The sequence below is a fragment of the Antennarius striatus genome, chromosome 3 (genome assembly GCF_040054535.1).
Source record: "Antennarius striatus isolate MH-2024 chromosome 3, ASM4005453v1, whole genome shotgun sequence".
NCBI classification, from domain to species: Eukaryota; Metazoa; Chordata; class Actinopteri; order Lophiiformes; family Antennariidae; genus Antennarius; species Antennarius striatus.
The window spans coordinates 29,604,423-29,674,873 of NC_090778.1; the positions used below are offsets into that span (position 1 = coordinate 29,604,423).

General features: G+C 46.2%; 6 protein-coding genes across 10 annotated transcripts in view; 2 read left to right on the plus strand and 4 right to left on the minus strand.

Annotated features, from left to right (window-relative positions):
* Positions 1–2,588, minus strand: part of mfsd3 (major facilitator superfamily domain containing 3) — a 22,963-nt gene extending 20,375 nt beyond the window's left edge. Inside the window, exons 1-2 of one of the 2 annotated variants that reach the window (XM_068311955.1) lie at positions 1,261–2,588; positions 1–590 (exon numbers count right to left, since the gene is read on the minus strand). The exon at positions 1–590 is cut by the window's left edge and continues 232 nt beyond it. In XM_068311955.1, the coding sequence (XP_068168056.1) occupies positions 1–468 (468 nt within the window). In that variant the 5' untranslated portion in view covers positions 469–590; positions 1,261–2,588. The other variant, XM_068311957.1, reaches the window with a different exon arrangement.
* Positions 2,589–2,769: 181 nt separating this feature from the next.
* Positions 2,770–7,857, minus strand: anxa1a (annexin A1a). 2 transcript variants are annotated; one of them, XM_068311958.1, is made up of 12 exons: positions 7,701–7,857; positions 6,467–6,607; positions 5,605–5,695; positions 5,373–5,467; positions 5,174–5,287; positions 4,938–5,028; positions 4,729–4,808; positions 3,612–3,756; positions 3,436–3,531; positions 3,297–3,355; positions 3,092–3,214; positions 2,770–3,007 (listed from the first exon to the last, which is right to left on the minus strand). In XM_068311958.1, exons 2-12 carry the CDS (start codon positions 6,524–6,526, stop codon positions 2,951–2,953), a joined length of 1,011 nt encoding a protein of 336 aa, XP_068168059.1. In that variant the 5' UTR covers positions 6,527–6,607; positions 7,701–7,857; the 3' UTR covers positions 2,770–2,950. The 2 variants fall into 2 exon arrangements, with proteins under 2 accessions (XP_068168059.1, XP_068168060.1); XM_068311959.1 differs by having other exon boundaries at positions 6,467–6,543; positions 7,701–7,754.
* A 10,308-nt stretch (positions 7,858–18,165) lies between these two features.
* Positions 18,166–27,327, plus strand: LOC137592975 (uncharacterized). Its single transcript, XM_068311502.1, has 11 exons — positions 18,166–18,341; positions 21,037–21,210; positions 22,818–22,919; positions 22,994–23,097; positions 23,764–23,856; positions 23,927–24,049; positions 24,572–24,664; positions 24,738–24,798; positions 24,873–25,015; positions 25,106–25,309; positions 27,100–27,327. Exons 1-11 carry the CDS (start codon positions 18,239–18,241, stop codon positions 27,313–27,315), a joined length of 1,416 nt encoding a protein of 471 aa, XP_068167603.1. The 5' UTR covers positions 18,166–18,238; the 3' UTR covers positions 27,316–27,327.
* Positions 27,327–31,791, plus strand: si:dkey-96l17.6 (uncharacterized). The gene is made up of 11 exons (XM_068311503.1): positions 27,327–27,465; positions 27,593–27,693; positions 27,892–27,991; positions 28,500–28,692; positions 28,925–29,105; positions 29,214–29,451; positions 30,772–30,932; positions 31,006–31,110; positions 31,192–31,289; positions 31,360–31,438; positions 31,517–31,791. The coding sequence occupies exons 1-11, from the start codon at positions 27,456–27,458 to the stop codon at positions 31,565–31,567; spliced, it is 1,317 nt and encodes a 438-aa protein (XP_068167604.1). The 5' UTR covers positions 27,327–27,455; the 3' UTR covers positions 31,568–31,791.
* Positions 31,792–32,970: 1,179 nt separating this feature from the next.
* On the minus strand, positions 32,971–47,025 carry tmc2b (transmembrane channel-like 2b). Its single transcript, XM_068310843.1, has 20 exons — positions 46,980–47,025; positions 46,818–46,859; positions 46,223–46,598; positions 44,311–44,457; positions 43,595–43,685; positions 43,192–43,273; positions 43,013–43,119; positions 42,847–42,945; positions 41,558–41,700; positions 41,330–41,477; positions 40,975–41,169; positions 40,670–40,849; positions 38,560–38,718; positions 37,654–37,782; positions 37,083–37,150; positions 36,030–36,269; positions 33,703–33,828; positions 33,557–33,635; positions 33,234–33,366; positions 32,971–33,149 (listed from the first exon to the last, which is right to left on the minus strand). Exons 1-20 carry the CDS (start codon positions 47,023–47,025, stop codon positions 32,971–32,973), a joined length of 2,769 nt encoding a protein of 922 aa, XP_068166944.1.
* An 8,336-nt stretch (positions 47,026–55,361) lies between these two features.
* Positions 55,362–70,451, minus strand: part of tmc1 (transmembrane channel-like 1) — a 33,779-nt gene continuing 18,689 nt past the window's right edge. For all 3 annotated transcript variants that reach the window (XM_068309908.1, XM_068309907.1, XM_068309909.1), the window contains 11 exons: positions 65,199–65,343; positions 64,701–64,895; positions 62,076–62,255; positions 61,844–61,996; positions 60,722–60,850; positions 60,539–60,606; positions 60,221–60,460; positions 60,029–60,154; positions 58,998–59,076; positions 57,478–57,610; positions 55,362–55,853 (listed from right to left, as the gene is read on the minus strand). In XM_068309908.1, the coding sequence (XP_068166009.1) occupies positions 55,630–55,853; positions 57,478–57,610; positions 58,998–59,076; positions 60,029–60,154; positions 60,221–60,460; positions 60,539–60,606; positions 60,722–60,850; positions 61,844–61,996; positions 62,076–62,255; positions 64,701–64,895; positions 65,199–65,343 (1,672 nt within the window). In that variant the 3' untranslated portion in view covers positions 55,362–55,629. The remainder of the gene's footprint in view (positions 55,854–57,477; positions 57,611–58,997; positions 59,077–60,028; positions 60,155–60,220; positions 60,461–60,538; positions 60,607–60,721; positions 60,851–61,843; positions 61,997–62,075; positions 62,256–64,700; positions 64,896–65,198; positions 65,344–70,451) is intronic.

A 70,451-nucleotide genomic window follows, 5' to 3' on the forward strand; every position in this document is an offset into this window, starting at 1 on the left:
CACGTCAATGACGGCCAGCAGCCCCCCCCCGGCGAACACCGAGCCGGCCTTGTAGCCCACCACCTGGGCCGTGTTCCCCAGGCCCAGCTCCCCGCGGCCCTTCAGGAGCCCCACGGCGGCCCCGTCCACGGCGATGTCCTGCACCGACGCCAGGGTGTTCATGGCCAGCAGCGTTCCTGCCACCCCCCAGATGTGGGCCTCGGGTGCCAGGGCGGCGCTAGAGAGGCAGGTCAGGGCCAGGCCACAGACCGTCGCCACCAGCCAGCGCCGCTTGGTGCCAACCCGGTCCACCAGGGGGGCCCACAGCACCTTGAGGACCCAGGGGAAGTACAGGATCTTAGTGAAGCCGATGCGAGTCAGGGAGTGTCCCGCCCCCCGCAGGAAGACCGGCAGCAGAGACGACTGGAGCCCGTAGGGGATCCCCTGGACGAAGTACAGCAGCCCCAGGAACACCAGCTTGTCATTCATGGTGTCGGCCCAGCGTCCAGTCAGGGTAGAACCTGCTGTCTGGTGGCCCCACCAGGACCTGCGCCGGGGTCAAGACCTGGTCTCTGGTGGCCCCGGGGTTCAGAACCTGGTCCCAGGCTGACCTGAAAGAAAACAGCAGTCTGCAGTTGACACTGGGCCAAACCCAACCCCCCCAGGACTCCCTGCGGACCCAAAGCTAACGAGTAGCTAACAGACACACAAAGCTAAAGCTAACGAGTAGCTAACAGACACACAGAGCTAAAGCTAACGAGTAGCTAACAGACACACAGAGCTAAAGCTAACGAGTAGCTAACAGACACACAAAGCTAAAGCTAACGAGTAGCTAACAGACACACAAAGCTAAAGCTAACGAGTAGCTAACAGACACACAAAGCTAAAGCTAACGAGTAGCTAACAGACACACAAAGCTAAAGCTAACGAGTAGCTAACAGACACAAAGCTAACGAGTAGCTAACAGACACACAGAGCTAAAGCTAACGAGTAGCTAACAGACACACAGAGCTAAAGCTAACGAGTAGCTAACAGACACACAGACGCGTCCAGAACCACCGACACCAGTGACGTCATTTGATATCGATTACAGACAGAAGTGATCAACATTTCGCTGACAGCTCCTTATTGATTAGCTACCGTTAGCTCGCTAGCTGTTGATGAAGCCGCTTCAGAGCACACATGTCACGTGACAAAACATATATGTCACGTGACAGCAGGATGTCGATGGTATCATGAAGCTACTTCCGGATCTGATAGAAGTTGAGTAGTGACACGTACTGACACGCTAGCCGTTAGCCACTCCGCCTGCTCCGAGCCGGATGCCGGACGAGCCAGTCGGGTTGCCAGGTTGGGTCCGTGTGCTCCTTCCGGGACGGAACCGGAAGCAACGCCTTACAGGGGTCAAAGTTCACACGATCAGCGGCTCCATAAAAATAAAAGTTAAACATGACCTGTGTGACTCCAAATGATTGCAGGGTAAAGTATTACGTATAGACACACACGTTATTTTTATTTTATTATTTTATGTTATTGTGATTGTAATAGTTTTTATTCTTATTTTATTGTTTAACATTTTTTATTATTTGTATTACGGTATATTAGTTTTAATCGTGCTTCCGCCCAACAACTGAAGCTCAGTTGTTTCACAAATCTCTGCTGTTCATTTCATTATGAATTCATCTGCTGATGTCCAAACACTCGTAAAGGATGTCTTTACACATTAGCAGTAAAATAAATAATAAAATAAAATCTATTGATAGTTACATTTAGAATAAAACACCAGTTTGAGATTTTCTTGTTTTTTTAAACATTTAAAATGAACAAATTCAGAGCTGGAATATTGTACCCCTCAATCAAAGTGCAATAGTAGTAGTGTCACGTGAAACCTTTGCTTGTGGATATTTGCATTTTCTGTTCATTGATTTTTTTCACTTTGAATGTTTCACCACATTTCTAGTGAGTACGTCATGTTTTTGTGGCTTGTTGGTGTGTTTTGTCTGTTTGTGAGAACAGTTACTCAGAAGTCATCAGTAATATTTGTAGAAGTAAGGAACAATCTATCAGGCTCCATGATGCTTGTCTGGATCATCATCTGGATCCAGAAATAATTATCGAGGATTATTCTCCATTGTGGGACAACCCTAAGACATAGGTTTTATTGCAAGACAGTTGCACATCACAACGGAGTTACGTTGATGTTTCTGGTGTAAAGGTGGGTCTGAAACGACTGGATTTAATCTAATGAAACATCGAGCACACATCAGCGTCTGTTCTGGATCTGAGACTACAGGTAATCCTGATCCAAACTGACCGCAGGTCAGATCTTCTAAAGTTACTGATCTGGGTCCTGTAGAGGACCTCCATCAGTGGTAAATGAATGATCCACAGTTCATGGCTGTAGATTCACATGATGAGGCTCAGACTATCAGAACAAACACCTTTTAAATCTTATTTCTCAGTGACATTATGTTTAAATATCTGATGTCACCTCTTTCCTCTGGTGGGTGCGGGTGGGGGGGCTGCAAAGAAACCCAGACTGCTCTGATGAGCCTCCATACAAAAAGCCTTTATTTAACTTGTCCAAGCCTCTGGGGGGGGGGGGGGGGGGGGTCTAGGGTTAGGGTTATGGTTGGGGTTGGTGGTGGTATAGGGTTAGGTTTGGGGTTGGGGGTTGGGATAGGGTTGGGGTTATGGTTGGGGGGCGGGATAGGGTTGAGGTTATGGTTGGTGTTAGGTGGGGGGGGGGGGGCGCTGCGGTCAGGCCTAGAATAAGTGTTGTTATTAAGAGGGAAAACATCTATGAAGCAGATTCCATGTTAGTATTTGCTCATTAACGTCTTCTAATGCGGAGACAATCTCATTGGTTCTCCAGCACGTGTCCAGAGACCAGAGGTGAACTTCCTGCAGCGGAACCAGCTGGACCGACTGCTGAATGTTTCACTGAAGCGCTGATCCCAGTCGCCGCCTCTTAGTTTTCCCCACAGAGAGCAAGAAGAATCTTCTCATAGTCTCCTTTTGTGTCGTCCTACACGTAAAAAAAGGAAGGAAATAAGCAGCTCCACCTCTAGAACAGGTTAATCGTCATCAATAACTCCAGATGTTTGCTCACCAGAATATCCTGGTAGAGCGTTTTGCCGTAGTTTTTCTTGTACTCCTCCTTGATCCGTTTCAGGTCTATTTCCGAGCGGCTCACCATGATGCGGGTCAGAACGGGTTTACAGGCCCCTTTACCCTGAGGGATGGAACAGAGATCATGGGCTGAAGCAGCACCCTGCTTCCACTTTTCGGTTTGGAGGTTAGTGTTTGAACTGTACCTTCATGGCCAAGTTGAGCCTCTCAGCAAAGTATGCTGGCCTGCTCCCGGCACACTTCACTACGTTAATGAAACCAGTGTTAGAATGTGGATCTAAGGATGAGTGGGTGAGTGTTCAGGTTCCAGAAGCTGGACTTCACCTATAGCTGTGAGACAGCGTTCAATATCTCCCTTCATCTGGAGATCGATGGCTTTGGCCACGTCCACTTTACTGTACTTTGAGTATCTCTCGAACACTAGAGGAGAAGAACCAGAGGGTGAGGTCCAGATGGGACTGACCCGACCAGGACCCGACCAGGACCACCATCCAACTGACCTTGACGGAGATGAGGTGCGCTCCTGGTGGTGAGAATCTCAATGAAGGCAGAGCAGTCCTTCCCCTTCCTCCCCTCGCCGGCTTCGTAGAGACACCTGGCATCGCTGTCGATCAGCTGATCACAGACACCTTCGGTCCTGCCAGCCTGTGATCAGGGCAAACAGAGCAACACTGCACTGAACACGAGCAAAGGACACAGAACTCCAGAACCGCCAAATCAACGAGTATGGACCGTCAGCGCCTATGGAGAGCAGAGCTGTGGGTGTGCCGCCTCCTGACTGGCAGGTGGCGATGTTGCGTACCCAGGGTTCAGCTGAGACATCGTCCTCAGACAGGGAGCAACAGTGAAGACTTGGCACCATACACACCACACACACATCAGAATGACGCTGCTGCGTCCGCCCACAAACACTTGTAGGGTAAGGGAGAGTGGTATCGAGCTACCAGGCGCTCTGGTCGGCTTTCAGTGGGCTGATCACTAAAACGACCACATGGGAAGAGAAGACTCACGTCAGTTTGAGTTAAAGCGCGTCTTTTAACTCCCTTTATCTCGTAAATTTGTATGAGGTCATTTGATGTATTTACTTTTTGGTTTCTCATATTTTGGGTGAGCGGTTCCTTTCTATGTAAGGGGAGGGGGGACATGGTCCAACCACAATTACCATTTTGATTCAACTGGACAGTTAAGCTGCAAATGGTGCAAGTTTCCAAAGGGACCTCCTCTACAAAGTGTCCCTCTGCCACTCAACAGTGTCACTCAACAGTTGTAAAAGGCCGACATGTGAAAAGAGCACGTTGACATCACATTAGCATCATTATTAAATAAGTATTTTTGTTAGTTTCCAGAAAGATCTGAGGGCTTAAGCTCAGGTTAAACAAAGACAAACTTCAACCACTTTGCTCCAGTGTTTTACCAAGAATCCAATCCCGGTCCTGCAGATCCAGCAGTTTCTGACATCAGATCCAGAAGGAGGAACAAAATGTGAATGAGATGACCTGGGTCAGGGTTAGGTCACCAAAAGTCAGGCTTTTGAGTCAAAATCAGATTGTTCAAGTGTTTGGGGTGTAGTTTGAGACTGGGGTAGGGGGTGTTCTGTTGTCACTGTCCTCCACCTACCTTACAGAGTGTGAGGAGGGCAGCCTTGAAATCCCCACTGGTGTCAGATCTGATGTCATCCTCAAGGTCTTTTTTATATTCTGGAGAGAATAAGCCAACGGCATAGAGGAATGAAAATGCTGAACATCATGTCGTCTGCCAGAGGCTGATCCCCCCTGCAGCATCGGTAGGTGGATAGGTGGAGCTGACGAGTGTCTGTCGGTACGCACCTTCCTTGTAGGCTTTCTTTATGTCCAGGATTTCCACGTTGTTTCGGGAAGCCAAAATCTCGATGAGGGTGGCCTCGTCAGTGCCCAGACCCTGAGAAATAAACCCGACAGATTGATCAGAGCGGGAAAACACATTCATGTTAGAAATGCCCCCAGCGTGGAAGTGGGTGGACGTCACGAGGTGCCAGAGGGAAGCGATGAAGGGAGGAACCATGTGCTGACGTGAGACGGCGTACCTTCATGGCCAGTTTGAGCAGCTGGGCGTCGTACTGGGCTGGAGTCTTGAGCAGGGCCAGCACCACGTCCTCCAGGTCTCCCTTCAGCGCGTTCTTCAGTGCTGCCTCCAGAGGCTGGGGGTTCACACAGAGTTTGACACTATGTGACTGATTGCACAGCGACCACAATGCTAGCTTTACCTGTGTGAGACGGACTCACCTTGCCGCTGGCCTGCTGGTACGCCTGTTTGATCTGCTGGCGCTGCTCATTGCTCCTTTTCACCAGAATTTCAATGATGGTGTTCTCGTCCACACCTATACTCCAGAAACACAGCAAAGACTTCAGCATGACGGCCAGCAGGGGGCAGTGCATGTCCAGAAGCCACCACATAACAAGTCAAACAGACAGTTGCAGCCACGTCATGTTCACACACGCCGGGTCGCTGCTTCACCTTTTGCCTTGATGGCCTTGTCCAGGACGGCTGCATCGCCGATGGGGCTGAAGTTGGGTGCTGCGTGCACCGTCCCCTCGTTCTTCAAGACCTGATGCAACATGGGAAATATTCTCAGATTCAGTTACTCTTTAAAACATTGCATCACCCCTCCCCTGGCTTAACGCAGACAGAAGGCATAAAAAAAGACCTCAGTGGCATGACCCTACCTATTAACCCTATCCCCTCACCCTACCCCTGACCCTATCCCCTACCCCTGCCCCTATCCCCTCACCCTACCCCTGACCCTATCCCCTACCCCTGACCCCTGCCCCTATCCCCTCACCCTACCCCTGACCCCTAACCCTATCCCCTCACCCTACCCCTGACCCTATCCCCTCACCCTACCCCTATCCCCTAACCCTACCCCTCACCCTAACCTTATTCCTCACCCTATCCCCTACCCCTGACCCTACCCCTGTGGGACCAACTTCTGCAGGTTTTGCCCCTGCCCCTTTGGACCCTGACATGTTCAGAAGCTCCTGAATGCCAGCTGGCCTGAGGCGGGCTGATGTTGGACATCCTGCAGGATAACCTTCTGGACCTTTGCCTGAGATCCCTTCAGGGAACCGAGAGCAGAGGCAGCGTTTGGTTATGTTTGCAGAGTTTGTAAAGGGAGGGGCACGAATTCCTGCTTCTATGAGTCACGCTCACAAGACGGGCTGTATGGTCGATGTTCCTACTGCATGAGACCTTTGGTGTAACCACCCTGACTCCACCACACTCCTTGTCCTCCTCGTCAGGTTTCCCTCCTCTCTCTCCCCTGACTACATTTTTCCACTCTAACATTCCAGACAGGAAGCGAGGGAGAGGAGAAACGTACCGACTCATCGGGCATGCCCAGATAGATGGTCTGCTGGAGGAAGGTGCGGATGAGAGACATGGAGGAGTCCGGTCTGTCTGGGGGGGGCAGGAAGGGTTGGTTTGTCAGTCAGATCCAAAGAACACACGGAGAAGAAAATTCCTGTGGAAACAGAGATTAGTCCTGTTGAATTTTAGTTTACAGTTATAGACTAGTTATCTGTTCTAGTTAGTTATCTGGTCCAGTTGGTTATCTGTTCTAGTTAGTTATCTGGTCCAGTTGGTTATCTGTTCTAGTTAGTTATCTGGTCCAGTTGGTTATCTATTCTAGTTGGTTATCTGGTCCAGTTGGTTATCTGTTCTAGTTAGTTATCTGTTCTAGTTAGTTATCTGGTCCAGTTGGTTATCTGTTCTAGTTAGTTATCTGTTCTAGTTAGTTATCTGTTCTAGTTAGTTATCTGGTCCAGTTGGTTATTTGTTCTAGTTAGTTATCTGTTCTAGTTAGTTATCTGGTCCAGTTGGTTATTTGTTCTAGTTAGTTATCTGTTCTAGTTAGTTATCTGTTCTAGTTAGTTATCTGGTCCAGTTGGTTATTTGTTCTAGTTAGTTATCTGTTCTAGTTAGTTATCTGGTCCAGTTGGTTATTTGTTCTAGTTAGTTATCTGTTCTAGTTAGTTATCTGGTCCAGTTGGTTATCTATTCTAGTTAGTTATCTGGTCCAGTTGGTTATCTGTTCTAGTTAGTTATCTGGTCCAGTTGGTTATCTATTCTAGTTAGTTATCTGGTCCAGTTGGTTATTTGTTCTAGTTAGTTATCTGTTCTAGTTAGTTATCTGGTCCAGTTAGTTATCTGGTCCAGTTGGTTATCTGGTCCAGTTGGTTATCTGATTTAGTTAGTTATCCCTGTGTGTTAACCCTGATCAGACAGAACCCCCCCCCCCCTCTGCGGTGGGATCCTGTTGGGCGTTTCCACAATGACGACCTCTGAGCACCGAGTCCTGCGCGCCACACCCACGGCCCCCCTCGACCCGAACCGGCCCACCGTGTTCCGAACCGGGCCAAGTGGGCCACACAGACCCGGGTTCTTCAGCTTTAATCAATGATCGAAGCGGGTGGGTACCGATGCACAGGTTAACCCGTTGGCGCCGCGGCCACGCCCTCGGTATCGTCACCACCTGTGGTGGGAACAGGTCGCGCAGAGCCGAACCGAACCGGACGTTACCGGACATCTCCGAACCGACAGAGGAACCGACTCACCGAGGCTGTGAAGGAAGGTCCGTCTCACGGAGGGCAGGGGCGGCGGACCGACCGGGGACGGCCCTTATAGGCTCCACAAACCCCACCTCGTGACGTGGCAGCCCCCCACACCCTCCTCCGCTGCCATTGGACGGAACCGCTGTCCGCCTCTGCAGAGCCACGCCCGTCCCGTCCCGGACGGGGGGGGGGGTTCCGGTAGCGGACGGTGTACATGTGACGTCATACGTCTGTCAGCTCTGTTGGAAAAGGGACGCGATGGAAAACCACCGGCAGGAGTCATGACGTCATCGCGCTCGGCCATGACTCCTCCTGCGTGGTCACGTGGCCGCTCCGCGTCATCGTTCCACGGATGTGAACATCTGGACACGTAAGTCGAGATGGAGGTAATATGATCAGTGATGAAGAAGAGGAAGAAGAGGAAGAAGATTTGATTTTGAGTTTTAAAAATACATTTATTCATAAAAGCCAAATTATAAGAAAATCACGTTGACACAAAACCCAAAAGAGATTCACACAAAAAGGAATTCACATCAAAAACATTCCTGAATGAAGAAAACTAACATTTATCAGAGGCTCTTGTCTCCACGGTGAATGTGCTCCATTCAAAGTACAGGACTTTAAACACAGAAGAAGAAGAACAGATTAAAAACATTCGTTAGAAGAGTGAAGAGCACTGAAGTCTCCCACACTCACTGAAAGCATGAAAGACTGTCTCCTGAAGGGGACAGAGGGGACACTGGCTGGACACCGTGGGTGGGGGCTCTGTCACACAGGCTTTTCTTGTTTACTTTTACACAAAGAAGAAGACGAAGAAGGAGAACAGGAAGGAAAAATACACTTCATTGTCTGGGGGACATGATTTGACAGATGTTAGTAAAAACACACCTGATGCCCCCCCCAGATGACATCATCAAGGTGACGTGACCACAGGATCAGGACAAAAACCCGTCTATAGCTGTTCCCCAATGGCATTGTGTTCCCTATAGAACCTCGACCCTAGAAACATTGGGGTTGAGGGTGAAAGGGATTAAGGGGGTTCCTCCTGTAGAACCTCACATGTTTGTTTAGACTCTACGAATAAAGTTTGGTTGAATGTATCTCATGTACCTGTTGTGGACGGGAACATCCAATCAGAACAGTCAGGAAAGCTGGAGTGGGTGGAGTCTCTACATATGAGACAGGTGAACCGTCTGTACGTGAGACAGGTGAACAGTCTCTACGTGAGACAGGTGAACAGTCTATGTGAGACAGGTGAACAGTCTCTACGTGAGACAGGTTAACAGTCTTTATGTGAGACAGGTTAACAGTCCCGATATGTGAGACAGGTGAACAGTCTCTACGTGAGACAGGTGAACAGTCTCTACATGAGACAGGTGAACAGTCTCTACGTGAGACAGGTTAACAGTCCCGATATGTGAGACAGGTGAACCGTCTGTACGTGAGACAGGTGAACAGTCTATGTGAGACAGGTGAACAGTCTCTACGTGACACAGGTTAACAGTCCCGATATGTGAGACAGGTGAACAGTCTCTACGTGAGACAGGTGAACAGTCTCTATGTGAGACAGGTGAACAGTCTATGTGAGACAGGTGAACAGTCTCTACGTGAGACAGGTGAACAGTCCCCATATGTGAGACAGGTGAACCGTCTGTACGTGAGACAGGTGGACAGTCTACGTGAGACAGGTGAACAGTCTCTATGTGAGACAGGTGAACAGTCTCTACGTGAGACAGGTGAACAGTCTCTACGTGAGACAGGTGAACAGTCTCTACGTGAGACAGGTGAACAGTCTCTATGTGAGACAGGTGAACAGTCTGTACGTGAGACAGGTGAACAGACTCTACGTGAGACAGGTGAACAGTCCCGATATGTGAGACAGGTGAACCGTCTGTACGTGAGACAGGTGAACAGTCTCTACGTGCGACAGGTGAACAGTCTATGTGAGACAGGTGAACAGTCTCTACGTGAGACAGGTGAACAGTCCCGATATGTGAGACAGGTGAACCGTCTGTACGTGAGACAGGTGAACCGTCTGTATGTGAGACAGGTGAACAGTCTCTACGTGAGACAGGTGAACAGTCTCTACATGAGACAGGTGAACAGTCTTTACGTGAGACAGGTGAACAGTCTCTATGTGAGACAGGTGAACAGTCTATGTGAGACAGGTGAACAGTCTATGTGAGACAGGTGAACAGTCTCTATGTGAGACAGGTGAACCGTCTCTACGTGCGACAGGTGAACAGTCTATGTGAGACAGGTGAACAGTCTCTACGTGAGACAGGTGAACAGTCCCGATATGTGAGACAGGTGAACCGTCTGTACGTGAGACAAGTGAACCGTCTGTATGTGAGACAGGTGAAGAGTCTCTACGTGAGACAGGTGAACAGTCTCTACGTGAGACAAGTGAACAGTCTCTATGTGAGACAGGTGAACAGTCTGTACGTGAGACAGGTGAACAGACTCTACGTGAGACAGGTGAACAGTCCCGATATGTGAGACAGGTGAACCGTCTGTACGTGAGACAGGTGAACAGTCTCTACGTGCGACAGGTGAACAGTCTATGTGAGACAGGTGAACAGTCTCTACGTGAGACAGGTGAACAGTCCCGATATGTGAGACAGGTGAACCGTCTGTACGTGAGACAGGTGAACCGTCTGTATGTGAGACAGGTGAACAGTCTCTACGTGAGACAGGTGAACAGTCTCTACATGAGACAGGTGAACAGTCTTTACGTGAGACAGGTGAACAGTCTCTATGTGAGAAAGGTGAACAGTCTCTACGTGAGACAGATGAACAGTCTCTACGTGAGACAGGTGAACAGTCTCTATGTGAGACAGGTGAACAGTCTATGTGAGACAGGTGAACAGTCTCTACGTGAGACAGGTGAACAGTCCCCATATGTGAGACAGGTGAACCGTCTGTACGTGAGACAGGTGGACAGTCTACGTGAGACAGGTGAACAGTCTCTATGTGAGACAGGTGAACCGTCTGTACGTGAGACAGGTGAACAGTCTCTACGTGCGACAGGTGAACAGTCTATGTGAGACAGGTGAACAGTCTCTACGTGAGACAGGTGAACAGTCCCGATATGTGAGACAGGTGAACCGTCTGTACGTGAGACAGGTGAACTGTCTGTATGTGAGACAGGTGAACAGTCTCTACGTGAGACAGGTGAACAGTCTCTACATGAGACAGGTGAACAGTCTCTACGTGAGACAGGTTAACAGTCCCGATATGTGAGACAGGTGAACAGTCTTTACGTGAGACAGGTGAACAGTCTCTATGTGAGAAAGGTGAACAGTCTCTACGTGAGACAGGTGAACAGTCTCTACGTGAGACAGGTGAACAGTCTCTACATGAGACAGGTGAACAGTCTCTACGTGAGACAGGTTAACAGTCCCGATATGTGAGACAGGTGAACCGTCTGTACGTGAGACAGGTGAACAGTCTATGTGAGACAGGTGAACAGTCTCTACGTGAGACAGGTGAACAGTCTCTATGTGAGACAGGTGAACAGTCTATGTGAGACAGGTGAACAGTCTCTACGTGAGACAGGTGAACAGTCCCCATATGTGAGACAGGTGAACCGTCTGTACGTGAGACAGGTGGACAGTCTACGTGAGACAGGTGAACAGTCTCTATGTGAGACAGGTGAACAGTCTCTACGTGAGACAGGTGAACAGTCTCTACGTGAGACAGGTGAACAGTCTCTACGTGAGACAGGTGAACAGTCTCTATGTGAGACAGGTGAACAGTCTGTACGTGAGACAGGTGAACAGACTCTACGTGAGACAGGTGAACAGTCCCGATATGTGAGACAGGTGAACCGTCTGTACGTGAGACAGGTGAACAGTCTCTACGTGCGACAGGTGAACAGTCTATGTGAGACAGGTGAACAGTCTCTACGTGAGACAGGTGAACAGTCCCGATATGTGAGACAGGTGAACCGTCTGTACGTGAGACAGGTGAATCGTCTGTATGTGAGACAGGTGAACAGTCTCTACGTGAGACAGGTGAACAGTCTCTACATGAGACAGGTGAACAGTCTTTACGTGAGACAGGTGAACAGTCTCTACGTAAGACAGGTGAACAGTCTCTACGTGAGACAGGTGAACCGTCTGTACGTGAGACAGGTGAACAGTCTCTACGTGAGACAGGTGAACAGTCTCTACGTGAGACAGGTGAACAGTCTCTATGTGAGACAGGTGAACAGTACCGATATGTGAGACAGGTGAACCGTCTGTACGTGAGACAGGTGAACAGTCTCTACGTGAGACAGGTGAACCGTCTGTACGTGAGACAGGTGAACAGTCTCTATGTGAGACAGGTGAACCGTCTATACGTGAGACAGGTGAACAGTCTCTACGTGAGACAGGTGAACAGTCTCTACGTGAGACAGGTGAACAGTCTCTACGTGAGACAGGTGAACAGTCTCTATGTGAGACAGGTGAACAGTCTGTACGTGAGACAGGTGAACAGACTCTACGTGAGACAGGTGAACAGTCCCGATATGTGAGACAGGTGAACCGTCTGTACGTGAGACAGGTGAACAGTCTCTACGTGCGACAGGTGAACAGTCTATGTGAGACAGGTGAACAGTCTCTACGTGAGACAGGTGAACAGTCCCGATATGTGAGACAGGTGAACCGTCTGTACGTGAGACAGGTGAACCGTCTGTATGTGAGACAGGTGAACAGTCTCTACGTGAGACAGGTGAACAGTCTCTACATGAGACAGGTGAACAGTCTTTACGTGAGACAGGTGAACAGTCTCTATGTGAGAAAGGTGAACAGTCTCTACGTGAGACAGGTGAACAGTCTCTACGTGAGACAGGTGAACAGTCTCTACGTGAGACAGGTGAACCGTCTGTACGTGAGACAGGTGAACAGTCTCTACGTGAGACAGGTGAACAGTCTCTACGTGAGACAGGTGAACAGTCTCTATGTGAGACAGGTGAACAGTACCGATATGTGAGACAGGTGAACCGTCTGTACGTGAGACAGGTGAACAGTCTCTACGTGAGACAGGTGAACCGTCTGTACGTGAGACAGGTGAACAGTCTCTATGTGAGACAGGTGAACCGTCTATACGTGAGACAGGTGAACAGTCTCTACGTGAGACAGGTGAACAGTCTCTACGTGAGACAGGTGAACAGTCTCTACGTGAGACAGGTGAACAGTCTCTATGTGAGACAGGTGAACAGTCTGTACGTGAGACAGGTGAACAGACTCTACGTGAGACAGGTGAACAGTCCCGATATGTGAGACAGGTGAACCGTCTGTACGTGAGACAGGTGAACAGTCTCTACGTGCGACAGGTGAACAGTCTATGTGAGACAGGTGAACAGTCTCTACGTGAGACAGGTGAACAGTCCCCATATGTGAGACAGGTGAACCGTCTGTACGTGAGACAGGTGAACCGTCTGTATGTGAGACAGGTGAACAGTCTCTACGTGAGACAGGTGAACAGTCTCTACATGAGACAGGTGAACAGTCTTTACGTGAGACAGGTGAACAGTCTCTATGTGAGAAAGGTGAACAGTCTCTACGTGAGACAGGTGAACAGTCTCTACGTGAGACAGGTGAACAGTCTATGTGAGACAGGTGAACAGTCTCTATGTGAGACAGGTGAACAGTCTATGTGAGACAGGTGAACAGTCTCTACGTGAGACAGGTGAACAGTCCCCATATGTGAGACAGGTGAACCGTCTGTACGTGAAACAGGTGGACAGTCTACGTGAGACAGGTGAACAGTCTCTATGTGAGACAGGTGAACCGTCTGTACGTGAGACAGGTGAACAGTCTCTACGTGCGACAGGTGAACAGTCTATGTGAGACAGGTGAACAGTCTCTACGTGAGACAGGTGAACAGTCCCGATATGTGAGACAGGTGAACCGTCTGTACGTGAGACAGGTGAACTGTCTGTATGTGAGACAGGTGAACAGTCTCTACGTGAGACAGGTGAACAGTCTCTACATGAGACAGGTGAACAGTCTCTACGTGAGACAGGTTAACAGTCCCGATATGTGAGACAGGTGAACAGTCTTTACGTGAGACAGGTGAACAGTCTCTATGTGAGAAAGGTGAACAGTCTCTACGTGAGACAGGTGAACAGTCTCTACGTGAGACAGGTGAACAGTCTCTACATGAGACAGGTGAACAGTCTCTACGTGAGACAGGTTAACAGTCCCGATATGTGAGACAGGTGAACCGTCTGTACGTGAGACAGGTGAACAGTCTATGTGAGACAGGTGAACAGTCTCTACGTGACACAGGTTAACAGTCCCGATATGTGAGACAGGTGAACAGTCTCTACGTGAGACAGGTGAACAGTCTCTATGTGAGACAGGTGAACAGTCTATGTGAGACAGGTGAACAGTCTCTACGTGAGACAGGTGAACAGTCCCCATATGTGAGACAGGTGAACCGTCTGTACGTGAGACAGGTGGACAGTCTACGTGAGACAGGTGAACAGTCTCTATGTGAGACAGGTGAACAGTCTCTACGTGAGACAGGTGAACAGTCTCTACGTGAGACAGGTGAACAGTCTCTACGTGAGACAGGTGAACAGTCCCGATATGTGAGACAGGTGAACCGTCTGTACGTGAGACAGGTGAACAGTCTCTACGTGCGACAGGTGAACAGTCTATGTGAGACAGGTGAACAGTCTCTACGTGAGACAGGTGAACAGTCCCGATATGTGAGACAGGTGAACCGTCTGTACGTGAGACAGGTGAACCGTCTGTATGTGAGACAGGTGAACAGTCTCTACGTGAGACAGGTGAACAGTCTCTACATGAGACAGGTAAACAGTCTTTACGTGAGACAGGTGAACAGTCTCTATGTGAGAAAGGTGAACAGTCTCTACGTGAGACAGGTGAACAGTCTCTACGTGAGACAGGTGAACAGTCTCTACGTGAGACAGGTGAACAGTCTTTACGTGAGACAGGTGAACAGTCTCTACGTGAGACAGGTGAACAGTCTCTACGTGAGACAGGTGAACCGTCTGTACGTGAGACAGGTGAACAGTCTCTACGTGAGACAGGTGAACAGTCTCTACGTGAGACAGGTGAACAGTCTCTATGTGAGACAGGTGAACAGTACCGATATGTGAGACAGGTGAACCGTCTGTACGTGAGACAGGTGAACAGTCTCTACGTGAGACAGGTGAACCGTCTGTACGTGAGACAGGTGAACAGTCTCCATGTGAGACAGGTGAACCGTCTATACGTGAGACAGGTGAACAGTCTCTACGTGAGACAGGTGAACAGTCTCTACGTGAGACAGGTGAACAGTCTCTACGTGAGACAGGTGAACAGTCTCTATGTGAGACAGGTGAACAGTCTGTACGTGAGACAGGTGAACAGACTCTACGTGAGACAGGTGAACAGTCCCGATATGTGAGACAGGTGAACCGTCTGTACGTGAGACAGGTGAACAGTCTCTACGTGCGACAGGTGAACAGTCTATGTGAGACAGGTGAACAGTCTCTACGTGAGACAGGTGAACAGTCCCGATATGTGAGACAGGTGAACCGTCTGTACGTGAGACAGGTGAACCGTCTGTATGTGAGACAGGTGAACAGTCTCTACATGAGACAGGTGAACAGTCTTTACGTGAGACAGGTGAACAGTCTCTATGTGAGAAAGGTGAACAGTCTCTACGTGAGACAGGTGAACAGTCTCTACGTGAGACAGGTGAACAGTCTCTATGTGAGACAGGTGAACAGTCTCTACGTGAGACAGGTGAACAGTCCCCATATGTGAGACAGGTGAACCGTCTGTACGTGAGACAGGTGAACAGTCTCTATGTGAGACAGGTGAACCGTCTGTACGTGAGACAGGTGAACAGTCTCTATGTGCGACAGGTGAACAGTCTATGTGAGACAGGTGAACAGTCTCTACGTGAGACAGGTGAACAGTCCCGATATGTGAGACAGGTGAACCGTCTGTACGTGAGACAGGTGAACTGTCTGTATGTGAGACAGGTGAACAGTCTGTACGTGAGACAGGTGAACAGTCTCTACATGAGACAGGTGAACAGTCTTTACGTGAGACAGGTGAACAGTCTCTATGTGAGAAAGGTGAACAGTCTCTACGTGAGACAGGTGAACAGTCTCTACGTGAGACAGGTGAACAGTCTCTACGTGAGACAGGTGAACAGTCTTTACGTGAGACAGGTGAACAGTCTCTACGTGAGACAGGTGAACAGTCTCTACGTGAGACAGGTGAACCGTCTGTACGTGAGACAGGTGAACAGTCTCTACGTGAGACAGGTGAACAGTCTCTACGTGAGACAGGTGAACAGTCTCTATGTGAGACAGGTGAACAGTACCGATATGTGAGACAGGTGAACCGTCTGTATGTGAGACAGGTGAACAGTCTCTACGTGAGACAGGTGAACCGTCTGTACGTGAGACAGGTGAACAGTCTCTACGTGAGACAGGTGAACAGTCTATGTGAGACAGGTGAACAGTCTTTACGTGAGACAGGTGAACAGTCCCCATATGTGAGACAGGTGAACCGTCTGTACGTGAGACAGGTGAACTGTCTGTATGTGAGACAGGTGAACAGTCTGTACGTGAGACAGGTGAACAGTCTCTACATGAGACAGGTGAACAGTCTTTACGTGAGACAGGTGAACAGTCTCTATGTGAGAAAGGTGAACAGTCTCTACGTGAGACAGGTGAACAGTCTCTACGTGAGACAGGTGAACAGTCTCTACGTGAGACAGGTGAACAGTCTTTACGTGAGACAGGTGAACAGTCTCTACGTGAGACAGGTGAACAGTCTCTACGTGAGACAGGTGAACCGTCTGTACGTGAGACAGGTGAACAGTCTCTACATGAGACAGGTGAACAGTCTTTACGTGAGACAGGTGAACAGTCTCTATGTGAGAAAGGTGAACAGTCTCTACGTGAGACAGGTGAACAGTCTCTACGTGAGACAGGTGAACAGTCTTTACGTGAGACAGGTGAACAGTCTCTACGTGAGACAGGTGAACAGTCTCTACGTGAGACAGGTGAACCGTCTGTACGTGAGACAGGTGAACAGTCTCTACGTGAGACAGGTGAACAGTCTCTACGTGAGACAGGTGAACAGTCTCTATGTGAGACAGGTGAACAGTACCGATATGTGAGACAGGTGAACCGTCTGTACGTGAGACAGGTGAACAGTCTCTACGTGAGACAGGTGAACCGTCTGTACGTGAGACAGGTGAACAGTCTCTACGTGAGACAGGTGAACAGTCTATGTGAGACAGGTGAACAGTCTTTACGTGAGACAGGTGAACAGTCCCCATATGTGAGACAGGTGAACCGTCTGTACGTGAGACAGGTGGACAGTCTACGTGAGACAGGTGAACAGTCTATGTGAGACAGGTGAACCGTCTGTACGTGAGACAGGTGAACAGTCTCTACGTGAGACAGGTGAACAGTCTATGTGAGACAGGTGGACAGTCTACGTGAGACAGGTGAACAGTCTCTAATTGAGACAGGTGAACAGTCTTTACGTGAGACAGGTGAACAGTCTCTACGTGAGACAGGTGAACAGTCTATGTGACACAGGTTCTGTTACAGAAACCTGAGGTCTTCAGAGGCTGAAACTCCATCTCTGAAGGTTAATATTTAAAGAGTCTGGTTCTCTCCTGACCCATTCCAGCACTGGAGCTGGACCGGATCAGACCGGAGGAACCGAGCTGCCCCCAGAACAGGTACTGCTTCCATTCATTCACCCTGATTATTTCCTGTTCAGGTGTGTGTTTTGGTCTGTAGGGTTTTGCTTTGCATCAGTTTAGTGATGAGTTTTTGAAAAGATTGCTTCTGTTGTAAAGGAACAGAAATAGTCTTCCTACCAGGAACAAGTAGATGGAAGGGCTAGAACCCAGAACCAACTGTCTGAGCTTTTGACATCTGCAGTTAGTTTGAGGGTTGAATGAACGCCCACAGTAGAAATTTAAATATTGTATCAGATATTGACTTATCTGGGATCTTCTGCTTCCTCTAACCCTGACCCTAACCTAACCCTAAACCCTAACCCTAAACACTAACCCTAACCCTAACCCTAACCCTAAACCCTAACCCTAAACCCTAACCCTAACCCTAACCCTAACCCTAACCCTAAACACTAACCCTGACCCTAACCTAACCCTAATTCCTAACCTTAACCCTAACTCCTAACCTTAACCCTAACCATAACCCTAACCCTAACCCTAACCCTAACCCTAACCCTAACCTAACCTTTAACTAACCCTAACCCTAAAACCTAACCTTAAACACTAACCCTAACCCTAACCCCAAACACTAACCCTAACCTAACCCTAACCCCTAACTGTAAACCTAACCCTAACTCCTAACCTTAACCCTAACTCCTAACCCTAACTTAACCCTACCCTAACCTAACCCTAAACACTAACCCTTACCCTAACTTAACCCTACCCGAACCTAACCCTAACTCTAAACCTAGTCCTAACTCCTTACCCTAACCCTAACTCTGACCCTAACCCTAATCCTAACCCTAACCGAACGCCAGTGAAGAACCATGTTGGAGAATTCCTCTGGGGCGGAGCCGCGATCCTATTCTGTCACCTTCCTGGGAAAGAAAATCAGGAGACGTGGCTCTGTGGCGCCGGCTGGGACGCAACGTGAGTGAAAACACTCCACAGGGTGGAGGTAAAGGTGCCAGGGTGGAGGTAAAGGTGTCAGGATGGAGGTAAAGGTGTCAGGGTGGAGGTAAAAGTGTCAGGATGGAGGTAAAGGTGTCAGGGTGGAGGTAAAGGTGTCAGGGTGGAGGTAAAGGTGTCAGGGTGGAGGTAAAGGTGTCAGGGTGGAGGTAAAGGTGTCAGGATGGAGGTAAAGGTGTCAGGATGGAGGTAAAGGTGTCAGGGTGGAGGTAAAGGTGTCAGGGTGGAGGTAAAGGTGTCAGGGTGGAGGTAAAGGTGTCACGATGGAAGTAAAGGTGTCAGGGTGGAGGTAAAGGTGTCAGGGTGGAGGTAAAGGTGTCACGATGAAAGTAAAGGTGTCAGGGTGGAGGTAAAGGTGTCAGGGTGGAGGTAAAGGTGTCAGGATGGAGGTAAAGGTGTCAGGGTGGAGGTAAAGATGTCACGATGAAAGTAAAGGTGTCAGGGTGGAGGTGAAGGTGTCAGGGTGGAGGTAAAGGTGTCAGGATGGAGGTAAAGGTGTCAAGATGGAGGTAAAGGTGTCAGGATGGAGGTAAAGGTGTCACGATGGAAGTAAAGGTGTCAGGGTGGAGGTAAAGGTGTCAGGGTGGAGGTAAAGGTGTCACGATGAAAGTAAAGGTGTCAGGGTGGAGGTAAAGATGTCACGATGAAAGTAAAGGTGTCAGGGTGGAGGTAAAGGTGTCAGGGTGGAGGTAAAGGTGTCAGGATGGAGGTAAAGGTGTCAGGGTGGAGGTAAAGATGTCACGATGAAAGTAAAGGTGTCAGGGTGGAGGTAAAGGTGTCAGGGTGGAGGTAAAGGTGTCACGATGAAAGTAAAGGTGTCAGGGTGGAGGTAAAGGTGTCAGGGTGGAGGTAAAGGTGTCAGGATGGAGGTAAAGGTGTCAGGATGGAGGTAAAGGTGTCAGGATGGAAGTAAAGGTGTCAGGTCCACAGGGTGGAGGTAAAGGGGTCAGGATGGAGATAAAGGTGTCAGGTCCACATGGTGGAGTGAAGGTGTCAGGGTGGAGGTAAAGGTTTCAGGGTGGAGGTAAAGGTGTCAGGTCACCATGGTGGAGTGAAGGTGTCAGGTCCACATGGTGGAGGTAAAGGTGTCAGGGTGGAGGTAAAGGTGTCAGGATGGAGGTAAAGGTGTCAGGGTGGAGGTAAAAGTGTCAGGATGGAGGTAAAGGTGTCAGGGTGGAGGTAAAGGTGTCAGGGTGGAGGTAAAGGTGTCAGGGTGGAGGTAAAGGTGTCAGGGTGGAGGTAAAGGTGTCAGGATGGAGGTAAAGGTGTCAGGATGGAGGTAAAGGTGTCAGGGTGGAGGTAAAGGTGTCAGGGTGGAGGTAAAGGTGTCAGGGTGGAGGTAAAGGTGTCACGATGGAAGTAAAGGTGTCAGGGTGGAGGTAAAGGTGTCACGGTGGAGGTAAAGGTGTCACGATGAAAGTAAAGGTGTCAGGGTGGAGGTAAAGGTGTCAGGGTGGAGGTAAAGGTGTCAGGATGGAGGTAAAGGTGTCAGGGTGGAGGTAAAGATGTCACGATGAAAGTAAAGGTGTCAGGGTGGAGGTAAAGGTGTCAGGGTGGAGGTAAAGGTGTCACGATGAAAGTAAAGGTGTCAGGGTGGAGGTAAAGGTGTCAGGGTGGAGGTAAAGGTGTCAGGATGGAGGTAAAGGTGTCAGGGTGGAGGTAAAGATGTCACGATGAAAGTAAAGGTGTCAGGGTGGAGGTAAAGGTGTCAGGGTGGAGGTAAAGGTGTCACGATGAAAGTAAAGGTGTCAGGGTGGAGGTAAAGGTGTCAGGGTGGAGGTAAAGGTGTCAGGATGGAGGTAAAGGTGTCAGGATGGAGGTAAAGGTGTCAGGATGGAAGTAAAGGTGTCAGGTCCACAGGGTGGAGGTAAAGGGGTCAGGATGGAGATAAAGGTGTCAGGTCCACATGGTGGAGTGAAGGTGTCAGGGTTGAGGTAAAGGTTTCAGGGTGGAGGTAAAGGTGTCAGGTCCACATGGTGGAGTGAAGGTGTCAGGGTGGAGGTAAAGGTGTCAGGGTGGAGGTAAAGGTGTCAGGTCCACATGGTGGAGGTAAAGGTGTCAGGTCCACATGGTGGAGGTAAAGGTGTCAGGGTGGAGGTAAAGGTGTCAGGGTGGAGGTAAAGGTGTGAGGGTGGAGATAAAGGTGTCAGGATGGAGATAAAGGTGTCAGGGTGGAGGTAAAGGTGTCAGGTCCACATGGTGGAGGTAAAGGTGTCAGGGTGGAGATAAAGGTGTCAGGGTGGAGATAAAGGTGTCAGGGTGGAGGTAAGGGTGTCAGGATGGAGGTAAAGGTGTCAGGGTGGAGGTAAAGGTGTCAGGGCAGAGGTAAAGGTGTCAGGGTGGAGATAAAGGTGTCAGGGCGGAGGTAAAGGTGTCAGGGTGGAGGTAAAGGTGTCAGGGTCTGTGGGCCGGACGTCAATGGTTGTGGCTGAAACCATGTTTCAGCTGATTGGCTGCCTCCTTGGCGAAGCAGCAGAGCAGTCAGCCAATCAGACCATGCCATTCATTAGACACAAGACACAGTGGCATCACAAAGACTGCACTGGCCCCCATCTGCACCTCTGTCTCCACCGGTGCCCATGCACCTGTGTCTCGTTGAGCTACAGATGAACCTGCTGATGGGAGTCAGACTCATGTCATGCTAACGTTTCTGTAGGTGCCTGGGAGACTACTGACATGTCGGCCTGCCAGGACCTGGGGGTCCCAACTGGGGGGGGGGCGGTGGCAGCACAGGTAATGGAGGATCTACCGGGAACTGTACCAGAACCGAAGAACCATCGGCGGTGTCCCAGAAGCCCCAGCGTACAGTTTGATGAGGACAGCCGGGCAGGTCAGGGCCGACACACACTCCTAGACAAACATGAAGACGTAGAAACGGGTAGGAAACGGGCTGAAGTAAAACCAGACAGAACCAAACAGAACCAGACACAACCAGACAGAACAAAACAGAACCAGATAGAACCAGACACAACCAGACACAACCAAACAGAACCAAATAGAACCAAACAGAACCAACACAGAACCAGACAGAACTGACTTCCTCTCTGTTTCTCTAGCAGAAGGTGTTTCTGGGAGGAACGTCACAGCTTGACGGCTCACCCACATTCCTGCAGCAGGCACCATGGAGGGTGTGGGGGTGTGTCTGGGGGGTATTGGTGGGGTGTGTGTGGGGGGGTATTGATGGGGGGGCTGGACCTGGATAGAAACAGAACTGAATCCCTTCATGGCTGATTGGTTTAAATAAAGACAAACATCCACTGAGCTTTAAGTGTTTTATTCTAAAGGTTCCATTTTCTGCTCTTTTATGTCATTCAGCTGCCAGACGTCCAACGACACAACAGCTTTGATTGGATATTGATAAAATCACGTATGGCCCCGTGTTAATGTGGGGGGATTTGAGCAACACCCCCCTCCCATACACCCTGTGGTTGATTTACGTTTTGCTCACATGCGCGCTGCCGTCCAATCAATCAAGTTAATCTTGGCTCCTTGTAGAAACACAATGAGACTGGCCAGTGAATGCGGAGAAAAACAGTTCTATCCATCCATCCATCCATCCATCCATCCATCCATCCATCCATCCATCCATCTTCCACCGCTTATCCGTAGTCGGGTCGCGGAGGCAGCAGCTTCAACAGGGAGCCCCAAACTTCCCTTTCCCCCCACATCCACCAGCTCTGACTGGGGGGTCCCAAGGCGTTCCCAGACCAGTATTGAGATATAATCCCTCCACCTGGTCCTGGGTCTGCCCCGAGGTCTCCTCCCAGCTGGAGGTGCCTGGAACATCTCCGTAGGGAGGCCCCCGGAGGCATCCGCACCAGATGCCCAAACCACCTCAGCTGACTCCTTTCCACGTGAAGGAGCAGCGGCTCTACTCTGAGCCCCTCGTGAACAGCAGTGTTTCTACCTTATCTCTAAGGGAGACACCAGCTATCCGCCTGAGAAAGACCATTTTAGCCGCTTGTATCCGCGATCTCGTTCTTTGGGTCATGACCCATCGCTCATGACCATAGGTGAGGGTAGGAACGAAGATTGAACGGTAGATGGAGAGCTTTGCCTCTCGGCTTAGCTCCCTCTTTGTGACAACAGTGCGGTAAAGTGACTACAATACCGCTCCTGCTGCCCCAATTCTCCGTCCAATCTCACGCTCCATTGTTCCCTCACTCGTGAACAGGACCCCAAGATACTTAAACTCCTTCACTTGTGGAAGGACCTCATCCCCCACAGTTTTGTGGAGAAAAACACAGTTTTGTGGAGAAAAACACAGTTTTGTGGAGAAAAACACAGTTTTGTGGAGAAGAACACACAGTGTCAGCACACGGGACAGAATCAGTTGAGACAACAGGAGATTACACACAGGAGGTCATTAAAGCTGTGGTTTCTGACAATCGTCACAGACAATGAGAGCTCTTGACCGTTGGGTCTCTTGTCTTCCAGCTGTCTCGCGTCAGAAACGCCACTGGGGGAGGATTTGGGCGGGGTTCCGGCGCTGGATTGGTGCGGATTGGAGGAAGCGTCGTGGACCAGAGGTCATCCAAGGTTCATAGCAGAGGGTGCGGGTGGAGTAGAGGGTGGGTGGGGTCGACATTAATCTATTCAGGACTCCCCCATAGGATCGGCCCAGTCCCAGCGGTCAGAGGGCAGTGATGCAGATCAGGGGTCACTAGAGGTCAAGGTCTACATCCCTTACAATTCGGCCGAGCTCTGCATCGCTCAGGTGAGCACCAGCATCACCACGCCCACGCCATGACATCACAGGAAATGACAGGAAGTTCAAGAGCCATAAACTAACCTTTACCTGACGAAACACTAACATCTATATGTCGAGCACAAGGGCGTGCAAACACACGATGGACACGAGGTCAGTGATTCTTTTTCTCCTGGTGTTTATCCAGTATTATTCGTTATGTAATGCCTGAGCAGTGGATATATGCAATTTCCTCCGGGATTAATAAAGTATCTATCTATCTATCTATCTATCTATCTATCTATCTATCTATCTATCTATCTATCCTCAGGCTCCGCCCACCACTGTTACACTGCTGAGGCATGGATGTTACCAGGATGTTAGCAGGATGTTAGCATGGATGTTAGCATGATGTTAGCAGGATGTTACCAGGATGTTAGCAGGATGTTACCAGGATGTTAGCAGGATGTAACCAGGATGTTAGCGGGATGTTAGCAGGATGTTAGCAGGATGTTAGCAGGATATTAGCATGGATGTTAGCATGGATGTTAGCAGGATGTTAGCAGGATGTTAGCATGGATGTTAGCAGGATGTTAGCAGGATGTTAGCAAGATGTTACCAGGATGTTAGCAGGATGTTAGCAGGATGTTAGCATGGATGTTAGCACAGTGTTTTGTGTTATTATTTCCAAACCAGATTACTGAGGACATGGAGGCAATGAGGAACAGACATCTGCAGAGGATGCAGCAGCTGGAGGAGACCTTTCACAACGCTGCACGGCAGGTGCAGGTGAGGAGGGGCTCAGGTGACCAGGAGCACCAACACACAGTCACATGATGATCACTGTGTGGTTCCCCAGGAGTGGGCTGAACACAGGATCAGATCTCATTATCAGAACAAGTTCAACACTCTGAGGAGAATCCTGGAGCTCTACCAGAAGACGGTAGAGAAGAGGACTGCTGACTGGGAGACGAGACTCATGGTCAGTGATGCTCAGTCCGTCTTTTCCCGAGTCTCTTGTGTTTCACACCAAATCATAGCCTTTTTCTGTCTTGTTATAAAGCCAGAAAGACATGAGGTCTCCAAGGCCTATCCCTGACCCTAACCCTAACACCTGACCCTGACCCTAACACCTAACCCTGACCCTAACCCTGACCCTAACCCTAACACCTAACCCTGACCCTAACCCTGACCCTAACCCTAACACCTAACCCTGACTCTAACCCTGACCCTAACCCCTAACCCTGACTCTAACCCTGACCCTAACCCTAACACCTAACCCTGACCCTAACCCCTGACCCTGACCCTAATATGGAACTGGGTCTAGATGTTCTGGTGTCATATAGTTTGTGGTGTAATAAACAGACAGGAAGGGCATCAGTGCTGCCCCCATGTCTCTTATTCTGCTGAAACTCTCGGTGGAACTTGTGTTCTTTGGTCGGTGCTCGTGCTCAGGATCAAGGTGTTCCGTCATGAATCCTTTGCTCCGCCCTCCGTTCTGCAGGTGTTGGTGGCACAGAAGAAACAGCTGCAGGAGGAGCAGCAGGCGGAGAGGAGGAGGCGTGACGAGGAGGCCATGCAGTGGCAAAGAGAGAAGGCTGGTTTCCAATAGGAAAACATTTTCACGTTACACAATGACTGGACAAACGTTGCTTCTGTGCCTGTTTTAGAGCAAAATGCTGGAGGTGTTCTCTGACCAACTGGATGTGCTGCACAGTCGCCAGGCCTCCAGTGAGTCTGCACGCTTTCATGGATCTAGATGTGTGTAAAATCAATACTTCCTGTAATGGCCTGTCACGCTGCAGCATTACGGGAACTGCAAATGGCCAGACAGGATGTGGAGAAGCTCCGTGACACGCTGATCCTTTCATCACAGCAGCAGGAAGGTCTGCTGCCAGCACAACGTGCGGCGGTGCGTCTGACTTTGGTACCAGCGTACTGCTCATGGGTAATCTGAGATTAGAACCATTTCAGTCAGGCAGCATGAAGATCTCTGTGAGGGATTGAAGAACGGACAGTGATGTTTGTGTGCACACAGAAACAGTTTGGGTGGACTGACGCTTTCAGGTGGCTCTCACTGCAGGTCTGTAATGAGACAGATCTGCCACTGGAGGGGGATAAAGCATCTCTGGACGGGCAGAGGGAGAGACAGATCTGTGGGCAGCTGGGGACAGGAAGAAGCCCCATCCCTGCGGCCCTCCAGCCTCCAGGCAGCATCCTGCTTCCTTCTGTCATACTCAAGGTCCAACCTCAACCTCAGCTCATGACATCACAGCTTTCCAAACACGGAGTCCTCTGGCAAGAACCTCTCCAAGCATTTATCTCCACACTGACGGATAGTTATTGTACTATCCTTATAAGCATCTTCTTAGCACACAAATATTCATGGAGCTTCAAACTTGGCTTGTAAAAACTGAAGAACTGAAGAACACCAAGCCTTTTCAAAAATCTTGAACCAACAATTAAACAGAGCAGGTCCAGATCGAGGTCTTTACGGCTGGTTGCTCACACTTCTTCAGCAAAGTTTTTGTTTAAGACAAAAACTGACATGTGGGTAGCTCTCTACCTAGCTTGCTAGTGGTGTTTTCACATGTGTGATGACCCAGGTCAGATGTCATCTGACTGGCTGCCCTGTATGTCAGTCAATGATGGGATGGATGATGGGCTGACGCCAAGATTTTTAATGTCACGCCATCGATAAGAACAAGTGTTCCATAGCGGTCAGTGTATCCACCAACCCTGCTTTACGGTGTTGACAGGAAGCCCTCAGCCACAGCGGCATGGAAGAGGCAGAAACCTCGTGCAGAACCGGAGTCTTTGGACAAACATCTGCTGTCCTCCAGAGTCCAAGTTACCACAGATAGGGGAACTAAACACACACCCCAACCCTAACCCCACACACACTAACCCCACACACACTAACCCCACACACACACTAACCCCACACACACATTAACCCCACACACACTAACCCCACACACACACTAACCCCACACACACTAACCCCACACACACACTAACCCCACACACACACTAACCCCACACACACTCTAACCCCACACACACTCTAACCCCACACACACACTAACCCCCCACACACACTAACCCCACACACACACTAACCCCACACACACTAACCCCACACACACACTAACCCCACACACACTAACCCCACACACACACTAACCCCACACACACTAACCCCACACACACACTAACCCCACACACACACTAACCCCACACACACTAACCCCACACAGAACGTAGCACACTTCCGGATGCAGCCAATAGAATGCGTGTACAGTATCATGTGACTATCTACTAAAAATTTGCGATGAGGTGAAGTCGTGAGTTCTTATGCGCGAATATGCGAAGGATTACTGTAATTTAAAAAAATGACATTTCACTTAATGCATGAAACAGTCCCCACCCAGCTTCACGGGTCAACGGTTCCTAAACAGTCGGAAACACGACGTCTTTAGTGGAGCTTAAAGACAGTTGAGGACACGGAGGTGCAGGCAGTACAACAGGCAGTACAACACAGGCAGTACGACACAGGCAGTACAACAGGCAGTACAACACAGGCAGTACAACAGGCAGTACAACACAGGCAGTACAACACAGGCAGTACAACAGGCAGTACAACACAGGCAGTACAACAGGCAGTACAACACAGGCAGTACAACACAGGCAGTACAACAGGCAGTACAACAGCCAGTACAACAGGCAGTACAACAGGCAGTACAACACAGGCAGTACAACACAGGCAGTACAACAGGCAGTACAACAGCCAGTACAACAGGCAGTACAACAGGCAGTGCAGCACCAAGTACGAGACGAAACACAAGGGATGGTAAACATCTCTATACACTCTTTAACCCCGTAGGGGAAGTGACGTGTGCACAGTCCCTGAGTTGAGGTAGTCCCTGATTTACCAATGTGTAAACTGTTCTTTCATTCTCATCTGTCTCACACTTCAAACCTTTACATCTGTGTTGTACTGATACCATGAGACGATTGTTTGTTTCTCAGGCCCATGCGATCTGTAGCGCCGTGCCCCAAAACAGAACCATCTTGGACCAGATGATCGAGGAGAATCGTGTTGCTCTGGTGGAAGCCAGACAAAAGTTGGACTATCTACAGATGGACATGGAAGAGGATAAGACTACTGACCAGAAATGGTCTACAAATTTAACTATAAGTGACTTTTCTATCCCCAATTCCTTCTTTGACTCCTTTTATGGCTGAAACGTTGTAATTCCAATGAAGTTCTTCCACTTTTCAGGCGAGATGAATATGAGTCACGTTTGTCCTCACTGCAGGAGAGAGTGAGGGACCATGAGGTCTATCAGTTGGCTTTAGACTGCATCAAAACTGGAGAGAGCCCCATGACAAATGGTAAGTAACTGAAGCTGAACACCAGCTGCAGTGAATGAATGTGTTTGGTAAGCCTCTTCCTCTTCCTGTTCCCTGTAATACTGTATGTACATCCCTTATTTGTCTGCTCATCCTCTTCCTCGCTCAGACTCCAATGCGGAGTCAGGGTCTGACAGCGTTTTGGGAACAATCCCTGCCAGAGGGGGGGTGAAGAGTGTAGGTCAGCAGCTTCTCCTGCTGCAGGATCAGGTAGGTTGGACTCTCAGTCCAGGTCTTAGACATGTCCTCCTAACTGTCTGTGAGTAGTTTGAGTACAGTCATCTATCGGACGTTGGATTATTACAATTTCAGAATCAACCCCTCAAATAAATGGTTGAGGTATACTACTGAGGAATTTTAGCTACCAATCTGTGTCACAGCTGCCTGTCCTCATGTTCTTCTCTAAAGCTAAAGCAAGTCAAAGAGGAGAAAAAGAAAATTATTGAGAACTACACTTCAGAAAGGACAATGAGAAAAAAGTACTACAACATGGTGGAAGACATGAAAGGTATTAATGCTGTATTGAAATAGAACTGATGTCTATGTCCAAGATGTTTACTGAATGTGCTGCTGAAGCTAACACGCTCACACCTGTCTCTTCAGGATTGCGCCCCAATTTCAGCAAACTCAGACCAAAACCCTTGATGTAAAACACATTTCATTCAGAGATGAGATGTGATCAAACTAAATGTCATCAGAACTGTTTTAATTGGTTTTCATGAATGACCTCCGATTAGGTTAAAATTAATCCCCAGTTTAAAGAGCAAGACAATGAACTAGCATTCATGTGGGATTTCACTACTGGCCTGCTCTGCCTGCTCTGCCTTCCCGGTCAAGCTAATTGCTGCTATTGCTACATCCAAATACAACTACGGCAAATTGGTGTGGTGGTTGGTGGTTATGCTGATGATATACTCTTAGCGCTAACTTCAAACAGCTTTATGCTATGTTTTAAATGTTTATATGTTGAAGTAGCCCAGCTTTTGAAGATAAATGTTCAATTATTTTTCTCTCAGGAAAAATCAGAGTGTTTTGTCGGATTCGACCAGTGAGTCGAAAGGAGTTTGCGCAAGGTGAAGCCGTTGTTGTGGAGAAAGTTGATGATTACTCAGTCACTGTGGAAACCCCTCGAGGACAGAGGGAGTTTCAGTTTGACAAAGTGTTCAGTGCAGAAGCCTCTCAGGACGACCTGTTTCATGACACCAGCAGGTAAGGGGAGTTCACTTTTTAAAGCAGAAATATGTTAACTTCACAAATGTATTATGACGCACAAGTTGTATAAGTGTACCTAATTTCATTAATGTGCAAAGGACTCTATGGTACCAAATCTGTGTCAATCCATCCGGAACTACAAATCCAGTGATTTCATTCCCAGTAGGAATGGATCTGGAGAAGCTCAGATGCTTCTGCTCAGCAGGTATCACGTATGTTTCCTCTACAGGTTGATCCAGTCGTCTATCGATGGCTACAACGTCTGTATTTTTTCGTATGGCCAGACAGGCTCAGGGAAAACGTTCACCATGGTGGGGGACAAAGAACAGAAAGCCCCCGGCATCATGCCAAGATCTTTCAAAGCCATGTTTGACATCATACAGGAGAACACCACCAAATTTGACTTCAAGGTAGCATCACCAGTGAAATCAGATGTTATCTGTGGAATCAGATCTTTTATCTTGACTCAGTCAGCTTTGGTCTTCTCTGTCGCTGCACACTTTCACGGTTTTCCTCAGGTTTCCGCTTACATGCTGGAGCTTTATAATGACAGACTGCAGGACCTTTTTGTTGGCCTGGCAGGTGAGAGCCATTCCCAGCCCCAGTCCCATGGTCAGGCCAGGCGAGTGGAGATCAAGAGGAACAGAAATGGGCTCGTGTTTGCACAAGGAGCAGAGACAAAGGAGGCATCCAGTGCCCAGGAGCTGTACGCTCTGTTCCAGAAGGCCTGTACCAACCGACATATCTCCTGTACCAGTGCGTTCTCTAGACTCATGCCATCCAGTTCAAACAGAGACGTGCTCTTAATGGTGTTAGAGTCTGGGGAGGAATAGCATTACTGCACTGTGTGGCGAGTGTTGGATGAGAGTACAGTCGTATGAAGAATAACATTGTTTCATAGATGCACACCGGTGAGCGGAGTCCTTCAAGGAAGTTATGGTTTTACCTTTGTCCACTGGTTGGCTGATTGGCAAAAGTGCACTAATCCCTCGTTACTCACTGTTAATGCGTTACACCTGTGAAAAACAAAATTCCGTGATAGAGCGATAAACTATGTATTTTTAAACGTTTCTGACCCCCCCCCCCCACTGATATTAAACCACCTTTCATCTGTATTACCTTTAAAACACTCCGTATACTGTTTAAACAACTTTTGTGTTTCATGGAAGTGTCCTGCGTTCCGTGAGTCTCTGAACGCAGTGCACTTCCAGATGCTGTTAGCCAATAGCATGCACGCACAGTATCATGTGACGACCTACTAAAAATCAGCAATCGAGTGACGTTGTGCATCTTGAAGTGCAAACAAGTGAGGGATTACTGTTTTGGGTTGATTTCCATGAATCTTTGTACAAGGATGGCTAGGGACAAATATTCCATTTTGAATGTAAAGAAAGACAAATCCAGAAAACATTTTTTAAACTTTGACTTTACAAAAACTACCAAATTGATGTCCACTAAACTCTGGTAAATCTTAGAGGCGACTGCAATTTATTAGGGCACACCTCCATGACCAAATTCTTTCACCCGCCCTGTCCAGTTCCATATGGTGGCTAAATAATGATGGCTCCCCCTAAATACTTGTTTCAATCTACCATATGTGTCCTGTATGTGTGTCACACTTTGCACACTCATATGACATCAGGGAAAATGCCACAGCACTGCTGAGACCTGACACATAAAAACAACTCCTGGATTTGCCCCCAATATGGTTTGCATCAGCGTTCAAAAGAGTGTTTCTTGGCAGATGCCCCAACCTTCCATTGAGTTCTAAGGAAATCCATCCAATAGTCTTGTTTAAGCGAACAAAAAAAATGGATTGGAGTGACACCCAAACCTCGATAAAATTATTTAGCTTAACATCTGAAACATATTCTGCAAATTTTTTTCTGGACAATTTCACTCAATGATAAAATAATAGAATGTAACAGCAACATGATTGTGAATGTACTTCCTTATATGTTCAATGCAGTTCAGAATGGATTGTTTTAGATTCAATATTTTCCGATCAGCTTTGTGAGGTGTATTAGAGAAAAAAACTCCCATTCAGGATATTTTTATTTCATGTGTTCCCTGAAGAAATGAATGTGGAAAGTTCCCGCTCCCATCTCATTGTTGGCATCATGGTGGAAACCAGGAGTCTGACCAATGGCAGTGTGAGCACCGGAAAGCTGAGTCTTGTGGACCTGGCAGGCAGCGAGAGAGCAGCCAAGACTGGTGCCAAAGATGACCAACTTAAGGTTTGATCTTCTGTTTTATGTTAACTAATCATGGATTTCAAATGCTTCCCTTAGAGTGTCCACTCCTCCACAGGAGGCCAATTCCATCAACAAGTCCCTGAGTGCTCTGGGTGATGTGATCTCAGCCTTGTCCGCTGAACTTCCACATGTACCATACAGGAACAGCAAGCTGACACAGGTGATGACAACCTTCTTATGTTTGGTCACGAACCGCCAGGTAGTTGAGTCAAATGTGAATGATGGACTTGTTCTCTTTAAGGTAATGCAGGACTCCCTGGGGGGAAATGCGAAAACTATCATGATCGTCAACGTTTCTCCTTGTCATGGCAACCTTGATGAGACGCTCACTTCTCTAAAGTAATGAGATTACAAGAGAGTTGTCTTTTCACGTATTTGATTAGTAAAAACTAAAAGTCAAACCTTACAGTTATGCAACCAGAGTGAAAGCCATAACCAACAATGTTCAGAGAAACGTGGACAGCAAAGAAATCGCCAAACTGAAAGAGGTGTGTGCACATTAGTGTCACAACATGGAGCTGGGATATATAAGATCTAAACACTTACATTGATTTTCCTTCTGACAGGTGATCGTAAAGCTGAGGTCCGGACAGACAGTGGAGGAAGACGATGTCTGACCACGGCCAGCTCAGTCTGCAGGGAACTGAGGGAAGTTGGTTCATGTCCAGCCTGGACCACATATGGAGTGAGGACTGGTAGCTGGAGAGGTGCAAGTTCACCTCCTGGGCACTACAAGGTGCCCTGGAGCAAGTCATTGAACCCCTACCTGGTCTGGGTTCACTGCCATCCGGCTGTGTGTGTGTGTGTGTGTGTGTGTGTGTGTGTGTGTGTGTGTGTGTGTGTGTGTACATTCCTGGCCTATTTGTGTGTTTTTCTTTGTCATTGTTGCTGTGAACATTGTAAACTTATGATGTAAACAGTGGGGCATCATGAGGTGGTGGTGGGGGAATTAAAGGTTTAACCATCCAGGAGATGCTCCTGATTCCTTGAGGTCTCTGCCAGAAGCTGGGGTGTGGCTCTGCAGCAGCTAAAGGGTATCTAGAACTCGAGATGCCGGTGATTAAAGGTTGGACCATCCGAGTCCTGCAGTCAGGAAACACTTACTGAACTCAACTGCTTTGAAACAGTGCATGCAAGTACTGTATGTGCAAGGGCCAGTACAAGTAAAAATTATTACACTGAAATCTCTAAATGTTTATGGCAATGTATTCACCAGCAAATCCAAACCCTATTTACTATTCAGGAGAATTTTCTCAGCTTTTTAAAGAGAGACTGTCCTCCAGCTTCAAACTGAAAAGGATCAAATCTGAACAAGCTACGAACTGAAACGAAGAATTAAAGCTGTCAGAAATGTAATATAGTGAACACAGGTAGTCCTCAACTTACAAACATTCGATTATCTGACTGCTGTCCTGCAGTGTCCATAAGTCGTGATCTGCTGTCATAGCAGGGAATGAACTCAAAAACACTTGAGGGTTAGGGTGGGGGGCGAAGCTCCTCAGATCATGGGCAGTCACCATCAGAGTCTCACAGATGAACTGGCCATGTTCCTCCTGAAGCTGCCCATGGCTTCAGGGCGTCGTACCGTCACTCCATCGTTCCAGTTCCTCTAAACGTTGTCTCTGGTCTCTGTTAGCTGAAGACGGCCTGGTTTGGGCCAGAGGTTCCACTTCAATCAGGAACATCATACAAGTCATACATATTATTTACAGGGATTGTCCAGTCTTGATTACCAGGCTGACCCGTGTTAATATGCACGATAACACGCTGTCTGTGGACAACATGCTCCTTCACTCTGCTTTGCATTGATTTTCTACATCTGTGTCCGTTTACACACGGCATGTCAAACTGACTGAAGCATGAAGATAATTTTTTGAAGTGATAAATTAATTTACATGTTTAAAATACCGGATATGCTTGTGGAATGATGTTCATGAGTTTGATGTGAAATCATGATATTTATCGCCCTTCTTATGTCTATGGCTGAATGGTATGGGCGTGTGAACAGCCTGCTTGACTCTTATTGCCTCGGAGGCCCGCCCCGCCCTCTTCCCCTCCCGGGCCCTCCAGGAGGCCCTCTTCGTGGCCCTGGGGCACGGGTCACTGGAGCCCTGGGGTTTGGTGCAGCCAGGGACACGTCCTTCTGCAGATGAACCCCTTTTGTTTTGGTAGCCTTGCTCCCTTTGTCGATGATGACGTCTGAGGAGCCAGATGAAGAACAACATGGGTGGTGAGGACAGTCGGGGTAAATACACCACAGATTCCACTAGTGACTGTTTGTACCAGGTGGGGGCGGCTCGTCCTCCTCGGTGGGAGGTGGTATTAAAGACTTGTTTGGCAGCAGGTCTTCCAAGTCTTTCATCACTTGATTTGTGCTGTCCTTGTTGTTTCTCCGATTCTTCTCCTCGTCTCGAGCCTAAAGAAGAAAGTAGAAAGAAAATTCCTTTATTAATCCCTCATTGGGGGAATTCTTGTCACTTGATATAAGTCACACACAGAGGCTGGAGCACACAATTAAAGGGCAGAGATGGTGAAGGTGAAAGACGGACAGTGGTTTGTCTGACCGACCCCAGCAGACGAGACAACAGGAAGGTTCTTGCACTGACCATTTGCATCTTCTTTTTCAGGTCCATGTTTGCTTGTTGGTATGCCTTTGACACTGCATTCAGGTAGTAGATGGCCAACCTGTTGTGTGACATGAGTTCTACAATCAGACATGATCAATCGATCTGTGTGCGTTAAGGACACCTACACCATGAGGAGAACGGCCGGCAGGATGAGTCCAGGGTTCGTGGCGTAGCCGAAAATGTTCCCTATGAAGGCCGGCAGATCCTGTTCGATTGTCTCCATGACGATGTCGTACATTTTCTCCTGGCCACTGGGGATCAATGCAAGATTCATGTCACCTTGCGAACCTCGTACATTTTATGTTTAAACATTAATGTGCTGGAGAGCTCTGTCTAGGGATTGTAGATGCAAATTAGCTTTAAAATAAATAATAATGTAAACGGTCCATTATGAAGAAAGGGAATTAAAATGCATCCCCTGCTGGATCAAAGCCTTGACGATGTGGTGGAAAGTTTTTAATACAATGAAATAATACAATAATATAATAAAATAATATCTCATAGAACCAAAGATCTGGATTGTTGTGTGTGTCATATTATTCAGCTCTTGTGAAGGTGGCCCCAGGATGTCTCGGGGTCATGAAGACGCTGCATGAAGATAATTCCTGTTAGACCATATTTGGAAATGCTTGCATGACTGTGGGTCTCCTTGAAGAAGTTAGACACTGACAGAAGCAGCTAGCCAGATCATCTCAGACACTGTACCTGAAGTTAGAATGTATGTTTCTGCACAGGGTCATCCAGAGAATGTCTGCAGCAAATCCTCACAGGGGTCACGTGACTGATTATGTTATGTCATCAAATAGTTTTGTGAAACTGTCGACTTGATATTTCTGGTAACGTCTGGAGGTCATGACGTACCAACTGAGAGCCGTAAAGAACTGGTTGAAAGCAGGTGGGCCCAGGTTAATACCTCCCCCTAGTCACACCTTTAGGGTATAAAAACAGATGTGATCCATTTTCTAGTTGGTACTTGAAGTTTTTTTTTCCTGTACCCAGAATATTCTGTAACAACACACTGGAGGACTTCTTCATCGTCCCCAGAGCTCTCATCATGCTTAGATAAGTATTTGTTGAACCCGTCTGTCAATATCATCGATGATGTTATTGGACTCATACTCAACCTATTGATGATATTATTGTACTGCTACTTGTAACCCAGGTGAAGAAACAATCTATTTGGCGTTTCTAGTCGTCTCCTAGCGACCGTCGGGGCGTCACATGACCCCACGCAGCCTATCGGTGCCCATAAAACGGCGTCCCAGGAAGTGAGTCGGGTGATGCGAGAGGGGCCGTGAGGAGACGGACGCCGAATTCATAGTTTTCATTTCACGGTGACAACACTTGAAAGGTTTTTGACGTATTGCCTGAATGTCAACTTGTGAGAGCCAACTGCAGCGCGACTACATTCGTGAAACGGCGGAACCGGTGAGCTGCGCTAAGTTAGCTTTTAGGCTGTATGCATACAATGGGGTTAGCGAGCGTAACTATGCCCGTTTCTCCGAATGTGTGTATTTAAGTATCTTTGGTTATACACTTTAAAAAAGAACAAAGTAAATATTGTACAGTATTGTGATGCAAACTGCATTATTTATTGATTTTGATTAATTGATTGATATATATATACTGTGTATATATATATTTGATGTACACCGAGCTGAAACTGGTCCTGTTCCTTTTTTATTCAGGCCAGGTTTGGATGGCGAGCTAAGAAAAGAAAGAACTTGGAAAACAAAATCCTTGTGAACTGAATTTTGCGGTCTGTCCCACACTCACATTCACACATTCCCTTCCCTCACTTTGCACACTACCCCTCTGGAGATGCTGCTCCAGTCAACACTGGTACAACCCCGTGTTGTGGACAACCTGAACTTTTGTTGTGCGTAATGCGCACATGGACTGAGACCCAATTAAGCGGGCTCATTGGACTTCAGATTTGAATGTATTACTTGAATGTATGCATTTGACGGCATTGATTTTGTTTTGTTTTCCTTGAGGCTAATTTAAGTTAGAAATGTCATTTGTTTTTCCTTTGTGAGAATAGCCATTCTTTGTGTTCTACAATTTTTATTTTTAAATATATGGTACCAAATTCAAACCTCTGTCTCAGTCTCTTCCTCTCTCCACTCCTAGAGCCGAACCACATCTTCTGAGAAAGCCCAATTTGATATTGTTAATTTGTATGCTACATACATATGCTACATACCCAACCTATGCATGATTTGAATTGACAAATAAATATCTTGTATTTTAAACACTGTCTCCTGTCCTTAAGAGAAACGAAACCCCACCACAACGTGTCCTCTCAAAGTACTAAAAAGTAGCATTTGAATGAATCGAACATGGATATTAAGTGACTCCAGACATTTTAACAGATTTCAGTAAGAAGATCATAATTATCAATAATCACGTTAACGTCCCAGTTGGTCACATGGTGCCGTCGCTGCCTGACCTGAATGGACCACAGTCGAACGACGGGGACAGGGTCATGATGGTGTAGACCACCGGCAGCAGGCTCAGGAACAGCACCAGCAGCAGCAGCCCCATGTAGAAGTTGTTGGACCGCGATGCCTTGAAGACCCGCTCATGCGGAACGTTGCAGCACATCACTGCCCAGCACTGGTAGTACATGGAGCTGAGCAGACGCAGAACATTCACCCCCACCAGCCCAGGGGCATAAAACGCTCCCATCCTGAGGAAAATAGCGGCTTTCAGTTCACGTCAGTGACATTTCTGGACGAGTCTAGCTTCTGTTTGTGAATAAAGAGAATATTTATAGAATGTTTGCTTTTCAGGGTCCATCTCCCATCATGATGTCTTGTTTTGATCGATAGATTTGTATCTAGGTTTCTGGCTCTACAGCACACAGTCATTTGAAACACATCAACGTGTCGCTTCCAAAGGTCGAATCCCAGATTGGTTCTGTTCAGAAATCATAAACCTTCAACACATTCTGCAAAACAACCTCTGGTGAAAATAGCAGCTCCCCCAATCTGGATCCTGACATCATCTACAAGTCTGTCTCCGAATCCCTTCTTCACAAACCTGATGTTGGGTTTCATGTCCGTTTTCATTCAGTTTACAATTACCAATCACTCTTCTTGTAATCTATGTTCCAACATATTCACCACTTTCATGATACCCAAAGCCCCAACCTCCTCTTTTTAAATGACTGGAATCATCTTCAGAAGAACCTTCAGCTCAGTTCATTCATCTCCCTCCTTTTTAAAGCTTCAAAAACTCCTTACAAGAACACGGCAGCTGCTTTTAGCCACTTATAACCCGTGTCACTGGGTTAGGGGTTAAAGGTGAGGAGTTAAAGGTTAGGGGTTATGATTAGGGTTAGATGTCATAATTGAACTACCTGGTTATGGGTTAAATAAAAGAATAAGTAAATAATATGCATACAAGAACTTTGTAGACAGCCAGCAGACAAACACCCTTTAGTTAAAGAATGTAAACCTGGAAAAGACAGAACATAAAATGCAGATGTGAAGCCGTTCACCATATCATTCCTTGATTGAAGATGAGTCCCAGCACATTCCCACTGATGTCAAACTCTCCATATGACGGCTGGAACCAGATCAGCAAGAGAAGTCAGCGCCGCCGCATTCATACAACCGGGCGATCGCTTTGCACTCGCTGCTCTTTGTGTTTCGGTAATTAAGTTCACTTGGCAGGGTCCCGTTTCGCTGAACGTCAGGGATCAGCTGTCCTGCAGGTATCAGGTTGACCCGTATCCAAAGCGGACTCTGCTGTACTCACACAGTGTTTAAGTACAGCTGAAGGATGGTAGCTGTACCGTGATAACACTTAATGTGATCAATCTGCTTGAACTGTACAGTTGTGAGACTACAGTCATCTACATAACAGTCAAAATCACCCTGGACTTAAAAGTGCCTTCTAGCACAATATAAATTTAAATATAAAGTATATAACTTGAAATTATTATTTTAAGCAGAGGAACCAGAACCACTACACTGATGTAGGGACACACGGGACAAAGGGACACACGGGACAAAGGGACACACGGGACAAAGGGACACACGGGACAAAGGGACACACGGGACACTCACGAAGCCGGCCTCCAGGTCCCAGCACCAGCAGTAGTTCAGGAAGCGGACGATGACAGCTCGTGCAAAGTCACCAATCAGGATGGTCAAATAGGTCACCTGGATGTCCGACACGATCAGCTTCACAAACTCCTGAAGAAAACAAGAAGCAAATGAAAACCCAAACCAAGCCTTTCCTCTCCTTGATTTAGAAGAAGAAGTATACTTTATACTTTATTTAGAGGATCAAGTAAAGCTGATGCTGACAAAAGTGAAAGAGAACAAATATTATTAACTGTTTCTTTTGTCAGACACTTGTAATTCATTTATTATATTGCTTACTACAACATTATAAAGACCAATAGCTACACCAACAGAGATTACGTGGGAGCTTAACTTGTTACTGAGAAATGTGTACTTGTTCTGTGTATTTTGTAAAACTTTAAACTGGAGTGATTCTAATCTGACACAAAGAAACAACTGAGGAGCTGAACTTCATTGTCTAAGTCACCCTAAATTAGCAGCCTGTTTGTTCATCAGCAGCACCTTCACACCTGTCCTGTTATCACACCTTCACTCCTACAGGGACACCATCGGCTGCAGGAACAGAAGCTCCAGAAGCCCCTCTGACCTGTTTCAGAAACTATCAGTGACCAGTCTGGTCATTTTCCTGCTGGTTTCAGGAAACTTCCTGACAAGAAGAGTGATGAGGATGGAGCTACGAGCGAAGCGAGCGAGAGGAGAATGTGGGTGGATGTAGTGAGGAAGACGTGAGGGCAGTTGGTGTTACAGAGGAGGGTGAAGATTGGTGGCATGGAGAAGGACGACACGCCGTGGCCACGCCTAACGGGACACGCCCACAGGACGAGGGAAGATCACAGCCATAACTGACAGCGTCATTTGTGAACATCTGAAACCGTCTGTACTGACTATTCCCACTGCCGTCTCCCAACAGGGTCCTCTGATGATGTCGGCGGGGTGCACAGCCGGGGGAGGAACATCTGTGGTGTTGAAGAACGAGCTGTAGTTGGCGTAATACTCATTCAAAGTCCATTCAGTGGCGTTCTTGATGAGCTTCTCACTCTCCAACTGCAGAACAGACAGCAGATCAAAGCGTGAACCAGTGCCAACTGGACGGACTACTGGCCCTGTCCTACAAGCTGTTACGGCCATAGTTAAACCCCCCCTTAAAAAGCCAAGTCTGGTTTAAATCTGATTTATCTGCTAGGTTCCACCTTATATAAACAATGGCTTTGGCCTCCAAAATAGAGTCGTTATGAAGCTCAACAGCTCCGTCATTTCAAATATGGTTCCCCTGAGGCAACATCATTGGACAGCAATTTTCATTTTTATGCAGATGACACCACCCTGTAGTCATGATTGAACTCTGAGGAAACGAACCAGGATTGCAGGCATGTCTTAAAGACATCAAAACGTACATGGACAAAATGTCTTTCCTTTTAAATTCTGATTAATCTGAGCTTAACCTTAATGACCAAAAGCACCTCCGGATAAAGTTGTATTAGCAGATAACTGCGTCAGCCCTTAGGAACTGTGAGGAACCCTGAGGAACCTGAATGATCTTTTAGTACACATATAAAGCAGATTTCAAACACCTCCCACTTCCATGTCAGCAATTTGTCTAAAATCAGAAACACTTTAAAGCAGATGCTCAGAAGTTGGTCTGTGCTTTTGTTCCAGACCAGATTACTGAAACACTGTTTCCAGGATGTCCTCATTCTAAGGGAACCAGGAGGACACGTCATACGTCTGTTGTGTTAGCTGCTTGTGCTAATTCCCTGCCACATCTAGAACTAACTTTGAAATCTTCCTCCTGTCCTACAGAGCTCTCGCTGGCCAAGCCCCCACATACATCAGTGACCTCACAGCGCCTTCCGGCGGTGGCTCAGCGGCAGAGCGGCTCGTCCAATGTTTCAAAGATCGGCGGTTCGATTCCCGCTCCCGCCCAAAAAGAACCTCCGGAGGTGTGCTGACGGTGGGAGGTGTCAGCTCACCTCTGGAACACTGCCGAGGTGCCCTTGAGCAAGGCGCCATCCCCCTTATGAGTTGCTCGTTTGGGGCGCACCGATAAAGGAGCTGACCGCCGCTCTACCTCCTCTGCATGCCTACAGGCCCCCCCTGTGTGTGTGTGTTCAGGGCCTGTACACACACACACACACACACACACACACACACACACACACACATATACATGACTTGATTTGAACTAACTAGAGTGTGCTACTAATTTCCCTGCGGGGATTATAATCAGTATATAAAATTTTTTGAAAAAGTAAAAGAAATTCCTGTCCCAGCAGGACTTTCCCACATTAGAGTCGACTGGTTTGCAGATCTTGGAGCTCTCAGCTCCCAGTTAGAGTTCCAGAAACCTTCTCCCTTTTCGTTCAGGTTAACTTGAGCCTCTGATGGGGCTTAAGCCTGTGTGAGTGATCAGTTCACCACGGCTGTAGGTTTGTGGAGGTGGGAGGAAGCTGGAGAACCCGGAGAGAACCCGCGGGGGAACCCACCATCTCCACACAGAGCGGAATCAAACCAGAAAACTTCTACCCACTGCGCCACCGCCCCGCCCTCATGATCCGTTTCTATCCATTTATTTTCAACATTAGTCCATGTCCGCTAAATCTGTGTTTTTGCCCCGCCCCTCGTCCCACTGGGGGGGTGGGGCTACCAGTTTGTCTGATGTCAATGCTGTCCATCCTGGGACTCATTCTCTTTCTGAGGTTTCCTCTTTTTCCCTCTTGTGTTTTTGGAGTTTGGACAATACAAAGAAAAAATGATCGATATTGATTGACTGATTGATTGACAAGTTCTGAGAAAAGATCCCTTTGGTACTATTACTTAAATCACACAGTCAACGCTGGTTTCAAAAATGAGCAAATGGAGGGCAGCCCCAACCTGAGGTATGTTTGTTTTGATTTAAATCATTAAGAATCAATAAAAATTAATTTTATAATGTATCCGGATACATTATAGTTAGATACAAAATAACGGTAGGCTAGCTACCACAGATTGCTCCTACCTTGGCATTGACCTCATCAAACAGGGCAAAAAGGAAGGTGTAAAGATTCCCCAAGAAAAGAGCAAATATTCGCCCCAGCTGCCACTTGAGGGCAATACGGGGGTGATAATCCTCCAGTTCTGCAATGGTCTCGAACAGAGGAGGACACACCAGCCCCAGCAGTGACATCACAAACTCAACCTTCAAAACCAGACAGCAGAAGAGGGGTTAATGAGATAGTCTCTGCTCCTCACTTCCTTCTGGAACCATAATTTGAACATATTTGCTTCAGGGCAGAAGGTAGAGAACAAAAATGTCTAACTTGCCTCATTTTTTTCAAACCATGACAGATTTTCATTATCCGTCTTTGCAAACTCCTGAGAACGTTTCACCACGAAGTAGATGAGGTATCCACTGCCTCCAAGACAGGATGTGATCAGAAAGTTTGCCAGAACCCTGAGGAAGCGCCGGAGATGGATGTTTTCATCTTTCTGGTTCTCCTGTTCATCCACGATGGATTCCTTCAGTGGTGCAAAATACTCTGCTGAGTCAACGCAGCGAAAACCCGACACACCAATAGCTGCTGACCTTCACGCTGTGTTTGACTGAATCTAGACGGAAACCCTCTGACCAAAGACAGCTCATCCCTCCAACATGGAGGCAACACAAACACCTGCTCACCTTGAAGCTGGTGGTGATGGAGGCGTACTTATTGTCTGCCGTCTCAGGATTTCCTATCAGATAGTCCCAGCTGGTGAACATCTTCCAGCTGAAGGTGAACTCTCCCTCCTCCGCCCCGTCTCCTCCTTCATTTGCATTACGAGCCATCCTGAGAAGAGCACGAGAAAAACTCAACTCCTGATGGATGGACGTTCGTTTCCCTGCTAACAGTAATGCAGCTTGTCTCACGTTCTGATGACGACCATCAGGCTGTATCCAAAGATCCCGACGCCCACCAGCAGGTACGACAGGGGCAGTCGGAACTGCAGGACCCCGATGGTGCGTTCGTTGTTGTAGAACCCATAAAATAAAAAGGAATACTTGCAGTATCCCTGCAAATACAAATACACATCAAAAATGACACAGCTAAGTGCTGACATTAGAATGCTAACAGGCTAAACTGAAACAGCTGACAATAAATAGGTATAATGGCCATTCATCAGCACAGTGTAGCATGCTAGTATTCTAGCAGACACTAACCAATACATTTTGACATTCATGCCCAAAAATGTAACTCAACCTTTATGCGGAATGTCAGGTGGAATCAGGTTGAACCCCCAAAAACCTCAGTCACAGCAACGCCAAAGACACCAAACTCATTTCAAATGATTCTTTTCACCCATTGCAAGTTTAAAGGTAGCTACAAACACACCTGAATGAGAGCAGACCCCGCGCGGGGCGCGCGTAAAGGCGCGGACAGCGCGCGTAAAGGCGCGGACAGCGTGCGTAAAGGCGCGGACAGCGTGCGTAACGGTGCACTGCCCGGCCCGCCTGGACGCGCGGCCCGCCCGCCTCATGGCCAGGCCTCCAGCCCGGGGGCAGGGCCGACCCGACCCGCCGCCCGCCTGCCGGTGACGACCCGCCACGGTCTCTCCACGCTGTCCGGACGCGGCGGCGCTCCGTGGCCGGCCCCTCGTCCCCGGGCGAGACGCGCCTCTCGATTACGACCTCAGATCAGACGAGACGACCCGCTGAATTTAAGCAGAATGAGTCAGCGCTAACCTGCTACCTGTTCTACCTGGATTGGTTCTCAAGGCTTCGCTGCGTGATGGGAAATGAGCCAGTTTTTTTTCACTTGCTTTAATATTTTAGAACCGATACCATTTTCTTTGAGTGTTTATTTTATAAAGCCATGGTCTTTTGGCTCTGGCCTCTGGTTGGATAGCTCAGGCTATGTCTATTCAAAGGTACTGACTTCTTTAAAAAGTTACTGGAATGCCAAAATATTACTAAATTTTGGATCTGCCTTGTACTATTACATTTCCTCTTGTCTGTCTCTCCCTCATCATCTGGTGTTCACTGGACTCCTGTTGAACCTCAAAGACAAACTTCCACGATATCTTCCATCCTATCACATACCTGCAGTTTGCTAAATCAACCAACTAGAATTTTTATAGTTATTTGTCTCTATTTTTCATAGTTATTAATTGTGATGTATAATTTAACTTGTAATTCAATGAACTGATAGAGATCCTCACTCCAAAGTCAAAGAGCACAGAGTAGTCCATGGCCGTGGCCTGCTCCTCTCTCGGCACCGTCTTCCTCGGAATGGAGCCGTAGGGAAGACCCATGAGAATCTGAAGACAGAGGAGAAGCTCAACGCCAGCAGTCCGACAGCAGGCAGCATCTGGAGACTGGCTGTACCTCAGGCAGCATCACCAGGCCAAACATGAACCCAAACAGCACCAGATTCAGACCGTACATCCACCTCAGGAAAATAAAGTACGACGCCACAGATGAACCAAAATGACCTAGAATTAGAGACATTAGGATTAGAAATAGAAGATTGGGATCAGCAATTACCAAGTTATGTCGTTACCGACTTTCTACTTCCTTAATCTTCCTCTCCCAGGGTATGCAGGCAGTTTTGAAGTTCTCAAAGTCACGCTTAAACTTGATAAGTTTCTGAAATTTAAAAAATTTTATATGAAACGGACCTCAGCGCAAAGCACACCAGTATCTGTAGGTTAGATACCAGAGTGAAGATTACAGATTAACTAGGGTGTTCACATCATTCCAAGTTCTTCCAGAGATTTGGGTTATCATGTCCAAGATGTGTGGAGTCTTTTCTTAAACTTATTTTACATCGGACATTTTCTGATTTAATCATCTTTCAGAAATGTTTTTGTGGGCGAAGAAAATGCAACCAATCTCACATGAACAATGGGCCAACATGTAACTACATTTTCAATTTTTGGATGAAATGATGCTAAATTGGCAGATTACCTTGGACATCATGACTTTGAATGCATACAGCCTCCGGCCTTTTCCTTTCCCAAGAGCTCCTTCAAATTTTTCTACAAACTCCTGAGACTCTCTGGGAGATTCAGCAGAGAAAACATCAAAATGGTTACACAAGAGGAAAGAATGTATTATTCATTGGAAGCAGGATATAGAAAGGACACGTATGGGATGGTTTACTGATTGATGACATCTCGGCTCTTCCAGAGAGGAAGATCAGTTGGCCCCAAAAGCATTAGCATTAACCAGCACCAGGCTCATGAAAAAGTCAAGGGCTATCAGGTTCCTGTCCCCCCCCCACACACACACACACAAACACCCTAATCCTTAACCCTAACTTTAACCCCCTAATCCTAAACCTAATCCCTAATGCCTATTCCTAAACCCTAACACAGCCACATTTGATAAGGAAGGCGGTGATGTTTTCAATCTATTCAAATGGGTTTATGTGAAATTAAATGTATTGATTTAAGTCTTATGAATAGAGTGATCCCTGGCCAATCAGAGCACAGTTGGCAATCCTTGACCCTCACTGTCCCAAAGCAGTGAGGATCAAGGATGTGATCAACATCACATGTTCGAGACATCAGTGATGGTAGGAAAGTGTGAGAAAGACAGAGAAGAAAAACCAAACATCAAAAGAAGCAGTGTGGATCCAATGACAGCAGGTGGGCGGAGTCTGGCCTCCGTTTGCGTTTTACTTCAGCAGGACGAGTCTCTTCTTCATGCGCCAGGGCTGGTTCCTTAGGGTGGCGATCAGTTTCTTCTTCTCCTCCACCTGTTCCTTCAGGGCTTCCATCTCTCCCTCCGAGAGCGATTCTTCGTCGGGATCAGAGGAAGAAGAAGAGCTGATGGAGGGAGAGACGTGTCACATCAACAAGGAGGATCCAAACCTCAGGTACACAAAAAAAGAACTCAGCAACGGTTGACGACGGTAACAACAGGCTTCTCCTGGAAAACAACTGGCATCCACTCGTTTCTGAAGACTTCAGAGGGCGAAAGACTTCAAAGTTGTTCTCTGGTCACATCATTGAATTTGGCAGAAGATCTATGATACGATAACGTTATTAAGTCAGACTGATACCTGGAATCTGGATTCAAGTTGTATGTGTTTCTGCATTTGTCCTGGGACTACAGATGACAAGTATCTCTAAACTATCTCTGGTCTATCTAACACATTTGTTGCGCAAGGTCCCTGTTAAATAAATAATAAATAAAAGTTCACTTTAAGTTAAAGGAACTCTTTGCTACTCTCAGCCCAAACCAATCACAGGATGAGAACTGAACGATGCTTCATTTCTATCTGTCAAGCACATCACATGTCATCCTGTCGGTGGACATTGGTTCAGCTTATTGTCGCCATGGAGCTCGTCTGTGACCTGGACTGGGCTGTGAACCCAGTTATGGTGGATTCCACAGCGTCAATGCAGCGGCTGTGTTTTCTCAGCTCATGGACAGGAAGGAACTAAAGGGATTCAAGCATTCTGGGTTCGATGCCACATGAAGCATAACATGGATTTAAGTCCTAGCACTACTGTAAAGGAACGCCTTCTTCCTAGATACTTGATCACATGACCAGATAGTCATGTGACAGTCATGCAGACTCTGACATATCACCACTACCAATTACAGATGTTGTATATTACCAGTTCCGTGGAAAAGAAAACGTGTTCTGTACAATGAAGTTTGGGTGGTTGATGGAGTCAAACACGCTGCTTGAGGTGAAGATGTTTCTTCAATGTTTGCATTTTAGTGCTTCTGTAAGTTCCAGGTTGTGATTTGTTGTTGTCATGGAGTTGGGCGTGGTTAGGGGTTAGGTTCAGGTGGGTTAGGGGTAGGTGGGTTAGGGTTGGGGGTTAGGAGTTAGGTGGGTTAGGGGTTAGGGTTAACTGGTTTATGGGTTAGGGGTTAGGGTCATTTGGGTTAGGGTTAGCTGGTTTAGGGCTTAGGGGTAAGTTGGTTTAGGGGTTAGGGTTACTTGCGTCAGGGTTAGGGGTTAGGGTTACTTGGTTTAGAGTTAGGGTTAGGTGTTAGGGGGTAGGGTTAGTTAGGGGATAGGGTTAGTTAGGGGTTATGGTTAGGGTTAGGTTAGGGTTAGTAATGGGTTATGATTACGGTTAGTTAGGGGTTACAGTTAGGGTTAGGGATTAGAGTTAGGTGAGGGGTTAGGGTTAGTTAGGGGTTATGGTTAGGGATTAGGTTAGGGGTTAGGGTTAGTTAGGGGTTATGGTTAGGGATTAGGTGAGGGGTTAGGGTTAGTTGGGGATTATGGTTACGGTTAGTTAGGGGTTATGGTTAGGGCTAGGGGTTAGGATGAGTTGGGGGTGGGTTAGGGTTAGGGTTAGGGTTATGGTTAGGGCTAGGGGTTAGGATGAGCTGGGGGTGGTTGGCATGCAGGCGGTGTTGTAACAAGATAAGTTGTTTCTAGGATCATCTAATAGGATGATCGGGAATAAAATCAAGCCGTTCTATGGATGTTTCACATGTTTAATGGTCACGTGTGAGACAAACTAAATGTAGTCTGATGCCCCATCGGGCCCATCTTCAGTCTGTTGGGGGTCTACGTGAGGATGAAAGGTCAGTGCCCACACAGGAGGTCAGAGAATACTACACCTGCTCGACTTTCCACTCTTCTTTTTCTTGTCTTTTTCACCACCTTTATCTTTTATTCCCTCTTTCCCTTTAACACGTCCATTCTTCTCTCTGTTCCGCACGTCTTTATTCCCTTTCCCTGGTTTCTTTCTTGTCTGCTTATCTTCTTCGCTCTCCTCATCACTCTCCTCCTTCCGTGCCTTCCTCCTGGAGGTTTTGCTTTTCACTCTCCTTCTGTCTTCCTCATTGTCTTCGTCACTGTCCTGAGGTTTGGACCTTTTCTTGGGTCCTCTTTTCCTCGGTGTCTCGTCCTCTTCATCCTCCTCCTCATCACTGACCCTTCTGGCTTTTCGTTGTGGTTTGGCTCGTCTGTTTTTAGCTCTCCTCCGGGCTTCATCTGAGGCAAATGAGTAATTTAGATCAGCTGCAGAAGCTTTAATCATTCATCAAATAATGATGTTACTCACACTAAAGTATGTTGGGATAACACAGAAAACAGAATATTGGAATATTAGAGGATCCACATGGATTCCCCACAAGTGGGAACTTATTCTAATTTGTACTTCATATTAGAGCAAAATGGCTCGACTGACAAAAACCAAGTTTAATGACTCACCCTCACTTCCACTTTCCAGAGCAGCATCAACCTCCATCCCAACTGCAAAATCAACAAAACATGCTATTGTATAATGGACAAGTCTCTTTCAGATATTTACCGCTAAAGAATCATCCAAACCCAGTTTACACAATTAAAGGTAGAAGAAACAGGAGAGCTTACCATCTTCAACCGTGATCGCAGCGTCGTTCTTCCTCTTTGGAGGCATTTTGGTCTCAGAAGTATATCAGTCCTCTTCTCACACCTGACTCCTCTCAATGAACGACTCCCTGCAAAGTGGGCAGGTCCTGTGAAAGAGTCAGGATACACCCTCCCTGTGTCTACACACACACACACACACACACACACACACACACACACACACACACACACACACACACACACACGCACACACACCTGCTCCTGTGTTGAAGCTCCTTGGCAACAGAGACATGCAGTGGGGGGTAGAGGGGCGGGCAGCTCCTTCATGGTGCGCCCTAATGAGCAGCTTGTAAGGGGACGGCAGCTTGCTCAAGGGCGCCTCGATAGACACCCAGAGCTCACACTCTGGGTGTCTGGGCAGGAGCTAGAACCGAACCACCAGTCTTGGGAACATTGGACGACCCGCTCTACCACTGAGTCACTGCCTCCCCAATGTAAGATTAAATATTAAATCCATTTTATTTATCCCTCAGGGGGAAATTATCTTTACACTCCACTTTGTACATGCATATATATATAAATAAATAATTGTCCCTCTCACCCTTTCAGGGTGGTATCTGTGTCATCCTCAAGCTCGGGTCCTCTACCAGAGGCCTGGGAGTCTGAGGGTTCTGTCAGTATCTTAGCTGTTCCTAGGACTGCGCTCTTCTGGACTGAGGCTTCAGATGTTGTTCCAGGAATCTGCTGGAGCCACTCTTTGGGGGTCACTGCCCCAAGTGCTCCTACTACCACGGGGACCACGTTAACCTTGACCTTCTACATCTGTTCCAGCTGTTCTTTCAACCCATGATACTTCTCAATCTTTTCATGTTCCTTCTTCTTGATGTTGGCGTCAGCTGGAATCTCCACATCTATCACCACTGCTCTCTTCTGCTCTTTGTCCATCACCACTATGTCCGGTTTGTTAGCCAGTAGCTGTTTGTCGGTCTGGAAGCTGAAGTCCCACAGGATCTTAGCCTTGTCATTCTCAACCACCTTCAGTGGTATGTCCCATTGGGATTTGGGTACTTCTAGTCCATTAATGTGGTCCCCGTGGTAGTAGGAGCACTTGGGGCAGTGACCCCCAAACTGGAAGAGTGGCTCCAGCAGATTCCTGGAACAACATCTGAAGCCTCAGTCCAGAAGAGTGCAGTCCTAGGAACAGCTAAGATACTGACAGAACCCTCAGACTCCCAGGCCTCTGGTAGAGGACCCGAGCTTGAGGATGACACAGATACCACCCCACAAGGGTGAGAGGGACATATATATATATAACCCTAACTGCCGCCCCAATGTATGCTATGATTATCACGTAGTCATGTGACCACATGAGGAAACCAGAAAGTGTTGTTGGATTTTTGCCACCATGCAGTGGTGGCCCAGTAAGGAGATAGTGTAATAAACATTAAGGCCCATTAAAGTTACATGAATGCTGAAATAATTTGGAGTGAAAATGAAATCAGTCAACGGACTTCCTGTCCACCCTCACGTGTTCCGTTCTGCCTCAACACGACTGCCCCCAACATTAACCCAAACCTTAACCCTAACCCCTAACCTGTAACCCTTGGCCTCAGTAATGTTTAAAACGCTGCCCTGCAGTCAGCCCTACCACCAGGTGGAAATATTGGTTTTAGATTCAATATCACTGGAAAAACATTGAACAATTCAAATGATAAATAACGAACATGCAGCTTTGGGACTTTTTAACATACTAACGTTAAAGGTTTGCACCATTACATTGGTGTGTGACCATTAAGCCCTTTCACAAGCACCTAGTTAAAGGCTTTAGAGGCTCACATTTTTGTAGAGGGTACCCCATAGCAGGTCGTTTGTCAGTGCTTGGAAAAAGTAATTGTTCATTGTAATCATTCTGTTCACGTTGCTTGAACAAATGCTATGGAGAAAGTAGTGTAATATTAGTGAAGCTGAACCAATACTGTGTGTTTATGGTCAAACGTTGAATAGTGCATGAGGAAACAGGAGAGCAGGAACACTACTGGGGCTGAGACCAGCTCTGGTTTGAAGGCTGAAAGATAATCTAAAGCCTACAGGTTGGGGGTTCCACCACTTCCTTGTGATTATCCTTCATTCCTGCAGCCACTCCATACACGCCTTACCCATGGTCCATCCTTCTCAGTGCACTGTTCATAGACCTGGAAAGGCTAACATAGTTATTCTGATGATCAAGAATCAAAAATCCAACTTCTAATAAATTTACACCTGTACCACCGTCAGCGCGAGCACGTCGTCCCCCTCCCTTCATTAGGATGAGTGAATAAACGATATGTGTTCATGTGCTTCCTGTCAGGGCTCAGTTTCCTGTCCCAGCATGGAGGGAACCTGGTACCGAGCCAGAACATGCCCCCAGCAGGTCATCAGGTGGTTTGTATTACCTGATAAATAAACTCCTTATATGTCTTCTCAGTTTACATTAAATGATGTGATTGACAGGATGAAAAAAATGTTCCCACTGTATTCTGTAGTTCTCACATGGCTACAGAATGAATTCTGAATGTTTACTTTCCATGAGTTGATCAGGAGCATCAATGGAAGTGGAACACATGAACACACCACAGGAAACACACATGAACACACCACAGGAAACACACATGAACACACCACAGGAAACACATGAACACACTAAAGGAAACACATGAACACACTAAAGGAAACACACATGAACACACCACAGGAAACACACATGAACACACCACAGGAAACACACATGAACACACCACAGGAAACACACATGAACACACCACAGGAAACACACATGAACACACCACAGGAAACACACATGAACACACCACAGGAAACACATGAACACACTAAAGGAAACACATGAACACACCACAGGAAACACACATGAACACACTAAAGGAAACACATGAACACACAACAGGAAACACGTGAACACACTAAAGGAAACACATGAACACACCACAGGAAACACATGAACACACCACAGGAAACACATGAACACAGTACAGGAAACACATGAACACACTAAAGGAAACACATGAACACACCACAGGAAACACATGAACACAGTACAGGAAACACATGAACACACTAAAGGAAACACATGAACACACCACAGGAAACACATGAACACAGTACAGGAAACACATGAACACACTAAAGGAAACACATGAACACACCACAGGAAACACATGAACACACCACAGGAAACACATGAACACACCACAGGAAACACATGAACACACTAAAGGAAACACATGAACACACCACAGGAAACACATGAACACACTAAAGGAAACACATGAACACACTAAAGGAAACACATGAACACACCACAGGAAACACATGAACACACCACAGGAAACACATGAACACACCACAGGAAACACATGAACACACTAAAGGAAACACATGAACACACCACAGGAAACACATGAACACACTAAAGGAAACACATGAACACACCACAGGAAACACATGAACACACTAAAGGAAACACATGAACACACCACAGGAAACACATGAACACACTACAGGAAACACATGAACACAGTACAGGAAACACATGAACACACCACAGGAAACACATGAACACACCACAGGAAACACATGAACAAACCACAGGAAACACACATGAACACACTAAAGGAAACACATGAACACACCACAGGAAACACATGAACACACCACAGGAAACACATGAACACACTACAGGAAACACATGAACACACTAAAGGAAACACATGAACACACCACAGGAAACACATGAACACACCACAGGAAACACATGAACACACTACAGGAAACACATGAACACACCACAGGAAACACATGAACACACTAAAGGAAACACATGAACACACTAAAGGAAACACATGAACACACCACAGGAAACACATGAACACACTACAGGAAACACATGAACACACCACAGGAAACACACATGAACACACTAAAGGAAACACATGAACACACCACAGGAAACCCATGAACACACCACAGGAAACACATGAACACACTAAAGGAAACACATGAACACACTAAAGGAAACCCATGAACACACCACAGGAAACACATGAACACACCACAGGAAACCCATGAACACACCACAGGAAACACATGAACACACTAAAGGAAACTAATGAACACACCACAGGAAACACATGAACACACTACAGGAAACACATGAACACAGTACAGGAAACACATGAACACACCACAGGAAACACATGAACACACTAAAGGAAACACATGAACAAACCACAGGAAACACATGAACACACCACAGGAAACACATGAACACACTACAGGAAACACATGAACACACCACAGGAAACACATGAACACACCACAGGAAACACATGAACACACTAAAGGAAACACATGAACACACTAAAGGAAACCCATGAACACACCACAGGAAACACATGAACACACCACAGGAAACATATGAACACACTAAAGGAAACACATGAACACACTACAGGAAACACATGAACACAGTACAGGAAACACATGAACACACCACAGGAAACACATGAACACACCACAGGAAACACATGAACACACCACAGGAAACACATGAACACACCACAGGAAACACACATGAACACACTAAAGGAAACACATGAACACACCACAGGAAACACATGAACACACCACAGGAAACACATGAACACACTAAAGGAAACACATGAACACACTAAAGGAAACCCATGAACACACCACAGGAAACACATGAACACACCACAGGAAACATATGAACACACTAAAGGAAACACATGAACACACCACAGGAAACACATGAACACACCACAGGAAACACATGAACACACTAAAGGAAACACATGAACACACTAAAGGAAACCCATGAACACACCACAGGAAACATATGAACACACTAAAGGAAACCCATGAACACACCACAGGAAACACATGAACACACTACAGGAAACACATGAACACACTACAGGAAACACATGAACACACCACAGGAAACACACATGAACACACTAAAGGAAACCCATGAACACACCACAGGAAACATATGAACACACTAAAGGAAACCCATGAACACACCACAGGAAACACATGAACACACTAAAGGAAACACATGAACACACTACAGGAAACAAAAAGAGCACTTATCAGACGTGACGTTTCTGAATATTACCTGCCAAACATTGTAATGTTAGCTGTTTGAACAAAATACCCAAAGACCCTTCTGTCAATAACAAAAATCATTTCCAGGCCCGTGGCTTCGTTCTCTCACACAGTCTCTACAGGAAATGTGCTCACTGGGTTTTGTGTGGTCCACAGAGACGTGGTGGAACCAGGAGAACCTTGAGGCAACCAAAAACAGTTTGACAGTATGAAAGATTATGCAGATTTAAGAAGGTATTCTGATTCTGACACGGAGACCTTCAGATCCAGATGTACAGCCAGCTGTCTAGTGCAGTGGTCCAGAATCTCTAGGCTACAGACTGGTACTGACCCGTGGGTCAGTTGGGACCGAGCCGCACAGAAAGAATACACAGTTTACGTAATTACTGTTTTATTCATTATCTGATTATGAACAATGTTCTGGTGTGGAAAATTCTTGGATTCTCTCTTCCAGATCGGTTTGAGTAACTCTTGATGCAAGATGCTTGCCTCGGTCACATGACCATTTCCTTAAAGAGACCACTCCGGCTGCTATCACAGAATAACGTATATTACCACTGAATTGAAGACTTACCAGACTGACCAGAAACAATTAAAGGACATTAAATAATCCCATAATAATAAAATCCTGTAGTACCGTAATGTAACTTTAACATCTCTACCTCTGCTGAATTAATTTTCTCCTGGGGGGTATAGAGGCTAAACCTAGCTTTAAACCACTGAGGTGTTCCACCACACTGACCTGAATGACGCGCTGATGTCACTTCCAACATTGGTTCCTACATCATTTAGTTCTACAGGTGGACAACATTGGTTCCTACATCATTTAGTTCTACAGGAGGACAACATTGGTTCCTCCATCATTTAGTTCCTACAGGAGGACAACATTGGTTCCTACATCATTTAGTTCTACAGGTGGACAACATTGGTTCCTACATCATTTAGTTCTACAGGAGGACAACATTGGTTCCTCCATCATTTAGTTCCTACAGGAGGACAACATTGGTTCCTACATCATTTAGTTCTACAGGTGGACAACATTGGTTCCTACATCATTTAGTTCTACAGGAGGACAACATTGGTTCCTCCATCATTTAGTTCCTACAGGAGGACAACATTGGTTCCTACATCATTTAGTTCCTACAGGAGGACAACATTGGTTCCTACATCATTTAGTTCCTACAGGAGGACAACATTGGTTCCTCCATCATTTAGTTCTACAGGAGGACAACATTGGTTCCTACATCATTTAGTTCTACAGGAGGACAACATTGGTTCCTACATCATTTAGTTCCTACAGGAGGACAACATTGGTTCCTCCATCATTTAGTTCTACAGGAGGACAACATTGGTTCCTACGTCATTTAGTTCCTACAGGACAACATTGGTTCCTACATCATTTAGTTCCTACAGGAGGACAACATTGGTTCCTACATCATTTAGTTCTACAGGAGGACAACATTGGTTCCTACATCATTTAGTTCCTACAGGAGGACAACATTGGTTCCTCCATAATTTAGTTCTACAGGAGGACAACATTGGTTCCTACGTCATTTAGTTCCTACAGGACAACATTGGTTCCTACATCATTTAGTTCCTACAGGAGGACAACATTGGTTCCTACACCATTTAGTTCTACAGGAGGACAACATTGGTTCCTACATCATTTAGTTCCTACTGGAGGACAACATTGGTTCCTACATCATTTAGTTCCTACAGGAGGACAACATTGGTTCCTACATCATTTAGTTCCTACTGGAGGACAACATTGGTTCTAACATCATTTAGTTCCTACAGGAGGACAACATTGGTTCTTACATCATTTAGTTCTACTGGAGGACAACATTGGTTCCTACACCATTTAGTTCTACAGGAGGACAACATTGGTTCCTACATCATTTAGTTCCTACAGGAGGACAACATTGGTTCCTACATCATTTAGTTCCTACAGGAGGACAACATTGGTTCCTACATCATTTAGTTCCTACAGGAGGACAACATTGGTTCCTACATCATTTAGTTCCTACTGGAGGACAACATTGGTTCCTACATCATTTAGTTCTACAGGAGGACAACATTGGTTCCTACATCATTTAGTTCCTACTGGAGGACAACATTGGTTCCTACATCATTTAGTTCTACAGGAGGACAACATTGGTTCCTACATCATTTAGTTCCTACAGGAGGACAACATTGGTTCCTACATCATTTAGTTCTACAGGAGGACAACATTGGTTCCTACATCATTTAGTTCTACAGGAGGACAACATTGGTTCCTACATCATTTAGTTCTACAGGAGGACAACATTGGTTCCTACATCATTTAGTTCTACAGGAGGACAACATTGGTTCCTACACCATTTAGTTCTACAGGAGGACAACATTGGTTCCTACATCATTTAGTTCTACAGGAGGACAACATTGGTTCCTACACCATTTAGTTCCTACTGGAGGACAACATTGGTTCCTACATCATTTAGTTCTACAGGAGGACAACATTGGTTCCTACATCATTTAGTTCTACAGGAGGACAACCTGACAACATATAAACAATGCATAATACAATAGGTTATTCAGTTGTTTTTGACTATGTTTAAGAAAATTCACAGAAAAATAATAATCAAGTTAGTCATTTTCCTTGACCTGACGTCTGTCTGCCACAAATACTGGAATCTTAAAATTTTAAAACAACAGTCAAGTCACACTAAATCCCACCAGCTCTGCGGTGAAGTTGGATTGTGACTGACAGCAGGGCTAAAACCCAGGGTACTTCCTTTCAGTACAGCAACTGTATGGTACTGTAGCATGTAGCATGTAGCTTACCTTTATAGTGAAGGAAGAGGAGGAGGAGGGAGGAGTTATTGTGGGTCAGAGTCAGAGTTGTCATCAGAGATGGTCACCACTATCTTCACTAGCCTTTGCTTCATCATCCATGACAAACAGTAAAGTATCCAATGGGGTAAGGAGCCTGAGGCTCTGAGATGCTTACAGACACAAGAACAAACAAGAGGGGGAGACGAGTGTTGGAGATGCGTGAACGCAGCAGTGCTGCCCCGTGGGTTTGTATCTCCGAATACTCGTAAGTCAAATGTTCTGAGTTGAGGACTACCTGTATCTAATTCACACATTTAGTAATTTGTGAGTTTAAACAAAAATACAAATTAGCATTGCAAAATAAATTTGTAATGCCAAGTAAGCAGCACTCTCCTTTAGCAAATTTTTATTTAACTTTGGAACGATCACTAACATTTACTACAATTAACACAATGTTCAAAACACTTTTACTAAAATGTGCAGTAACGTCTACTGAGTCAGAAGTACTCAGTTCACAGCATCTGGAGGTCAGTTTTGAGGTCAGGTCTCAGTCATGGTCCTGGTTTTGTTTGAAGCCCATTTTGAAGGTAATGTGATGAACAAAAGAAACTCTCAAAGACAACTGACTCATTTCAAGTCTTTCTTTCAGTCTGATGTTTGATGTGGTCTTAAATCATCTGGCCTTATTACTATTCTGTTTTTCAGTGACTGGCAGGGTCTTTTTTTCCCCTCTTTGCCCAGGGAACCCAGGGAGGTGCGCCGGAGTCCCACGCTGGGCATGGTGGTAGGTCCTGGGGAGAGGGGATCTGGTGGCCAGAAGGTCTCCAGCAGGTTGATGAGGGTCAGGGCTGTTCTTACAACGATACAGCCTCTGGGTGCTTCCACGGCTTCGTTCGTCTGAAGAAAAACAAGAGAATCTAAAGCTGTCAATCCACCGGACTATAAGAGAGGTTCATTAGCATGAGACACATCACCTGGGTCAATCTGCTGAGTCGTTCTTTTAGGGAGTTTCGAAAGGACCTGATTGTAAATAAGCGAAAAGTGTACATACATTATACACTGTATACACACACACACACACACACACACACACACACACACACACACACACACACACACACACACACACACACACACACACACACACACACACACACACACACACACACACACACACACACACAGCGATATTGGGACAAACTATTTATCTTATTATTTATGGTAATATAAATGTTTCTGAACCCCCCCACACTGATATTAAACCACCTTCTATCTGTATTACCTTTAAAACACTCTGATGGACTGTTTAAAACACTTTTGTGTCTCACGAACACATTTTGTGTTCCGAGACTCACAGAACGTAGCGCACTTCAGGATGCTGTCGGCCAATCGAATGCGTGTACAGTATCACATGACTAGCTACTAAAAATCCAAGATGAAATGAAGTCGCGCGTGTTAATGCGCGTGTTAATGCGCCAATGTGAGAGGAATTACTGTGTGTATGTGTGTGTGTGTGTGTATATATATATATATATACAGTAATACCTCTGTACTCGACCATAATCCGTTCTGAGGTGCACCGATTTGTTCGACCACCGAAACCAATTTTCCCATAAGAAATAATGGAAAGTATTTTAATCCGTTCTTACCATTTAGAAAAATACCTAAAATATTATAAGAACGTGTATCTAAACAACAATGAACACGTAAATGTGCACCAGCAGTACATGATAAAGATAAAGCATTATAAAGCATTTTGTATAATTTACTTTACGTTTTGGAGAGCGGTTGATGGCACTAGCGTCATCATGGAAGGGGAATCCCTTCCATGATGACGCTAGGTAACGCGCCTCCAGGGGTTTTCTCCCTTCTCTCTCTCTTCCGTGGAGGTGAATCTGGCTGGGCAGTAGCCTTCCTCTTTTCTTTAAGAAGGAACCTGTCCATTGTCAGTTGCTTCTGCTTCAACATAGTGGAAATGGTTGACTTTGCCATTTCGTACTGCGACGCGAGGTCGGACACTCGTACACCACTTTCATATTTTGCTATAATTTCCGTACGTCTTTGCGTACGTAATTTGCATACGTGTTACTCCGCTGGCGGTCTGAGTCGAACTGACGCTTACCCGCTGGCCGAGGAGCGCGGCCGAGGAGCGCGTTCGGGTCGACTCGGCTAGTCGAGTACCGAAAATCTGTTCGGGGTCCGATACATTTTCTACTCGAATTTTTTGGTCGAGCACCGATTTGGTCGAGTATAGAGGTGGTCGAGTACAGAGGTATCACTGTATATATGGCACAAATAAATAATTATATGCAACTAGCAAGTGGTTCTTATATTATTAGGAACATTTAAAGTGCACACGTTCTTACGTGTCTGCAAAGACAATAACTAGAATATGACTTTTTAGAACTTGTAATCAAGAACAGAAATTTTTTGTTTTTCTTTAACATATTTATTGGAGTTTAAAGTAACAATGAAAAGTAAAACTTGTTTTTCCTTTTTATGTAGAGTTCTAAAATCTAACCATCTTGGCCTTGCGGTGAAGTGTTGTTCTTTTGCAGCTCTGCAGTTTGTGATGCAGCTTTTCTGGCCTCCTCTAGATCCATTTGTGCCTTCAGTGCTGCTCGTTTATTCTTCTTCTTATTATCCTCATTTTGCTTGTATAGACGGAGAGACAGACGGACATAAAAAAATATGCAGAAAGAGAGACACATTATTTTCCTGGAAGAAGTTGGGGAGTCAGCCACTTTTTCAGACACAACCTTAAAAGACAGTAACAGGAGTAGAAACAAACCAGACAGGTTAAAGAGAACAACTGAGTTATAGATAGACAATGACACTGGAGGCAACGACCCCTGGGGGGTTCTGGAGGTCTGGTGGACTCTGGTCTGGTCCCTCAGGAGGCTGGAATGAAGCAGGTCTCACTGCTTCAGGGGGTCTCAGGATAATCTGATGGATTTAATCCAGCTGGAACAGCTGTGGTCTTCATTCTGGGGTCACGGGGTAACCTGTCACATGACCAAGACCTGTCCAGAGGCACAGGCGCACGCCTTCGTCTGTCTGCACAGACGTGACTTTTCAAAGTAAAACATCTTTAGACTGATAATCAGTAGAAAAAAACCCCTCAAATGTTCTGCGCCGCCTGGTATCTAATGGTCCTTACCCGGTACCGGGTAACGACCCGGTGGTTGGGGACCGCTGCACTAGATTTTTGTTTTTTTTATATATGTACTTATATTATCCCCAAAGGGAAATTTAGAAAGCACTTTCTAGTTATTGGTTCAAACGCATGCATACATATTAGTGAGTACCAGCCCCTGTAGCGCGCACACACACACACACACACACACACACACACACACACACACACACACACACACACACACACACACACACACACACACACACACACACACACACACACACACACACACACACAAGGGGGCCTGTAGGCATACAAGGGGAGGTAGAGCGGCGGGCAGCTCCTTCATGGTGCGGCACTCATGAGCAACTTGTGAAAGGGGGCAGCTCCTTGCTCAAGGGCGCCTCGGCAGTGGTCTGGAGTTGAGCTGACACCTCCCACTGTCAGCTCACCACTGGGTGTTTTTGGGCGGGAGTGGAAATTGAACTGCCGATCTTGAATCATTGGACGATCGCTCCACCGCTGAGACACTGCAGACTGATTATCAGTTGTTGAACAGAGAGGTTATTCTGCTGCCCTCTGCTGGACGGATGATACCAATACAACCGTCTAGAGGAAGTGCTTGCAGTATTTGCGGATATCAACACAGGTGGGATGTTTCAAATGTGTGAGAAACAGACGGGGAGGATAAATTACAAGCAGGACAGGTCCTGAGAAATCTGCCCATAAGATGACAGGAAGAGGTTTCAGAGTGTTTTTGATTAGAATATTCATGTTACACCTTGAATTCCTTCATGACGTTATGACCGGTAGTCAAAGGAACTTTCTGTGTGAAATGCATTGACTCCCGTGAACTAGCAGATGAATGCTAGACTTGTAGAGAAGAAAAATCATTTGGTTACCATTTGTAGTTTTTTCTTCAGTTCCACATTAGCCTCCTTGTAGCTTTTGGATGTTGACTGCAGGTAATAAATTGCCAGTCTGAAAGAAAAAAATGACACATTGTTACCATTTCAGAAAGTTGATGAAAGCATGGTAAAAACAGAAAATTAATTTCAAATCCATTCGCTTTCAGTCCATTTCATTCAGCCAGTAATGGTTAGGATTAGAGTTAGGGGTTAGGGTTAGAGTCAGGGTATAAGTAATGGTTAAGGTTAGAGTTAGTAATGGCTGGGATTAAGGTTACGGTCAGGTTTAGTTAGGGTTAGGGTTAGGGTGAGAGTAACAGTTCAGGTTAGTGTTAGTAAAGGTTAGGAATAGCATTAGGGTTAAGGTTTAGGGTTTGTTAGACCTCAGTCTTATAACCAGGTAGTCACTAGTATTTCAACAGGTAAGTGATAAGCTGATATTTCCTAATGCACTTGTTCCTGTAGGAAGTGCAAGGACTTGTGAATGTGGGATATCTAAACCAGCTAATGTTACAGTTCACCAATGTGTGTACAACATCAGTGTGCCACAGCGTTTCACGCGTCAAACATGTCCCTGTGTCCTTCAGTCGTTTAGGGGAATGCTTCGACACTATTGCGTTGTGTAGCTGCACAATGCTTTTTGTAACTGTAATGTACTTTATCTGTCCCTGTAGGGAAATCGTTAGTCCATTCTAGCACACACTGGTAGTTAGCTGCATGCATATAGTGTGTGTGGGGTAGAGCGGCAGGCAGGTCCTTCTTGGTGCACCCTAATGAGCAACTTATAAAGGGGATGGCGCCTTGCTCAAGGGCGCCTCAGCAGTGCTCAGGAGGTGAGCTGACACCTCCCACTGCTTTCCCCCCCCCCGAGTCTTGAACCGCCAACCCGTGGACTGAGAACATGATCTCAGCTCAGCTGGTAGAGACTTGAGCAAACAAGTTTTCATTGAACTATTCCTTCAAACAATTCAAATGGAAAACAAAAAGACGTTCTTGCAGCGTTCTGCCTTTATTTGTTCACTCACACCATCAGCAACATGAAGGGCAGCACCAGTCCAGGGTTAGAGGCATAGCTGAACACTTTACTGAACCAGGGGGGGAAGTCCGACACCAGCGTCTCTTGAATCACATCAAACATCCGCTTTTTCCCACTGAGGAGGAGAAAATGATTGTGACAGACGGCATTCCAGGTATAAATGCAGGATCCCACCCATTACCTGAAGGGTCCACAGTCAAAAGAAGGGGGGATGGTGACAATGGTATAGATGGCAGGCAGAGTAGACAGGAAGAGGATAACCAACAACATGGCCATGTAGAAGTTGTTGGAGCCAGAGGCCTTGAAGACTCTTTCCTGAGGCACATTGCAGCACATCACAGCCCAGCACTGCAGGTACATGGACACGTGGAGCCTCAGGACGTTTAGGGCAGGTAGGCAGGGGGCGTAGAAAGCACCCATCCTGGAGGGAGATGTCAGGAGTTAGGGTTATCAACACTACCCACTCAGCAGGTACAGGATTAGACTGTCGTTTCCTTACCATATCATTCCTTGATTGAAGATTAGACCCAAGACATTCCCGCTGACATCAAACTCAGAATAGGACGGCTTTCAGAGGAGGCACAGAAACCAAAATAACTGTCGACTCAGCTAATATTCAAATTCACCTTTAGAGAAAAACGTCGTGTGCTGCGTTCAAGAATCCCAAAGACATGTGACTCACAAATCCAGCCTCAAGGTCCCAACACCAGCAGTAGTTGAGGAAACGAACAAGCACTGCTCTCAGGAAGTCACCAATCAGGAGTGTGATGTAGGTTGTCATGGTATCAGATATGATCAGCCGAACAAACTCCTGTTGAACATAAAGACTTCTACTGTCTGTCATTGAAAACATGGCTCCGTAACTAAAATGCACGTGTTTGCTGTATATTCTCATAAGAGCAACAGTGACATCACAATATACAATTCTTTTTCTAATTTTTTTTTCTAAATCTCTTTGACTTTGACCTTCCTCCAGTCATTTACGGTTACAGTCTGTCAAACTTCAGCCGGCTCTGAAGGGCTGTGCTGGACTTCATCACAGCTGTTTGTTCATCCTACAGATGTTGAATGATGGTTTTCACACTCTGCCAGTCTGTAGTGTTGTGGTCACTAATGTCTACTAGTCCACCTTCTTCTTGTGAACCGTTGTCTTTGACGTTCTTAGGATGGAACACTTCACTCTGTTCCTGCCAGTAAAGCCAGCAGTGAATCCTTTTCCTCACTCTAAATCTTTACTTTTAGGTAGGTAGGTCCTAGAACTCTGTGTGCCATCCAGCTGGTCCTAATGTAAGAGGATCGTCATGACAACAGACAGACAGGTGAGCTCAGCGGTAGAGCAGGCTGTGCAATTATCGCAGGATCGGCGGTTCGATCTCCGCTCAGCCACCCGGCGTGTGAGCTGACAGTGGGAGGGGTCACCTTCCCAGCATTGCAGAGGTGCCCTTGAGCAAGGTGCTCTTTTTGGTGCACAAGAAATGAGCTGCCTGCCGGTCTACTCCCCTACCCCCATAATCATGCCTCCAGGCCCCTTGTGTGTTTTTCTGTGTGTGTGTGTGTGTTACTAGCCTGAACCCACTAATATATTTATATGCATGTGATTTGATTAACTAGAGCATGCTACAAGGATTAATCAAGTATATAAAATTAAAAAAAATATCACTAAAACTAACGGTGTGATCTAGAGTGTGCTAATAATTTCCCGACAGGGATGAATAAAGTGTATTACATTTGCATTTATAATTACACACACACACACACACACACACACACACACACACACACACACACACACACACACACTGACCTGTCCCACCATGGTCTCCCAGCATGGCCCTCTGGGAACATCAGTAGGATGGATGACGGTGGACGGACTGCTGCTGTTTCCAGACATGGTTCCATTGTAGAGACTGGCTTCCCACGTGCTTATATTAAACTTCACTATCTTCTCCTCTTCTCTCTGTAATACAGAAATACATGCAACTCAGACTGAGAGCATTGCAAAAAGTGTCAAATCTTTCACACGCGTTGATTTGCACCTTGACGTTGATTTCATCCATTAGGGCGATGATGAAGGTGTAGAGATTTCCTAGAAAGAGGGCAAAGATGCGGCCCAGCTGCCACTGCAAGGCGACACGGGGGTGGTAGTTCTCCAGAGCACTGATGACGTCAAACAGCATGGGGCAGAACATCCCCAGTAATGACATGACCATGTTCACCTAGGAAACAAGAAGCCCACACCAATCAAAACTCAAAGAACGCTACCTTAGTGCCCCTTCTTGGTGCATATCTTAGAACCCATGTTAGCAGGGCAGAAAGCACAACACAAGTTTATTGTCCATGTAGTGTTACCATGTCAACCGTATGTTTATTACAGACAGCCTGAATCATGCTTCATGTCCACTCTATTGAACCCTAAAACTACAGAAAAATAACTTCCCTCCCCACTGAGGTTCAATAAAGTTCATGAGTTATTTGTTAAGGTGTGTTTATCGTGTAGCGCTAAACAAAGGGATTTTATTTCGTGGTGAAATAGATATTTCTTTTAGTGGGGGTCATGTCTGTGGTGGCGTTCAGACTGCAGCCAATCGGATTCCAATCAGATTTCCCGCGCTGACTATCCACACTGTTATTAGCAAGTGTCCAAATGTGATCTAGCTCTGTTCAGACTGGGACACATTGTTGACCGGTCTGGCAGGTTGCTGCAGCAACGATGTCGGGTTGGAGGCTTCGTTCAGTGCATACAATGTGTTAGGTGTGACGTAGTGTGTGTGTGTGACCTGTGTTTGCATTTACCAACAGAATGGACAGAGTTAAAAACGTGTCCATGGGCGTTTTCAGACGTCTTGTTGAGGCGCTGCTGCTGCACATTGAGCACCAACAAAGGTCAGCTGTTTACTGACAGATAAACAATCACTCCATGTGCAATTTCTTCTGGGATTAATAATCTATCCATCTATCTATATTTGGACGTGGCCTGAGATGCCTCTCAGCCATGTTTTTAGTCATTATGTCAATGCTTCATTTATTCATCCATTTCATTGTGATCGTCTTGTCTACAGCTGCTCATCAATCTTGCATGTTGATCTACTAAAGGAACAGGAAACTCAAAGGGATCCGCGTGTATTATTTGAAGTACATTATTCAACAAAAGTTTTGGAGGTACTTTTATTTTTTTATGATCAGTGGGGACATTGGCTAAACAAAATATAATGACGCCATCGTAGACATCGGGAAGAATCCATATCAGCGCCATTATACAACTATACAGCTAGCGACAACGTAACAAGCCAACATTATCACACTTATTTATCAAGAAATCATCTTAAATCATGTCATCATCATCAGATTCGCAAGAGGAGTTCCCTGTGAACCCAACTGGGGGTGTAATTATCCCCTATAATTACCACCCGATGTTATAACTTCATAATAAATGCAAACTATACAAGCCCCTATATGATATAATCAGGGAGATAACCAACTAAAATGTGAGGTAATTGGTGTAAATTCGTAGCAAGCCGCGGGGGAAACGAACCCAATCAACTGACCTGTCTATCACCTTTGATACTCTTTACTTTTCGTGAGTGCCATAATCACATTATAATCTTGTCATAAAAACATTTATACAATACCTCCAGTAGCTCCAGACATGAATTAATTATCCACTAAACCTTGGGAATTCAGAGTAAATACTATGGGTTGTACCAAAATGATCTTACCTTCAAATCTCTTTGGAAATCATCCTGGGTGAAGTGCTCATGGCAGAAGCTTGGATCTTTGGTCATTGTGACCCTGTTTATTCTTGCTTTCCATTGCTCTCCAGTTTTTCCAGTAGGTATTTTGAAGAAAGATAGGTTCCTATCTTTGTGTTTAACTCCTGTGGTGTTGGAACAACCATTCACCTCATAGGTAACCATGACTTTATCACATGTGTCGCTTCAGTAGTCGTATAGTGTTCTAATGGCTGTCCTGACTGATGAAGCGACGGTGTCATTGATGACGCATGACCCCCATGTGACGGAGCTGCTGCAGCGCAGATTTTAAGGTGTCCTGACCAGGGATGTTGCCAGACAACAGGAATTTTTTTTTTCATCATGATAAACAAAATACATATTACTTTTTAATGAGTTTTGTATACCTTTAAGTGTTGGTTTATTAAAGCCTTCCTCCCAGCAGACCACTCATAGAACATCACACTCGAAATTCGGATGACCATTCGGATGTAGTTTGTAGTTTGTAGCGCAACTGTAAATTGTCAACTGTTGATAATATATGTTAATATGTATATCATGTGAATATGTATATTTCATATGCTACACATGGTAATATGTATATATTATGTATGACCCCCCTCCCCCCTCCCACTGCCGCACAAATTTCCCCACTGTGGGACAAATAAAGGTTATCTTATCTTATCTTGACCTCATAACTAAAGTATTCATTGAACAACATTCATTAGACAATTCTAAACATGGTCTGTTCTGTTCTCAAAAGTAGTCTTTGGTTTTTAAGTGGTCAGTCAGCTGTTCCTGTTGGCCCAGTCACTCTGGGTGTCCCAAACCAAACCATTTTAACTTTAAAATTAAAATTAAATTAAAGCCAAACCAGCACCAAGGAGCACTATAATATTGAGATGGAACATCTGTAGAATTATTCATGGCTACCTCATTCCTCTCCCACCAGGTGTGATTCTCCAATCCATCCAGAGCAAACTTCTGTGAGCGACGCACTACAAAATAGATGAGGTATCCACTTCCTGCTAAGCAGCACAAGACCAGGAAGTTGGCCAGCACACGCAGGAAACGAGTCAGATGGATGTTGTCATCCTTTTGGCTCTCTTGTTCCTCTAAGATTGCCTCCTATAGAGGTGGAAGGAAGGGCAGACATTCATTGATTCATTCATTGATTCATTCATTCCTTCACTCATTCATTAATTTATTTTCTGTACCACTTTTTCTCTGTAAGGTCATGGGGCGGGACTGGTGTCTATCCCAGGTGACCTCAGTGTGGAGATGAGGTTCACTCTTATTCATGCCTACAAGCTATTTACTTCAATGCATGTTCTTGGTGGTGGGAAGGAGCTGGACGAACCATGCAGGGTAGACACGGCATTAAGGAAGTCTATCATTTACTATTCTGCATCATCAACGCACAACACTAACCTTGAAACTGGTGGTGATGGAGGCAAACTTATTGTCTGCAGTTTCAGCATTTCCAATCAGGTAGTCCCAGCTGGTGAACATTTTCCAGCAGAAATTAAAGCTGTTATCATCTCCAACCCCCGACTCATTTGCATTACGGGCCATCCTTTAATTAGAAAAATAGGATCAGTATAGCATTTTGCTTGAATGCCGCCCTACAGGGACACAAACCAGTGTCAACTGTCGGTCGATACCAAGCCTGGATACATGCAGAAGGAGAGGTGGACAGCACATTCTCAGACACAACGAAAAGAGGAAAGGAAAATCCCTAAACCTGAAATGTCTGAATGTGAGGACGATGGAAGGAAAAGTTAAGGATTTGGTTGACATGATAATCAGGAGGAAGATAGATTTATTGTGTGCAGGAAAGCAGGTAGAGAGACAGTGGGTATAGAATGTTAGGAACAGGATTCAAATTAATTTACTGTGGTGTTGAAGAGAAATGTAGGCGGGGTCACTTTAAAAGAAGGGTTAGCAAAGAGGGTCTTGTTGGTGAAAAGTGTCAGATCCAGTGATGAGGGTAAAACTTGAAATTGAGGGTGTTGTGTATAATATTAGTAACAGTAATATTAGTTCTCTCTCTAGTGAACTAGAGAGAGAGAGAGAGACATTCTGGGTTCAGGTAGAAGTTAGGTGCATTCCAGAGAGAGAGACTGAATGGTTGGTGCAGATTTTAATGCTTGTTGGGGAAGGAAATGGAGGTGAAAGAAGTGATGAGTCAGTTTGGCATCCAGGAAAGGAACTTGGAGGGGCAGATGCTGGTAGACTTTGCATAAAGGACATGGCTGTAGTGAACACCTTCTTCCAAAAGAGGCAGGAACATTTGGTGACCTACAAGAGCAGAGGTAGTCATACGCAGGTGGATTACATTTGGTGCAGATGACGTTATCTGAAGGAGGTCACTGACTTTAAGTAGTGGTGCGGCAAAGACAGCATAGGATGGTGGTAAGATGAAACTGGTTGTGGGGAAGTAGATGAGGACAAAGGCAGAGCAGAGTACCATTTGGTGGAAGTTGAGAAAGGAAGACTGTTGTACAACTTTGGGACAAGATGTGAGACTATTGGTGGACAGGAGAGGCTGCAAAAAGAATGGACCATTACAGCTCAGGTAGTCAGAGAAACGGGCAGGAGAATACCGTATTTTCCGCACTATAAGGCACACCTAAAAGCCTAAAATGTTCTTATAATCCCATAGTGCGCCTTATAATCCGGTGCGTCTTATATATGGATTAATATTCATATTAATTTTGGTTAAAAACATGATGAAAAAAAGCCGGCAGTCTGGCTGCCAGTCATGCCGCACTCCGCCACCAGGGGGGACCCTCATAAGGCACTCGGGCCCACTTCCCGTAACAACGGTAGTCAAGGGGCGTCACCGAAGTCCCGGCTCTGACTGAGCTGCTCTCAGAGGGTAGAGCAGACTGTAGGAGCACCGGTGATTACGTAGAAAACATGAGGAACTTTCAACAATTGTATGAATAAAGTCTGACTGACTGACTGATCTCAGTATTTCTAACTATCTGGTGTCAGAAATAACCCACTTTAAACTGAATTGGTCTAAAAACCCCATTGTGCTGTCATCTGGAATGTAGTGACGGTCCATTCTATTAGTCTGTGGAAACACACGGAGAAACTGGCATAAAGGTGAATTAAGACCCTCAAAGATGAACTTACAGCCTTTTCTGAAATTCCAAGAGCAGTCACTGCTAGACAAAGGTGTCAGGTGTGCTGCAATTGATTTACAAATGTAGTTGATAGATCTGGGGGGGCAGAGGGGCGCATTCAGGCTTGTGTATTCTGTCTGCAGCGACGTGCGGTGAGATTCACGGCGGTGAGACACCGACGTTAAAGTCAGTTCTAGGAGTAAAACAGCGTCACATTTGACAGTAAATCATCAGCCTGACATTAAAAACTGGTTAAAAATTGTTGAGGACACACAGAAGCAAATAGCTGCACCTCACCTCCGACTGGACTACCGATCGATCGAAACAATCATTAATAAACGAGACGAACGTCGGAGCTTAAATATCTGCTTCGAACTTCAGATCAGGAAATAATCCGCTCTGTTCGCACTGACTGCACTCGTAATGAATTTAACCAGTTTTAATGTCAGGTTTTTAATATGCGTGTTGACTTCTTTCTAAGATGGCAAAGTGATCAAGTGATCAGGTTTCCTTGATGAGGCTCAGAATGTCTCACTGACATAACAATAGGGGCCATTCAAAGGTAGTCAGGAAGTCATGAATGCAATCATGACTGTCTGAGCAGCGCGGCTCTATCTAGTGGACGGATTGCGCAACTACAGCCGCTGCTGTTTATCAAATACATTTTATTTATTTTTTATTGTGTGCGCCTTATAATCCGGTGCACCTTATATATGAAATAAATTATAAAACAAACAAATTATTGAGGTTGAGCCTTATAGTCCAGTGTGCCTTATACAGGTAGTCGCCGACTTACGACCGCGATTTGGACCGACAGATCGGTCGTAACTCGACTTGGTCGTAAATCGACTCTTAAGTAAAAATTCAATCCAGCAGCGCTGGTTCTTGGCTGGGGGTCGTCCGGATCGTCAGCTGGGGCAGCGCGTGGGTTGGTGGGAGCGGGAGACCATCTTTTCATAATCATTGTGAGCTTTGTCTGAATTGTTCGTTTCTTTTTCTCCTCATAAATTTCACGATATGGACGGAAAGCGTCGTTTGCCATCCGTTCAATCCTTGCAAATGTTTCTATGTTCTATGTCCATTTCTTCAAAGTGTGCACGGAGTTTATTTAACAGGGAAAAGCCTTCTGACAAGCCTTTGGTGGTGAACATTTTTTCTGTTTCCTCCTCTTCTTTCTCTGCTTCTCTTCTCTCTTCTTCTTCCACTCTTTCTTCTTCCAGCGCGATCAGTTCTTCTTACAGCGCGATCATTCGTCAGTTCTCCAAGGAGAGGTTTTTTGCCAGTTTCACTATTTTCTCTCGAATCTGATCAAGTTCTTCGAGACTTTCAAATCCAGCAGAAGAGTTCACGTAACGCTTGACAGTTTTTCCATACGCCATTCATACATTTCTCCGTCACAGCCTCCTAAGCAGCCCAGCCCATCAGTAGTGGGCTGGGCTGCTGATCTCAGTGTGACTGAACAACGTGTGTGCGGCATGGGGACTGAAGAGAGCGCGGGAGCCTCAGAGCGTGAGTACTGTGGCTGGAGGGAATGCCCGCGTTACCCGGACATTGTGGTCGTAAAGTCGGTCGGTCGTAAGTTGCATAGGTCGTAAGTCGACGACTACCTGTAGTGCCGAAAATACTGTACTCGGGTTGTCTTCTGGTAGGAAAGGACAGGAGATCCGGTGGTCGAACCTTAAAATACAAGAAACAATGCAAGGAAAGATGGTAGCGAGACGAGGTGATACACTGAGAGCACAGATTAGAGAATACATCGAGATGTGATGTAGAACTAAAGTGGAAGTGGCAAAGGCCTCCTAACTTGACTTCTTCACTAACTCGACTTCTTCCCTGGAGTCTCCAATCCAATCCAAACTTTATTTGTTGAGCACTTTACCACAACCGCAGTCGACCAAAGTGCTGTACAGGCGAATGAATAAAAAGAACAAACATTATAGATAAAAGACAAAATGGCTCAAATATTATAAGTAAAGTTAATCAACTAGAAACATAAAACATAAAATATGGATAAAAACAAAAGCAAATAATCAGAGCAATAAAGTAAGATAAAAAAGATAAGACAAAATAAAATCAGGTGTCTATCTAGATGTTAAAAGCCAAGGAGAAGAGGTAGGTCTTCACGCGAGATTTAAAAACAGACAGAGAAGAGGCCTGTCTGATTTGCTGAGGCAGATCATTCCACAATTTGGGTGCCACAACAGCAAAGGCACGGTCCCCTGTGAGCTTCTGTTTGGTTTTAGGCACATCCAGGAGCAGCTGATCAGCTGACCTGAGAGAGCGAGCAGGTACATAGCGGTGTAGAAGCTCAGAGAGGTAAGGTGGGGCAAGGGCATTCAGGGATTTAAAAGTAAATAAAAGAATTTTAAAATGGATTCTAAAATGTATGGGCAGCCAGTGGGGTGAGGCTAAAATGGGGAGTCTCTGTGCTCTACAGGTTTTCTCAGGTTCACCCTTCATCTATCAATCCGCTGTGGACCTGCTCCCCCCATCCCACCAGTATCACTCCTAACCTAATCATCTGCTGGGGTCCGGCTTCCTCTCTTCCTCCTTCCACCATACACTCATCATGCAGCTGTAATTGTTCCTTGAATTCACCAACTCCCTGATGGTGAACATGTATGAAGACAACAACCCAGGAGTCGGTGAACACAGCCTGACGTTCTGGTCCCCAATTCAGCTCCTGCATCAAATGGTCTACCTATAACCATAAAGACACTGACTCTATCTGGTCCATCTGACTCTCTCTCTGTCTGTCTTTCTCTGACCTGTTCCTTATCTTCATTTTATTTCTTTTCCACCCAACCGGTCAAGAGCCTGGGTCCTGCCTGGAGTTTCTTCCTCAATGAGGGAGTTTTTCCCCGCCGCTGTCTCTTATACTCGGGAGGGTTCAGTTGGGTTTTTCTGTCTGTTAAAACGCTTTGAAATGTCTGTTACCATGATTAAGCACTTTATAAATAAAACTTTGATTGATTGAAAGTCCAAAGAAGAGGCATATGATGACATGCATGACAGGTTGAACACTTCAGAAGGGGAGAAAGATTTTTACAGGGTGGCCAGACAGAGGGATGGAGATGGGAAGGACGTGCAGCAGGTTAGTATGATGAAGGATAGAGATGTAAATGTGTTAACTGGTGCCAGCAGTGTACTGGGTAGATGGAAGGAATACTCTGAAATGATGAATTAGAAAAATCAGAGAAAAGGTAGAGTTGGGGTGTTTTTCATCTAAACCTGCAGTGAAGATTAGCTACAGATTAGAGCCACCTCTGTTAAAAAAAATGTATTCCCATATTTTATGGGACCAGAGTCTAAAAATCCTGGAAGGAGAATCTGCAGTGATATGATTTCTTATGAAGACACTGTAATTTGATCAATTTTACATTAAGTATTGTTTAAGATGACCCAATAAGGAACGTAAGTCCACAACAACAGCACACACACCTCTACATACACACATATTAGAGTTGACGGTTATAAAAGCTCTGAGGGAGAGATGTCTGTACCAAAGATCTCTTCACATTAGCTAAGTTGTCTGTTTGTATCATCAAAG

Coding starts and splice junctions, on each gene's coding strand:
- anxa1a (XM_068311958.1), bottom strand. CDS start 6,526: ATGTCTCTCATCCGCACCTTCCTCCAGCAGACCATCTATCTGGGCATG. Junction 3,532..3,611: donor CGCACCTCATCTCCGTCAAG/GTCAGTTGGATG, acceptor CTTCTCCTCTAG/TGTTCGAGAGATACTCAAAG. Junction 3,215..3,296: donor GGCTCAACTTGGCCATGAAG/GTACAGTTCAAA, acceptor TCCATCCCTCAG/GGTAAAGGGGCCTGTAAACC.
- LOC137592975 (XM_068311502.1), top strand. CDS start 18,239: ATGTTGGAGAATTCCTCTGGGGCGGAGCCGCGATCCTATTCTGTCACC. Junction 18,342..21,036: donor GGCGCCGGCTGGGACGCAAC/GTGAGTGAAAAC, acceptor ACGTTTCTGTAG/GTGCCTGGGAGACTACTGAC. Junction 25,310..27,099: donor TTCCTTCTGTCATACTCAAG/GTCCAACCTCAA, acceptor TTTGTTTCTCAG/GCCCATGCGATCTGTAGCGC.
- si:dkey-96l17.6 (XM_068311503.1), top strand. Junction 29,452..30,771: donor CCGACATATCTCCTGTACCA/GTGCGTTCTCTA, acceptor TGTTCCCTGAAG/AAATGAATGTGGAAAGTTCC. Junction 31,290..31,359: donor GAGACGCTCACTTCTCTAAA/GTAATGAGATTA, acceptor CAAACCTTACAG/TTATGCAACCAGAGTGAAAG.
- tmc2b (XM_068310843.1), bottom strand. CDS start 47,025: ATGCCTCCAAAGAGGAAGAACGACGCTGCGATCACGGTTGAAGATG. Junction 43,686..44,310: donor AAGAGACTCGTCCTGCTGAA/GTAAAACGCAAA, acceptor TGAATCTCCCAG/AGAGTCTCAGGAGTTTGTAG. Junction 33,829..36,029: donor TTCGACTGTGGTCCATTCAG/GTCAGGCAGCGA, acceptor ATTGATCCCCAG/TGGCCAGGAGAAAATGTACG.